This window comes from Sarcophilus harrisii, chromosome 2, assembly GCF_902635505.1.
Source record: "Sarcophilus harrisii chromosome 2, mSarHar1.11, whole genome shotgun sequence".
Lineage (NCBI taxonomy): Eukaryota > Metazoa > Chordata > Mammalia > Dasyuromorphia > Dasyuridae > Sarcophilus > Sarcophilus harrisii.
In genome coordinates this window covers 245,539,666-245,598,646 of record NC_045427.1, presented here as the reverse complement: position 1 = coordinate 245,598,646, position 58,981 = coordinate 245,539,666, and the positions used below count along the sequence as shown (strand labels likewise).

The window sequence follows — 58,981 nt, the reverse complement described above, 5'->3', positions numbered from 1 at the left end:
TAAATGTTTACAGCATTTCTTTAATATGTTCTATACTTTTCCCTGAAATTCAAGTTTACACCATTACCACCTTCACATTTTGGGAAAAAAAAAAAAAAAAAACCCAACCATATTTACTCTTTATGAGCCTCAACAATTTTCCAAAGATCACCTATAGCTTTTTAGCAAACATGTTAGCCAAATCTTTGAGTATTCTGGAACACAGTCCATTTAGATCTCACGATTAAACTTATTTGTTAAAACAAGGTGCACAATTGGTGCTTTCCTATAGTTTAAGTTCCATTCATTATTTCCCCCTATCCTTTTCAGACTGAAGACTTTTTTTTGGTAGAGGGGGTGAAAAATGCTACAAGTAGTTAATAGTTCTTTATTGACCATTACCATTGTTTTACTTACTGTAAGCAGTGGCACTAATTTTCCCTTGTCTCTCACACCCTTCACCCTTATTCTGCAAATCAAGCATCTTTCCTGATTCGTCAATTTTTTATTTGAAATTTTTGATCTAATAATATAAACTATCAGATTACCTGAGATCTTCCAACTTAATTTCATATCATTCCTTTACTTGCTCTTTTATTTCAGTAAAATCACTCCTCTTTCTTTACTTTTCTTTCTGTTCATGCTATTTTCTGTACTCCAAATGGTCTGTCCTATCTTAAAATACTTCCCTACTTTTAAAGTTCAATTTTAAAGTCACCTTTAATGTGAAGCTGCTCCAGGCGTCAACCTGTTAAGTCATGGACACCTCCTGAAACTTCTGGCCTTCTTCACCCTTACTCAATTCTAATACTAGATTAATTTCTGTGCATCAAATTCTCTCTATTAGTTTATAAGTACATTGAGGGCAAACCTTGTATTCTGTCTTTATGGTTCTATCATTCTGCACAGGACCTTGCATATTAAAAAAAAAAAAGTATTAAATTATGTTATGTAGTGTGTTTTCCAGTCAGTTTGTTCTCTCTGCAATGTAAGATAAGCAGTGTAAAGCAATTTGTAAACCAAAGTAGCACATAAATACAAGCTATTATTATTACTATTAACTTTCAGCAGGATTATTTCTACTTATCAAAATGTATAGGCTAACAGATCTGGGATATTTAATAGAACAGAAATTGAAGAATGCCCACCTTATTATTTGTTCAACATTTACTAAGCATCCATTATCTATAAGGAACTGTGCCATATGATTTCAGTTACAACAGAACCTATATGTTCAATAAAGCCAGTTTTAAACAAAAACCAAACACTGATATGCATTGAAAACATTTATTTTACAACAGTAATTTCAGATAGATAATTTAGCAATCTTTATTTTAGTGGATATTCAGACATACAATACATAAATTACCATGCTAAACCATAAAATAATTCCTTCGGCTTTAACCTTATGTATGTACAGGAGTTCAGTAGTATCAAGTGTAACAATCCAAAAAGTTCTGACAGCCACATCTACTTACATACAATTCAAATTATGGTCCTTTAGTAACATAACAAAATATATGTCTATATATATATATAATTGCTTTCCAGATGCAGTTATATTTGGGTTGTTGTTTTGTTTTTAAACATGTTATCTTCCCCACACCTAGAAGTGAAATACAATTCAAAAGCAAAATACTTTCCCATCACTATTAATTCGACTCGGGGATTGCCTTGAACTAAAAAACTTAAGTTTTGAATATGTAAAAGATGATGCAACATCCACTTCCCTTATGCGGTCTCTTCCCCAAAGCTGGGGCACTGGACAAAAGGGAGGTGAAAGAACCAGGATTATTTGTTGGCCATCCCACCTAAATCACAAAGAAATGCCATGCACTTTTATTAAGATGACAAGTTAAATGGCTCATAGATTGTGCCAAGAAAAACTGGTTTTTATGTTTGAGGTAAGGGAGGAAGAGGAATAATTGGGAAAAGGAAAGCAGTTTCTTTCTCCCCTTCTAATCTCCCCTATACTTCACATCTTGTATACCCAGAAAGCAATTTACTTATAACTCAAATGTGTTTTGTGCATGAATCTGTTCACACCAGGAGGAATCTTCAAGGCTTTGAAGCTATTCTGTGCTCTAGACTAAAAGAATAATGTTAAGTGATAATGACTACTGTGTCCAATGCAATTTACTTCCAGTTCTTAAAGCCTACTAAACATATTCCAAATAGTAGTTTCTCCCTGTAAGCAGGCTAAGCAGCTGGACTATACAGTGAAAAAGATGGACCTGAGCACCTCCTGTCCTGGGATGCATCTATTCTAATACTGGGAAAAAGCCTGAGGAATCTACATGTAAACTAACAGCATGGGCTCTCCAGTCTGTCATGGATTTCTCTCATTCAAGCATTCTATTTACACAACAGGATTGACATAGCTATTTCAAAGGATTCTAATTTTTCTTCTTGAAGCTAAAAGAAACAGCCTAAAGACAGTATCTTTGCTTCCATATGTCAAATCAAAAGTTTGAAGGAATCATTTTAGAGTCAAGTTTTATTGTTGCTTTATTACTTACTTGTCAGCAACAGTATTGACATACCTGTTGTATAAATAAATGTATATATACATATACACACATGTACATACATGACAAAGACACACAATATCACAATCTCACATTTACAGCATGTGATTTGAGCCTTGCTTTTCAAAGACATGAAAAGATATTCATTTTTTGCAAGTACCACAGGACTACGAATTGCAATTAAGGACATTTCTGTTTGTGTGTTCACAGTTCTGAATGTTAGAAGTTGGATAAAAGTTAACTTTTTATGTCTAGCCTTTCAATTCTATCATTCTAGGAGTTCCCTGTACTAACATCCAGAATTCTTGTTGAGTTTGAATTGTCAGGGCAGCTGGTGATATAGCGGATAGAGCACTGGCCCTGGAGTCAGGAGGACCTGAGTTCAAATCCTTAGACACTTACTAGCTGTGTGACCCTGGGCAAGTCACTTAACCCTGATTGCCTAAAAAAAAAAAAAAAGTTCGAATTGTCTCTATTTAAATGAAATCTTAAGCTTAGTAAATGTTTCAAGAGAGGCTAAGGGGATTTAAAACTGGATGTAAAACACCAAAGGAAGCTTTATGCTGAGCATAAAGATACAAGAACAGAAAACAACACATAACCAGATAAATAAAATAGGAGAGAAACACTTTTCAATCTAGGTATTACCACTCTTCATCCTGTAAACTAATCAATATCTCCCTTCTCAGTATTAAGCATAAACCTAAAGTTGCACAGTTGGTGGGACATTGATCTTTTATTTTTAAGTGATTTTACATTTCCTAAAAGAAAAGTTTCTTTAAAATTGAATTGAATTGATTATAGACAAACACAACTCAGCTTCTTGAGTTAGAATAACTTCTCTTTTGGGAACTGACAGATTGAAAAAGCTTTTTGTCTTTCCCACATTTTGGTTTAAATTGATAACAAGCCTAATTAGTCCTTTCAAAATTGAGGCAACACTGATAAGACATATTAAGTTTACTTTCACAAGTCTGAAAGATATGTGGATTTCATGAGGCTTCTGAGCACTTTTAGTAAAGTTCCGAAAGGTTTAAGGTCCTAGTTTCAAGCCTTACAATCTAAATTGTAGGAAGCCCTAATACATAGAAGCAATGCCTCTAAATAAAAAGAGCTCAATCTCAGAAAAGTAGGAAAAGATAGCCAGATGGGCTTTATAATGAGATATGGTTATTGATAAAAGTGGTCTTTCAGGGAAAATATATTTTATCATCATCATCATCATCATCATCATCATCATCATCATCATCAAAATGCAACCTTTATATAGTTCCAAGGCTTCAATCTTGCTCTCTGAGCAGATGACTGATTCCTGTCCCTCTCCTTCCCCCCCTGGTAGGGCCTGCGTGTACTGTTATATGTATCTATGTGATTTCAGAAAGCTTAAGAAAAGTTAAAGAACACAATGAACACAAACATCTACAGCAGTTTATAAATATTACAAAGCACAAAAATAAGAATGAAAATAAAATAGGTTCAAAATATTCCTATGTAGAAATAGAAAATGTGATCAGCTATTACCAAAATGTTCACAAGTTTTTTAGAAATGGAGAACGAATGGAGAATTTTGTATTTCATTTTGATAAAATAGAGAAAAATACCAACAAAAACCCAAACTCCAAAATCTTGTTTTTATTAGGTGCAAAAGCCGTTTACTTCAAGAGCAATTTTCTCCAAGATTTTCTTAAAAGCAATGAGATTTCTACTGTTAAGAAGAATGAGACTAATATAAGCTACATCAACTTCATCACTATTATGTAAGAAAAATAGCCTTTAAAAAACAGCTTGGTGTATGCTCTAGATCAGAATTCTCTTCTTGATGCTGTTGTCACAGGCATTACAACATCATGCCTTTTATAACAATTATTATATGATCTCAGATCTAGTTTCTCAAATCTGCCAAAAGGCCCAAGGGCAGGCTCATGAATAAAACAAGTTGTCTAAAGAGCTGATTTTGGCAAGTTCTAGTAAGGGGGGATAGGAGGGAAGAGAAAGCCAGGTTCACCCTGCTCCCAAATTCTATTTAATATTGAATAAATTTTTAATTTTCACCTTTAAGTATACTGTTTAAAAAAAGAAAAACAAGAAATTACCAAAGAAACAAAAATTAAATACTATTACTTTGGGGGCCATCCCAGGAGTAAATGATCTCAAAAATGTATATATATGTATGAATCTATATAAAGTGTGTGTGTTAAAAAAATCAAATTTGCAACTTCTCAAATCTGACTTCATCCCTGTTTCTAAAATTTCACAAAGATATACCCATGTCTCAGGAAGCACCCAAGTAACTGTGAGTAGGAAAGAAACTTTTTAAAAAATAAATGAGAACTCAAAAGTGATGCTGGAGAGATGCACACACATACATAAAATTAGTTCTTATTTCCATTAAAGTTATAGGATTTTGAAGCAAGTATTTAGCATGCTTAAGAGGCTCCTCCCCAATTAATGTTACAGACTCTATCCTAGAACATAAATCTATCTGTGATGGTTCTGAACTCAGGAATGCTGGGAGAATCTTGGCACACAATGTTGAAGTGCAAAAGCCATTGCTTCCTTAAAATCCTTTGCAAGAAAAAAAATTTGGCTATTAAGTTCTTCAGATATGCCTTCAACCCTGGGGAAACCTACATTTTTAAAGCAATATTCACATAACCTGAACATATGTAAACCTGGCAAACTACTCACTTTGACACACTTAGGCTTTTGAGTCTTCTATAGCCTTCTTAGGACTATATTGAGAAAGAGAGAGAAAGAGTTTGTGTGTATTTATTTTAAGGGTTGGCTTTCTGGGAAGGAGGAAAAAAGATACTTAAAAATGAAATGATAATAGTAACACTTAAAAAACATTAGTTTACGAGATTCATTTTTATAAGACCCATTAAAGATCTCATATCAAACATGGACCGAGAAACACAAGTTATCAGATATGTCTCATTATACACACAATGGTTTAGCTTTAACCAACAGGCAGAAAGGCTTGAGAATAGAAGGAAGAAGCCATTCTAAAATATCTTCCAAGTTGTCAATAATATTTTTAAACAAATAAAAGTATTTTCTCCCTCATTACTAGCAATTTTTGGGCTCAAATAATCCACTTCCTTTGCAGTGCTGTCATCATGATCACTTAAAACAGGATAGTTTCCTGGTATGAGAGTTGATTAACAATTTTTGAACTTAGTTTTTAGCAGCTCTGGAAGAAAATCACTTCTAAAGCATTCTTTTTTTGAAAACACAAATTTAAGACCATACACACTTGTTACCAACTAGGATTTTAAGTTGAATTAGTATTTTTAATGGCACAGATCATTCTGTTGTTCCACCACTATATTTTCAGAGGGCATGAAATATGAATTGACCACAATGCACTTCCCACCCCCTACAAGAGTGTTAGGGCTTGAAGAAAGATGAATGTAAATTTAGGACAAGCATAGGTTTGAGCATTATCCCCTCTTTTATTGTTAATGGAAATATCTATAACCTCAGTGCTGATCATAAAGTTAGATGCCATACATTTCTTCTGCTATTTTCAATTGCTTCCCTCAAGGAGTGTCATTATTAACAGCCAATAACTATGCACTGCAAACCAGTTCTAAATACAATATTGGTCAGATTTATATATCCTCAGAAATAAGTTTGTGTCTCATACCAGCTACTGATGATTTAAAAAATGCAAGGTTGGAGGTTTTTATTAGGCCTTTCTCCTAATAAAGAAGAAAGGAAGTTTACCGAGACATGGGGAAAAGGGGAAGAGGAGATGAGCATGAAGGGGAAAAATGTTTAGATCAGAATTTTCTCCTTAATGCTGTTGTGACAGTCATTTCAACATCATGCCTCAATTCTGCCAAGAGAACCAATAGGCTCATGGGTTAAACAAGTTGTCTAAGAAGTTGATTTTGGCAAGTCCTAGTGAGAAAAAACAACAAACAAAAAACCAGGTTCATCCTACTCCCAAATTCTAATTAATGTTGAACAAATTTTCAATTTTAACCATTAGATACATTGTTTAAAAACAAAAAACAAGAAACCATCAAAATCAAAAAAATACCTCCCAAAATCTAAAAAAGTTTCACAGATTCAACAAGGGCAGTTACTACAATGGTTCTTTTAAATCAAGCTCTGGGGGAGAAAAGTAACCCTGGGCTTTGTAACCTAGTACATACCAGGCATGTAACTAAGGAAACCTATTGTATTTACTTTCCATAGAGAATTCCTTAGCTACTTTCTGCAAATGGCACCAATTAAAATGTCTAGCAAAAAGTGATGGGAAATCTACTCCTTACATAAAACAAAGTTCATTTGAAAATATAATAATCAAGACCAATAATTACAAAGTATACGATTATTCATCATATGAAGTTCTTTGTTAATGAAGCATCAGGACCAAACAATTGAGAAACAGGAACTGAGAAGAATAATTTATGATTTTGTTTGCTGGAACCCAATTCTTAGGTCAAATGTAGTCTGTTCTTAATTCTATCAGTCTTGGTTTTAGCCAATAAAGGTCACTAAACAGGCTTCTCATTAACCTATGAACTCAGTCTAAAAGATACCTATTTGCTTTATAAAATTTCAAAATGGGGGCAATGACATGATACCTTTACAGATTCCCATCTGTGATTGTGTCAAGACTAAGCCTATTTTAAGAGAGAAAGAAAAACAGGATGAAAACAAGAGGGACAAAGGAAAAGATAAAGGCTTATGTGATGGAGGCTTAGTAAAGGACATCATTACAACTAATCCTAGATAACTACAATTTACGTATTGCCATTCTTGACTAAAGAGCTTTTAAGAAAACTTTGGACTGACTTGGTAGAATTACCAATTAGTCCCTTCATAAATCTAAAATCATTTACACAGTGGCAAAATTAAGTCGGGTAACTTTCCAGATGATTATTTACGAATGTTATAATTTACAATATCTATGAAAGAGGCCCCCATATTGATCAAGTTTTAATAGAAAAAATTCTGTGTGCCTTCAACACTAAGAATCTCAACCACGGAAAGACTTTGTTACTTTAACTGCTGAAGAGAGTCTCCAAAAGGAATGATGACTGGAGGAATGTCAAACAAGAAGCCAGAACAAAACTCAATAGGATAAAAAAAAAATGCAAGGTAATGAATACAGTGTGGGTCTAATTCCAGGGTACCTGGTTGGAAGTTGACAGCTATTCTGACTCTTTACTCTATTACCCTGTCTTACTCTCACAACCCCTACAGTTGCGGAGTGTGGGAAGAACGAACCACTGCAACCCAAACAACCTGCATCTTCCTTAGCATAGGATCTATTAAATGCAAAGAAAAGCAAGATGATGATTACACTGTAGAGCAACTGATGGGATAACAGAAGAATCTTAAAAGTAAATTTTAGATACAGAAAACCACTGCCAACATGATTTGGTTTCAATAAAAAAAATGAAATGTTTTTCATTTCCACAATAAATTTACCTGAGGAAGAAAAAAAAAAACTCACAATGATGTACGTAAACAAGGCTGAAGAAATCAGGTACATAGTATATACCACATAAACGTTGGGATTATATGTTTTAAGTCATTTTCATATTTCCAGATTCCTTCATAATCACAGAATCTGAAATGGACCTCAAAGGGTCAAAGATCATGTAACAGAACCCCCTAATTTTACTGATAAGCAAACTAAGGCTCAGAGAGGTTTAGTGACTTGCCTAAGGTCATATGGAAAAGAGGGGAGTTGGGATGAAAACACAGGCATTCTGATGCTGGGCAAGGAGTTCTTCATTTCTGGGGCTCAAGAAAAAAGGGAGGTGTCAAAGAATAAGCCAGTATATGAAGGTCAAAAACTGATCCAGAAGGATAAAATTCCTATTTGGAAATATCCTTCCATTTTGTCCTAGGTCATCCATTGGCTTTAACCCAAGTAGGGAATGTGAACAAGTACTCTTGGTTGAGATCAATGAATTCCCCTTCCTATTTGTCAAGGTCCTCACAGCTAAACTGTATGGAAGCAAAAGTGGCTTCAGAGCAATTCTCACTTAAAACTTGTAGGATGAAAAATCTACTTAAGCTGGTATCACTGCTTAGAATACAGACTGCTTCCATTATTCACTTAATTCAGTAACTCCTCGATACATTTACAACACAGACATACATAAAACATAAACCCCATACATGCGATTCAAAAAACAAAACAAAACAAAAAAAACCCAAAAAACAAAAACAAAAACAAAAAAAACAAAAAGAAGGAAGACCGTAGCTAAACTGCTTTAAATACTGCATGCTACAGCACTTCATGTATCATCAAGATACGACACTGAAGGTGACAGAAAGGCGGAAGGGATTACAAAATATTCTTGGCAGGTCAGTGTCTGCCCTTTCCCTGTGGCAGGAGTTGTTCCCTCCCCGATCTCTATTTCTACTGTTCATGATTCTAATGTTGATTGGCCAGGTACTGATTTATCCATTCTAATTACAGTGTTTTCTTAACTTAGTTAAATCCATCGGTATGGTAGCTGGGGTGGGAGTCAGTTGTGAGTTGGGTGGTCTCTGTGGCTGATGCTGGTTGTATCACAATAGGTGTATCTGTAGCCTCTGAAAAAGGGAAAACACACATACTTTTATTGCACTAAGAGAACAAAGGCATGCACACAGTTTTTGTTACATGATGACTAAATTCCTAACCAGAAACACTCCATTCCCTTTAAGAGGAAATGGAATAGAATGATCATTTCAACAAGTCACTATGACATATCATAGTAACCTTGCTGTCTGAGACCAAAAAACAAGTCAATTGTTCCCACCCCAATAAACCTTTTTAAATTTATTGAGATTTTTTTTAGCTACCCATAACTAGAAGTCCACCTTCTCCATCCCTCCCAACCACCACCAGCTTCCAAATTTTCAACCCCATAATTCTATTACTACAGATTCAATGGGTGGGAGACAATTATTTATGTAAATCTGGTCATTCTTGTTTCTATTTTTACCTCAAATTTCCATGTTCACACCTCAAACGTCCCAGCTTCCACCAAAAACACTCCAAGCACAGTATCAATGCCCTCCTGTTTGACAAGATAGTTCAACACTGGTTCAGGGATCATTCTAGCTATTACCCACTCACACTGGAGGCTGTATCTATTTCATGGGCTGTAACTGTTGTTAAAGATACTTACCCCTCTCATCAGACTGTAACTGTGCCTCCAAGTCCTCTGGGGAGACGTAATATTCTTGGTCATCACCTTCAGGAGGTTTAGGTTTACACTTTCCACAGCAGCAGTTAAAGCAGCAGCACAGACAGCAGCAACAATAGCAGCCAGTAATGATCCCACAAAATAAAAACAGGGCCTGGGCAGAAAGAGATTGTGAATTGTTTCAACTACCAGATTTAACATATCATCCCATCTCACAAGAGATAAAAGTTTAATATACTTGCAAAATGGCATTTAAGATGTAAAATGACAGAGCAGCTAGATGGCACAGTAGATAGAACAACAGCCCTGGAAGCAGGGGGACCTGAGTTCAAATCTGACCCCTCCACATCCATCCATTTATTTATTTATTTGCTCGCTCATGTATTTATTTAATTAATTATAACTTTTTATTGAACGAACATATGCATGGGTAATTTTTTACATCATTATCCCTTGCACTCACTTTTTGTTCCGATTTTTCCCTTCCCTCCCTCCCCTAGATGGCAGGTAGTCTTATACATGTTAAATATGTTATAGTATATCCTAGATACAATATGTGTGTGCAGAACCGTACAGTTCTCTTACTGCACAAGAAGAACTGACCTTCCATATTTAGCACTTACTACCAGTGTAATTCTGGGCAAGTCACTTAACCCCTAATTGCCTTGGGGTTAAAAAGAAAAAAAAAATTTATGATGATCATCAATACAGAATGAATAGGGAAAAATCCCAACACATGCTACCATTCTATTCAAACTACTGCACAGTAAATCTCAAGTTATTATAAGAAATGATAAAAGACAAAATTCCAAGAAAGGGAAATAAGAAAAAAATTTCATATCAAGATGAGAATGACTGCTAATGTTTGACTCAAAGTCCATTCATAACATACTGAAAAACATATTTTCTTTAAGAACTCCAATGTTTACCACAGTGCCTGTTTAGTTTTTCATGTGAAGATGACCCAGTTTTATACTGGTTCCCCCTCATGAAAAAACTCAAGTCTCACTGCAGAATGGCTATCACAATAATTCTGAAGAAAATAAATGTCATATATAAAGATTCATTTTCAATTCTGAATATTTCAACAAATCTGTGATTAATTCCAGTCAGCAGTACCAAAAAAAAAAAAATCAATCTATGAAATCTCATTCTGTGAACTGTACTGTCTCAGAAAACATGCCCATTAATATTGGTGTCCTCCCTTAAGATCTTTTTTCCATTTTGTGTGTATTAGCAAGGGCTGTCCTTGTGATCCTCATTTTTGCCATTTGCCATCACACATGTTATTCTTTGAACATATTCATCATTGCAAAGACGTTCAAGTCTGTGCCTACTATGTCTACCCATTACCTTTTGGTTTATCTGTTACTTAAAAGTGGTGATGTTTTAAAAGATTTAGTGCCATACAGCATGATTAGAGAATATTTGTGGTAAATATGAGTATCTGCACTGGAATGCAGCTTAGGACTGTAAAAGCATAATGGAATTTTCCCAAAACAATCTCTTTTCCACTAATTCAACTCTGCTGCCTAAGTCATTGTCCAAATAGTGCCTAGACTATTGGAATAAAATCCTATAAAGTCTGCCTACTACAGGTCTCTATCTTCACTCCAATCCATTCTTTAAATAACTGTCAAATAGATTTTTCCTGAAGTGCAAATCTGATCATTTCCTTCTACTCAATAATTTCCAGAATTAAATATGAAATAAAATTTCTTTTTAAGGGTAAAGTCCTTTTCAACCCTGCCCCAATCTATCTTTTCAGCCGTATTCTCTGTAATTCCCAAGAACAATATTATCCAATCACATTGACCTTCTTGCCTTTGCACTGGCTATCTCCTATACCTAGAATGTACTTCTATCTCTTATCTTCATCTCTCAGAATCTCTAGTTCCTTTGTAAGTTGCCTTTTCCTCAAAATCTATTGTGTATATACTCTACATTTATTTATATTTGTACATCTCTTCTCCCTCTGAGGAAAGGGATGGTTTTCATTTTTGTTTAATAAATACTTATTAATTGATGTACTGATCTACTAACTCACTGGGCTGGCCATCTACATGCATGTCACTGTCTGAAAAGTAAATAGTAAGGAATTTTATAAGAACTTAAAATATACACAAGACTTTCCTTGCTGGAAGAGAAAGTTTGAGGATAGTGACTAAGCAAATGCTTACTATTTCTTCTGCTATCAACTAATATATTGCAGGATCTTGTATTCATTTGCTCTACCATTCACCTGTGGCTAAAAAAATGTGCTTTGCTGTAGAGAATACTATGCAAAAGCCATCTTGTTTCTCTCTCATTATACTGTCAATATATCATAAATATCAGTCATAAAGATGAGAAAAGAAGGTATATATGTCTGTAGCTATTAACATATGTGCCTACAGAGTATATATCCAGGTAGAGATTTTGAACAGGCAGTTAGAGATGTAGAACCAGAACTCAGAAGAGAAATGAAAGCTTAATGTACAGGGTAGGTTGTCAATGGAATAAAGATAACAGCTGCTGAATCAATGGACGCTTATGACATCATCAAGAAAGTAGAAAGGGAAAAGAAAAGGCCCCAGGACAGAGCCCTGAGATATATTCATGCATAGGGATAAATATCGATCATGAACCTGAAAGTCAGACTAAGAAAGATTGATGTGACAGATAGAAAGAAAATAAAAACTAAGCAGGGTTACAATACCTCAAGGAGCAGAGTGAATACAGGAAGAAAGAGTGACCAAACTGCAGAGAGATCAAGAAAGACGAGGACTAACAAAAGGCAATGAAGAGATCACTGATGACTTTGAAGAAAGCAATTTTAATTGTGTGGTAGGAAAGTCAGATTTGAAGGTGCTAAGAAGTGAGCAGGAAGTAGAAAAGCGGAGAGACAATAAGGGCAGATAGCTTTTTCTAGGAGTTTGGCTGTAAAAGGGAGATAGTTATGAGGTAATAGCTTGAGGGAATGGCAGTACAGATAAATACAATATAAATATTGAGGTTGAGAAAGAATAAATACATTTGGAAGCATCAGGGAAAGAACCAGAGGATAAGGATAAGGAAATGTGAATTAGAGCAGTGATGACTGAAAAAGCACAATCCTGGAAGAGATAAAAAGGTTTGGGATTAAGAGAAGATATTTGGGGGTAGAAGTGGAGAAGGGTTAGTGTTAGAAAGCAGGGATACTTCATCTTCTCCCTTGAGGAGAAAATGGAAGATGATACTGAAGTGGGAGGAAAGCTGGTAGTGGATAGCCAAAAAAACTTCAGTTTAATGAGGTTTAATAAGTTGAGAGAAAAAGATTAAAGAAGGTTTTGTATTAAGATTGAGAGAAGAAGAGTAAGTTTAGTAGAGCTTCTGTGTGGGGTACATGGCACACAGTAGTAAAAGCCCATGTGTGAATAGTAATGAGAATTCAATGGGTCTCCATCAGTATGGTCTTATGACTTTTTTGGGGTAGTATTTAGCAATGTTTGAATAGTAGCAGAGAAGATGGATAATGGGGAAATGCAAGGCTGATTCATGGAAGGGGGAAAATGTTAAGATAGGGGGGCAAAGGATGAAAAGCCAAGACAATTAGCTGAACTGATCAAGACTTTACAGAAAAGAAAGTGAGACAAGAACAAAAGTGAGGAAAAAAGAGAGGTAGATGAGGGCTTTAGACTAGAGATGGCTTCTAAGGTCCCTTTTCAGTTAGAAATCTGACAGGAGATTATGTTCAGACAGACAAATTTCTATAGATTGCAATGGCGCAACACTTGTGGGAGACTAAAAGAGCAAGAGTATCACCATCAATGTGAGCACTAAGTATGAGGATAAAGAAAAGGAATGTGGGAGAGTCTTGAAGGAAATTAGGGATTCTAGGAGGTAAAAATAAGATGGAAATACATTCTAGGCATTCCACCTTCTGCTGGAACACCATAAAGTACAAAGGCTACAGATGAAATACTGTATATGAGGAATAATGGGACCAGTTAGGCTCAAATACATACAGTATGTGTTAAGGGAGGATAATGAAATATGGTAAAGTAGGTTGAACTCAAGATTGTATAAAGCCCAACTAAGGAGTTTATATTTTATCCTAGAGGCCCTAGAGCTGCTGAATGAAGATTCTTGAGACATGGATAGTAGTGACATAGACAGATCTGCAGTTTAGGAAGATTGTTTTGGCAGTTAAGTAAAAGAAAAGGATAGATTTGATACTGAGAATAAATTTGGAGGCTAACTATAGTTCCAAGCAAGGGATAATGGTGGTCTGAATTAGGGCAAGGTCTGTGTGAGTAGAAGAAGAAAATCGGTGGAAAAGATGGTGTGGACAGAAATAATAAGACTTCATAACTAACTATATATAAAAGTGAAGGAAAAAAGAAGAGTGAAGGATTACTGAATTGAAAACTACTGATGATAGTACATTATGGGAGAAATAAGAATCATAGGAGTGGCTTTAGTGAAAAAGATAATGCGTTTTGCTTTTGACATACTGAGTTTGTGATCTGACAGTGGAGTTCCAGTAGAAAGAAGTGTAGATGTGAACCTGAATTGCACAGAGAGGAAAACTGAACTGATGGGAGTAGATAAAATCAATGAAAGTGGAATGTAGAGAAAAAGAAAAAAATGATTATGATTGTTTTACTTGTTTTTGGAAAGAAGAGTGATAATCAAGTTTCACATCTTTTTCCATTCCCAGTTTTAGTCTATGTAATTTCATTTTTTGTAAATTTCATTTTGAAAAATATATATATGATATAGTAGAAATAGGACTGGAGGCATCTTAACTTGCATATTGTACCTCATACTTCCTAATATATGATTATGAGTAAGTCATTTAATTTCACTGAGACTGAGTCTATCCATATAGAAAATAGGGATCACCATCTATGACAGGATTGTGAAGATTCAACTGAAATCATCTCAGAAAAGTACTCTGCAAATCTTAAAATATCAAAAGTATTGGTTGCTATTATTAATGTGGCATTAAGTTGCTATCAAAATATGTTGATTTGGTTTCAAGGATCTTGTCAAGATCTTCAAAAAATTTCTCTAGGTCTTTATCCCTTATAATAGGTGTAAGTTTATAAATGTCAATTACCTCCATTTTGGTATTTGTTTATTTTACCACAAACAATGAAAAATAACCTACTGTTCCAAAAAGATTTTATTTCTTATTCTCTTCAGATACACAAAGAAACCAACTTTCTCAATTCTTTAGTCTCTTCAAAAAAGTTGCATGAACCATGCTCTTATTTAACAGTAACTTCCTTTGAAAAGGCTTTTAATTTCTTTTATCATGAGGATATCTATCATAGGATGGTAGTTTTTGAGCTGAAAAGGACTTCAGAAGTCATTTAATCCAATTCTTTATTTTATAGATTAACAAACTGAAGTTCAAAGAAATTAGATTTGCCTAAATTCAGGCAATAAGAACTAGCCTGGATTTGACTTCCAATCCAATACTCTTGAAGTGAACTAGCTGTTCACTGGACAAAGATTTAATATTTAGAATAGCTACAGTTGACCTAAAGCGAGGATTGGTTCCTTTATTTTAAAACATTTAAGAAATACCTCTTTTAATCAAAAATGGATTTGGCTGTCATTGGGCATTCAAATAAAAAGATGAATATATGTAAAAGTGCTTTTCATAATTGTTTATGCGTTATGGAAAAAACATCAAAAACTGCTGTAGTTTCTACTGAATTTCATTTGCAATCTATTTTTAACGAACTTCGTATTAAAAAAAAAAAAACACTTCTTGCTTTTAGATCACTCTCAATCCTAACAGATCCTTTCTCTCTTTCCAAAGAGCCATCCCTTAGTAACAAAAAATAAATAAATAAATAAATTAATTAATTAATTAAAAAAGAAAATAAGAGGCACTTAGTATAACTAACCAAGGCATCAACTGATTTCGACATCACACGCAATAATCCATACCCATAATGAATGTTAATCCCAGTCAATGAAATACCCAAATTTAGGCCCAAAGAAAAAATATGAAAATTCACTTCTCTCCTTTCCTTGCAGAGGTAGAGATAGTGCTGCATTGTTGAATTCAGTTAATAAGTTGGTTAGTTTTGCTGAAGTATTTTTCCCCTTCCCACTTTCATTTTTGCTATATATAAGATGATTTTTCTGGATAAGGGCAGGAATAGATTAGTAAAGAAAAGAGATGTAAAATCAAAAAGTGTCAATAAAAATTTTTAAAAGATGATATCGCATTCTGTTTCCTTTCCTTTCATCTTCCCATTTATGTTTTCCTGCATTCAGTTTTTATACTGTAAAATTCTTGCAATCCAATGTTTTTCAACTAGCTATTACAACATAACACTAAATTGTACAAACACAATTTTAGAAAATCCCAAAAAGACACCCTGAAAAGAAGAGTCTAACACTTTTTTAAAAGAAGCACTTTTTTTCTCACCTTTGCCCACCAGCTGGATAGCACAAAATAGGTATTCACGTTCTCCTCCCCAAACTGCTCAGCTACATAAAGGCCCAAAGAACCATACTTGTCATATATGTTTCTTTTTGTGGCATCAGTCAATATTGCATGTGCGTTGTTGATCTCTTTAAATTTGTCTGCAGCTTCTGGGTTATCTGGATTCTTGTCAGGATGATATTTCAATGCAAGCTTTCTGCAAAGAAAAAGAATTTTGTCCATTTAAATCTAATTCCTTGCTCTTTCACTTTTTCATTCATCCATGTGGAACAAGTCAATATAGGAAAATTTTTTTCATTTTATAGTCTCATTCATTTGCACCTACATTTCTACCTTTATATTCTTAGATTAAAAAAACAAAACAAAACAAAAAACACAATCAAAACCCCAAAACCACAACAATTGGGACATAAGAACTCTCCTATAATGACAAAGCTAACCATGCTCAAGGAGCTATGGAAAGATCAACTGCATGTCTGTCTTGTTATATATTCAGTTTCTCTTACAATATATAAAATTTACTTATGACAACAGTGCCATAACTTCATTGTTATCAAATACTGGGAGACCTCTCTTTAAGAAACCTATAAAGCCTACTACTGACCTCTAGTGTTCCATTTAACATACTGAATATTGGGGTAAAAAAACAAAAAAAAAACCCTTTTTATATCATGTTTGCTTGCCATTATCTATTCTAACACTTAAGATGACTAGATGTGAATATTAAGATGCTTGGTTAGTCCAAATGCTTTAAAGAATATTCCCACAAATCCAAGAATTCGCTAGGTTTAAGTGATTAAATAAAATGCACAAAAATTAAGTGACACAGATCAGGAATTTGCTGGCCAAGTAGTACATACAACCCTCATAGATAAATGGATCATGCATATTTTTTACTTACTATGGATGACAAAAGAAATCTTATTTGTTGTTTCTACTACTAGGACTATGATTACTATCACCTAATCAAACAGTGAGTTTATTTACTTTTTACTGGAAAGAACTGAGTGAAAACAAAATTTTTATAAGTAAAATATGTGAAAAAGGAAGCTGCATGAAAGTGAATAATTTTTTTTTTTAAAGAAGTCTATTATGACTAGAATCAAGAGAACATTGTACACAGCAATAACAAGACTATGTGATGATCAATTGTAATGGACTTTACTTTTTTCAACAATGAGGTGATTCATGCCAATTCCAACAGACTCATGATGGAAAGAGCCATCTGCATTCAGAGAAGACTATGAAGACTGAATATATATCACAGCAGAGTACTTTCACCTTTTCTGTTCTTTTTTCTTTCTTTCTCATTTTCTTTTCCTTTTGATCTGATTTTCATGCACATCATGATAAATGATAAATCTAAGAAGAACTGTACATATTTAACCTAGATTGGATTACTTGCTGTCCAGGGAAGGGGAAAGGGAGGAAGAAAAATCTGGAACACAAAGTTTTGCAAGGTGAATGCTGAAAACTATCTTTGCATGTATTTTGAAAAATAAAAACATTTATGAGAATTTTTCAAAAAATAAACCTACTAAAATGATCACACTGTTAACACATACACAGAACATTCTTTTCTCTCTCTCCCCACCCCATTCCTCTTTTTCAATACTTTATTGATACTCTTTTTTTCCAAAGAGCACTCTCACTTCCCAATTACTGTCCCTTCCCTGAAACAAATAAGTACAGTTGAAAAAAACAAATCAATATACTGGTCAAGTTTGAAAAGGAATGTGTCTGTGTTCCTCTCCTCAAAGTCCTGCATATATATCAAAGGCTAAAAAAATATCTTTAAATATATTCACACTTTCCTTCTAAAGTACTGATTTAGAAATCAATAGTTTTGTATTTTATGTGCAAATTCTGTAAGGTGTTACTTTCCCATTTAAAAAAAAAAAATCTAAGAATATGAATTTTAAATATTCTAGGAAACAAGCACTTTTATAACTGGAAATACAAAATCCAAACAAAATTATGTCACCTAGAAGTTACAAATTGTCTCTAAAGAAAAACTGGACATCTGAAGAGCTTTTCATTTACTAAAATGCTGTACCCATCAAAATCCAGATCTAAACATAATGAACAGCATCATGTGGCCACTTAAGTTTATTTCCAAAGGCTAAAATTTTCTTACCTATATGATTTTTTTATATCATCTGAGGTTGCATTCTTGTCCAACCCAAGAACATGGTACAATGATTCTCCAGAGGTAGAAAGTGAACGTTGTCTCTGGTCTGCCATTTTATGCTAATCTGCAAAATATATTTTATTAAAAGACATTAAGAAATCATCCAAGTAGTTTGTGATGGTCTGCTTTGTGACAAAGATTTATGTCCAGCTCACTTATAAGATTAAAATTTCAACTACTACAAAAAGCTGATAGAAATGGGTTTTTCTCTTAAGATAATAAAAAAGATGTGAAGTCACTAGATAACAAACTATAAACTTTCAACATTGAAGCTGATTATTTTGCAGTTCCCCTTTTTCCATAAAAAATTTGTATTTACTCCAGCATATCTAAAAGTTTAAGAAGTCATAAGTTACTTGAAACCTATAATCTTGAGATAAGAATGCAATGTACAATACAATAAAACTAGTTTGTATCTGTTTAACTCTTTGGATGGCACAAAACTGAAACAAAATTCACATAGCCCTGAACTTTAATTGGGCTGAAGATAAGCTAAAAGTAGACAAGTAATATATTTATTTCCTGGAGTCAGAAAGACTAAAATTCAACCCAGGCCTTCAGATACCTAATAACTGTGTGATCTGGGCAAGTCACTTTTACTTCTGCATGTCTCAGTGCATTTACCTACAAAAAAAAAAAAAAAAAAAAAAGCACACACACACAAAAAAACAACTTACCTTTCACCTACAAAGTGCTTTGCAAACACACACATACATAAACATAGGTATATATGTACACACTATATTATGATTGTTATTATTACCATTATTTCAATCTGAGTTATTGATATACTGAGAGGTTAAGTGCTTTGCTCAGGATCAAACAGCCTGTGTGTGACAACAGTGAGGCATGAAGCCAGGTTTTCAGGACTCTTAGTTCACTCTTCATTGCTGCTTTAAAAACAAAATGGTCTTTGTTCTTAATGTAAAAACATTTACTAAATTACAAATTTATGGTACATAGTTTTAACCTGGCTCTTTTTCCAATGAACATTTTTTCCTATTCTATCTTTACTAATTATATCCTTTTATTTTCTATATTAATTGTTCTTAATCCCCCGTCAAACCCTTAACCACACCTCACAACATTTAAACACTCAGCAGATTGCCAAACATCCTATTTAATAAGAGATTAAGGCCCCAAATAGGAAGTTCTTCAATTTCCTTTCCCCAAACTTAAAAGTATCATGGACTTATTCTCTTCCATCTCTTCTGTTTCAAAAGAGAAGTATTTCCATTTATCCATAGGTTAATTAGTCCTTTCTTCTCTGCTCTTGCACCATTTTTCTTCCCTTCTCTAAAAAGTTTCACCAAGTATAGCTGTCTTTTATAACTTCATTGTCCCCTCTACTAGCAGCTTCCTTTCCATCTAGGAATGTGTCTACCAACTCCTTAAAAAAGGTTTCATTTAGCCCTTCTAAACTGCAATCATACTAGTAACTCCAATCTAAGAAGCATTTACCAACTATATTCAAGGAAGTGTGCTAATCCCAGGAGATACCAAAAACAAAATTAAAAATATTCCCCCCAAGGGGGGATATATTTTTTATATTCCTTAGCACCTAGTTGTCATCTTCATTATTTGAAAGAAAATTTATAGCAACTTTCCTTGACCCCTCTCTCACTGTATTTGGAATCAGGAAATTCTCAAGTCAATTTTTTTATTTTTATAAAGTTTATCATAAATTTCAAAAATTCATTTCTATATACTATAATTATCCTTTAGCTCCTTTACATTCTCCCCCTTAAATATTACCAAGTACTAAAATACCAAATTCAAAGATAATTGAATTGCTCCTTATCTTCTCCTTACCTTATCAGAACATTTAACAGTTGAATTACTCATCCTTTTGGGAGATGTTTCTTTCTCAATTTCACTTTCCTTGTTCTTATCCAACCTTTCAAACCACTTGCTCTGGTTCCTCTTCTTGATTTTTTAAGATAAGTATTTTCTAAAATTGTATCCTCTGCATGGACCCACAACTTAACACCGTATACCAAGATAAGATCAAAATGGGTCCATGATTTAGGCATAAAGAACAAGATTGCAAATAAATTAGAGGAACATAGGATAGTTTACCTCTCAGACTTGTGGAGGAGGAAGCAATTGGTGACCAAAGATGAACTAGAGATCATTATTGATCACAAAATAGAAAATTTCGATTATCTCAAATTAAAAAGCCTTTGTACAAACAAAACTAATGCAAACAGGATTAGAAGGGAAGCAACAAACTGGGAAAACATTTTCATAGTTAAAGGTTCTAATAAAGGCCTCATTTCTAAAATATATAGAGAATTGACTCTAATTTATAAGAAATCAATTCATTCTCCAATTGATAAATGGTCAAAGGATATGAACAGACAATTTTCAGATGATGAAATTGAAACTATTTTCACTCATATGAAAGAGTGTTCCAAATCACTACTGATCAGAGAAATGCAAATTAATACAACTCTGAGATACCACTACACACCTGTCAGATTGGCTAAGATGACAGGAAAAAAATAATGATGAATGTTGGAGGGGATGTGGGAAAATTAGGACCTTGAGGCATTGTTGGTGGAGTTGTGAACGAATCCAACCATTCAGGAGAGCAATCTGGAATTATGCCCAAAAAGTTATCAAACTGTGCATACCCTTTGATCCAGCAGTGCTACTATTGGACTCATACCTCAAAGAGACACTAAAGAAGGGAAAGGGACCTGTATGTGCCAAAATGTTTATGGCAGCCCTGTTTGTAGTGGCCAGAAACTGGAAAATGAATGGATGCTCATCAATTGGAGAATGGTTGGGTAAATTGTGGTATATGAATGTTATGGAATATATGGAATATGGAATGTTCTGTAAGAAATGACCAGCAGGAGGAATAAAGAGAGGCTTGGAGAGACTCACATGAACTCATGCTAAGTGAAATGAGTAGAACCAGGAGATCATTATGTACCGCAACAAGGATACTGTATGAGGACGTATTCTGATGGAAGTGGATTTCTTTGACAAAGAGAAGATCTAACTCAGTTTCAATTGATCAATGATGGACAGAAGCAGCTACATACAAAGAAAGAACACTGGGAAATGAATGTAGACTATTTGCATTTTTGTTTTTCTTCCCGGGTTATTTTTACCTTCTGAATCCAATTCTTCCTGTGCAACAAGAGAACTGTTCGGTTCTGCACACATATATTGTATCTATTGTGACCTATTTGTATAGGACTGCTTGCCATCTGGGGAAGGGGGTGGAGGAAGGAGGGGAAAAATCAGAACAGAAGTGAGTGCAAGGCATAATGTAAAAAATTACCCAGGCATGGGTTCTGTCAATAAAAAGTTATAATTATTTTAAAAAAGTATCCTCTGTCTTTTTTCTTTCTGTATCCTGTCCCTCAGTGATTTCATTCAAGCATTACTTTTTTTGGGGGATAAACTCAGATTCTGCACTGCCATATGCTAATACAAACAAGTTCTGCCTGTTAGCATCGCAAAAGCAACACATTAAAAAAAAACAATTACAACATATTTCCAAAAAATTTTTGTTCTATTTTCTGATTTCACTATTTCTGTTAATGAAAGAATACAACCATTACCTACTGTCCCATGTTTTGGAACTGTGGTATTCACTGATGCTTCATTCTTTTTCACTTCTCATAGCCAATAATTAAATCCTATGTAAGGCAGCTGGGATAGAGTACTGAACCTGGAGTGAGGAAGATTCATCTTCCTAAGATCAAATCTGGTCTCTCAGACACTATGTGATCTGGGAAAGAGGCTTAACCTTGTTTACCTCAATTTTGTCATCTGTAAGATGAGATGGAAAAAGAAATGGCAAACCACTTCAGATCTGTGTCAAGAAAACTCCCCAAATGATCATAAGGATTGGAAATAATTGAAACCAATTCAACCAAAAAAATCCTATACACATTGCACTTCTGCCAACATCTTTTTGCTCTTCTCTACTATTCTTAATTTCGACCACTACTACTTTATTACATATTTTTAGGAATTGAAACTTACTTCACTGGCATAGAGTAGTCAGTCTTAATTATGTGCAAGGCATTGTGCTAAATGCTGGGGATATCAAGGAAGGGGAAGAAAGTCCCTAAAGGAACTCATCTTCTAATGGGGAAAACAAAATGCAAATAATCATAAATTTAAGATTATATATATAAATATATATATATATATGTATATGTATAGTACAAATGGAAGGTAACTTTAAGGATGGCATTGGAGTTGGGAAAAGAGAAAGACTTCCTGTAGAAGGTAGGATCTGAGCAGAGTCCAAGACCAGTGTCACTGGATCAAAGTATAAAACCAGGTAGGTAAGAAGGGGGAAAGGACTTTAAATCTCAGAGCAGATTACATATGACCCTTGAAATGAGAGGAGTCAATGAGCTGGGGTGGGGGAGTGGGAAGGGGTAAATATAGATCTGTACTTCAGAAAAATTGTTTTGGCAGCAGAGTGGAGGAGGGATCAGAGTGGGGCAAGACTTGAGGTAAGGAGACCAATCAAAAGTCTAATGCAATGACTATGCATGTATGATCCATATCAAATTTCTTGTCTTCTCAAGGATGGGGAGATGGGAGGAAGGGAGAGGATTTGGAACTCAAAACAAAACAAAAAAATGCTAAAAATTGTTTTTTACAGTAATTGTAAATTTGAAAAAAAAGTATGCAATAGGAAAGATGGGAAATAATGATACACTTTTAACAGTTGTGGATATGTGAATAGAATGAGAGGATATATAATAGTCTATGAAGGTAGAAATGATAAAACCTATAAACACAATAGAAATGTGGAGTTACAACAAGAGAAGAATTGAGTAAGACTACTAAGTTGTAAGAATGGATGACTTGGGAAGATATTGGTGCCTTCAAAAGTATTAGGAAAGTTTGAAAGAGGAAAAAGTTTGGAGGGAATGATGAATTGTTTTGAATATGTTGCATTTGAGATGTCCACAGAACATACAGTCTGAGATAGCCAAAGGACATCAATAAATGATGTGAAATGAGAACTTAAGAGTTAGGGCTCAATTGCAAAAAGATGATAATTGAGCCTATTTCAGAGTTAATGAGATCATCAAGTGAGACGATATGAAATAGACGGTTAACTTTTTATTTTATATTTATTTATTTTTGCTGAGGCAATTGGGGTTAAGTGACTTGCCCAGAGTCACACAACTAGGATGTGTTAAGTATCTGAGACCAGATCTGAACTTCAAGGCTAGTGCTCTATCCACTCCACCACCTACTTGCCCCTGGTTAACTTTTTTGTGTCATGGATCCCTGTGGCAGTCTACTGTACAGACCTTTTCAGAATGTTTTAAAATTAAAACAAAGATAGGCTTAAAATTTTTCAACTAAAAATGCGCTCTACAAATTTACCAATGATCTCATTTGCTAACCATAATGGGCACTTCTTAATCTTTGCTGTTCTTGCTCTCTCTGCATCATTTAAGGTTAACTACCTTCTCCAGAATACTCTGTTCTTTTTCAGTTTTTATGACTGTTTTGAGTCCTCTTCTCTCCTTCTTTGCTGATTAGTTCTCATGTCTACTCATGATTCCCAAGACCTAATCCATCTGGGCAGTTGGGAAGTCAGGAAGAGTGGGCCTAGAATCAGGAAATCCCGAGTTCAAATCAGCACTCAGATATTTAACATTGTGATACTGGGCAAGTCACTTAACCCCATTTGCCTCAGTTTCTCATCAAATGAGCTGGAGAAGGAAATGGCAAACCATTCCGATATCTTTGCCAAGAAACCCTAAACAGTCATGAAAAGCAGGACATGACTGAATCAACTAAACAACAAAAAATTATTCACCTATAATCTTTCTCAATTTCTTGTACAAAATTACCAACTATTTCTTGGATTTCCTACAACCATTTCAAAGGGCACATGTCTAAAAGACAACCTATTCTTGCTAACCCCTTGCCCCCAACTCCACTAAATTAAACACTTGCTAATTGGTAGAAATATTAAGTATTAACTATTTTAAAGTTGTTGCTATTTTTTTTTAAACTAGAGTTTTGGATAGGATGATCAGTATTAAAAAACTTATTTTAAAAAAATTATTTGGAAGAATCCTTATTAATTTTTCATCTGGCTGTACTAATTTGGGACTTTTCACTTTCCCACCAAGTCCTTCTCTTTTCTGCCTGCCCTGCCCCACTTCAACTTCCTTTTTGTGTTATCTTCCCCTATTGAACTATAAGCTCTTTGAAGACATAGGCTCTTCTCCTCCCATATTTGTACTCCCTGGAGAATCTGATTTTTAATTTCTCACCTGGCTACACTACTTTGGGATTTTCTTCTCACTTTTCCTTCCTTCCTTTCCTTCCCATTTCAGCCTAATTTTTGCGTGTTGTCTTTCCTCAGACTATATATAAGTTCCTTAAGGACAAGGACTCTTATTTTCATACTTGTATCCCTAATTTTTAGAACAGTGTATGAGTACATAGCAGGTGCTTAGCCAATGCTTATTACACTAACTGAATGAGTAAAGAATGATGGAAATTTTCACCAATTTAAATGGGTATAGTAAATGACATGAGAGAAAAAGAAAGAGAGGCAGATTGAGACAGCTGCAGGAAGAGCTGGGTTAAAGTTCAGCTTGTGGCACACACTGGTTGTCTGATCTTGAACAAATTACTAACCCCTCAGTGTTTTAGAATACTGTTTCTAAGAATGTAAGCTATAGATAACATGCAGACCTGCTTTGGTGGAAGAAGTTTTCTCATCTGGAAGTTGCCTATAATAAGGAAATTACAGTACTAGTTCCTATTTCTTCAGTAATTTACAGGAGATTACTAAGAGTGTCCTAATAAAAAAAAAGGTGGTTGGTTTATAAATTAATGCTATAGTTTATTGGTTGAAACTGTAATCAAGAACTAAGAGAACATCACTATGACAGACTTGACTCTTTTGAATAATTCAATAATTCTGGGCAATTCCAATAGACTTTGAATGGAAAATGCCATTGGCATCCAAAAAGAGAACTATAGAGACTGAATATGGATTGAAGCATAGTATTTTCACCTTTTGTTTTTTTCTTTCTCATGGTTTTTTCCCTTTTGGTCTGATTTTTCTTGCACACCATGATAAATATGGAAATATGTTTAAAAGAACTGCATACACTTAACATATATCAGATTACTTGCTGTCTTGGGGAGGGGAGAAGGAAAAGAGTGAGAAAAATATGGAACATAAAGTCTTACAAGAATAAATGCTGAAAACTATCTTCACATGTATTTGGAAAAATAAAATACTATTGATATTTTTTTTAAAAAAAGATTGTAATCAAAGGACAAGAAACAAGTAGAAAATATGAGAAAATGGTTTAGTTTATTTCAGTCTATATATGTTGCACTATATTTCATTATATTAGCATCATTCAATTATCTTTTCTAAGAAAAATGTTCATCAAAAAACCCACAAAAAAAAAATCCCTTTTCTACCACGGTTTTATTCTCAAAAACAAAAATAACAAAATGGATGTGAATGATTACAACACAACAGAGCAACAAGTAGTGTTTTTTTTTTAAGGTAGTAACTTTTCTTTAACTGAAAACAAAATAAGGAAAAAATTTCTGAATCCAAAACCAGTATAACACACAAAAACTCAACATAAAGATTAATAACCTTATTAACAATCAGTCAACAATCTACATTAACAGTGGAGATTTAGATAAGCATGTCATTCTTGTCTTCCCCATGTTTTAAAATAATACAAAGGAAAAATGGATTTGAGAATAACCACAAAGATAAGAAAGATGGTTTCATTTTGATATTTTGTAATAATACAACCTTAGCTTATAGTCTATCCCAGTAACTTTGTATTTTCCATATTTTAACACTGCTATTGAGAAATAAGCAGAATGCCCAGAAAAAGAACTCTGGGAGATGACTAAAAACCATTACATTGAATTCCCAATCCCTATATTTATGCACATGCATTTTTGATTTCCTTCACAAGCTAATTGTACAATATTTCAGAGTCTGATTCTTTTTGTACAGCAAAATAACGTTTTGGTCATGTATACTTATTGTGTATCTAATTTATATTTTAATGTATTTAACATCTACTGGTCATCCTGTCATCTGGGGGAGGGGGTGGGGGGGTTAGAGGTAAAAAATTGGAACAAGAGGTTTGGCAATTGTTAATGCTGTAAAGTTACCTATGCATATATCCTGTAAATAAAAGGCTATTAAATAAAAAAAAAAAAAAAAAAGAGAAATAAGCAGAAAACAACAGGTAAACATAATATATCTGGCAGCCACACTCACAGTCAATAAAACCAAAGTCAATCAAATTTCCCATTTCATATTAGTGAAATATGTCCAAAGAGCAAGAAGAATCTTACAATATACCTACAATTTAATTTTCTGGACCATTTAAGTAATAGCTTTCTGAATACATTAACTGACTACAAAATATCAATCTAGCATTTAGGAAAAGGGTTATTAAGTACCTGGACCACGATTTACAGAGTCAACTCATTTTATTCCAATAAGCGTTTATTAGGTGTTTGTTATGAGAAGCACCATTGCAAGGCATTACTTTGAGGATATAAAGACAATGTGATTGCTAAACAGTAACTATCTCTCAGGAGTTGACGAGTCTCTAATGGAAATATATATATATAAAGTGATATTATGACATGAACTATTTTTTTTCATTATGAAATAATAACAAAACCAAAGTACATGCATTATTCATTATAACATTATATCCATAGTATTTCCTAGAGAGAGAAGTGACTCAAGACAGAATCAATCACAAATACAGCATTCCAAGAAAGAAAAATGAATAGTATTGTCTTATCATACATGGCAACAATAAAAACAAGTATCTTCCCCAATCATAAAAGCAGATTTAATAGGTTTGAAATTAATGTATTTTTTCATGAATCTAATAAATGTTTAAACATTGGGCTGTTGATTTTTTTTGGTTAAATGTAGTTTAGTCTCAATTGATCTTCAGAAATATTTCAGATCTCATCTCAATGACATATAAGATAACTTCATTTTAAAATAATCCTATGATAATTAAATTTCTGTCTTATCAACAGATTAGCAGAACTTTTTTTTTTAAACCAAAATTAACTTCTGAAAAATGCATTTTTTTTTTTGCAAACATTATAAAATATGAAAACTAGATGGCCTTGTTATATAAGGTATCTGGGACCAAGAGTTGAGGTGGTAAAAGATACAGAAAATGTGGATAATGTAAAAAATTATCCTCCACCTCCAACAACAATTCCATGTAACAAACAATATTTTTAAAGAAAAAAAATCAAAAGTAATTAATATGTATAACAAAGTGATGAAAACATTTACAATGGGGGCAGCTAAATGGTGCAGTGGATAGAGCATCTGCCTTGGAATCAGGAGGACCCGAGTTCAAATCCAGCCTTAGACACTTAATACTCCCTAGCTTTGTGACCCTGAGCAAGTCACAACCCCAAATGTCTGGCCAAAAAGAAAAGAAAATATTTACAATGTACTACCATCCTAGCCCTGCAAAGGAGATACAATCCTCTCACCTTTTCTTTGAAGTCTTTTTTGTTATTTGTAATTTTGCAACATTTGCAAATTGTTTTTGCTACTATGTATATTGTTTTTTATGGCTTTGCATATTTCAGTCTATATCAATTCATGTAAATTTTTCCATGCTATTCTATATTCATTTCTTACAGCACAGCAAAAATTTGTATGCCACAATTTGTATAGTCATTTCCCAAACGATGGGCAACTATATTTCCAATTCTTTGCTATCACAAAAAGTGCTCAATTGAAAAGTATTTTTTAGCATTTGGAGAGTCTGTCAAAATACTCGTTTTTTAGCTTTCTTTATATTGTATAACTGGGCTCAACTTTATGAAAGCTGCCTTGAGCTAGCAATAAAATGGATAACATATTAATACTGTTTTTAGTCTTTAGAAAAAACAGGTTAGACACAGCTATTCACAGGTATTATTATTCAAACACAAGTCTGTTATTACACTGAACTTTCGAGCAAACAATGGCAGACTAGTTGCTGATAGTTCTCTATAATTATTTCCATATTTATCCAAGTCAAATATACTATTTTGAAAAAAAATCCACTCAGATTCAACGAAAAAGTACATTAATATCATATTTTACAAATGCAGCATACACAGCATATTTTTCTTATTACATCAGCCGCTGCTTTTTTCCAGAATGAATGGTATAACAGAATCCAAGCTCTACTTTAGGGAATTAATTTAGTCATTTCAAAACAAAATTGTAGTGATTACATATTTGAAAGGTAAGAAATGAACTAACTGCCTATATAAAATATCATAGAATGAAATATTTGTTAAATATTTCCCTAGACTAAAGTTTAAGATAACCCATATCTAAAAATAGTAAAACTTCACCTTCAGTTTTTCCCTTTAGGTACAGAATACAGTCCATATATGTAAGACCATAGTCACAGGGAGACAACTCAAATGACTTTCGGTTTTGGATACATATCACGTAAAGCCTTCAGGCAGTGCAACAAAAACCAGATACAACATTGTGGACATAGTATGTATACACAGGTATACAAGCTTAACAAAAAAGTATTCAAAATGTAAATGAATAGTGGCAAGAGGTAGCACAGAAAATTCCTTTTTGATTTTTTAAATGCTTCAAAAATGTTTAAAGCAAGAGCTTATTGGGATCATGACTCTAGACCCAGGGATCCTCAAACTAGGGCCCGCAGGCCAGATGCAGCAGCTGAGGACGATTATCCCCCTCACTTAGGGCTATGAAGTTTCTTTATTTAAAGGCCCACAAAACCAAGTTTTTGTTTTTACTATAGTCGGGCCCTCCAACAGTCTGAGGGACAGTGAACTGCCCCCCTATTTAAAAAGTATGAAGACCCCTGCCTAGAGCCTACTCTGAGCATTGTCACCTGTATGTCACATACAAGCACTTTGTGTTCTATAATCCAAAAAGCACATTTTTTTTCATTCTCCAAATTGTGCTCTTGACTTCTGACTTCAAGATCATGTCTCAACTGCTGTCATATGCTATATAACTTTCTTCAGTGCCTGGAATCCCTCAACATGTATTATCTCGCCATCTCTATGACCTTCTCATCCTGAAATATCTCTCAGTCAGGACGTTTCCCTTTTCCCACTGGTGAGTTTATCCTAGAACCTCCATTTTGTAGAGAGATCCAGGCCAGCTAAGCTTTAATTGTTCTCTGGGTTCTACTTTTGATGTTTAAACTTCAAAACCACCTTGCTGTGCTGGGTATCTTTAACCAGATTGGCTGAATGAAAACTTATTCTGCAAACTACTGACTAGGCAGTATTTGCACAGATTATACCTATTACCCCCCCCCCCAAAAAAAAAAACCACCCTACTGTTAGTACCTTGAAATGCCATAATAAATCCCTTACTATCAAGCTGGCTTTCCTGCGTAAGAACTCACAAATAATCAGCTGGCCTTTAGACAAGAATAATGTGGCCTAAGTTGGCCCCATGGATAAGTCTGAGAAGAAATCCAGTGTTGCACATTACTATACCAGAAGATCAATTCACTGTTCTAATGGATACTGAAGAACAGAAAAATGTAAAAAGCGCTGCTGATTTTACTGACTTCAAAGACTAAGACTGTACAACTTGAGAAACACTTGGAGAAAGAGGTGGAGCCAAGATGGCAGAATAAAGGCAGGGACTCAACATGCTCTCCCCCAAACTGATACAAATTCCTTTAAATAATAATTCTAAACAAATTTTAGAATATCAGAACAGACAAAAAGATGGGGTGAAACATGTTCCAGCCAAAGACAATTTAGATGGTTAGCACAGGGGTAAGAGTCCAGTGCAGTCCCAGTGCAGCAGGCAAGCAAAGTATTATAAGGCCTCAGACCTCTGAAACCGAGGCAGTACTGGAGGTTTCTAGACCTCTCAGCCCAGAGACACCAAAGGTCAGCAGAAAGGTTTGTCAGTAGGGTGAAAGGGTCTTGGGAAACCAACAAATCAGGAATGAGCTGTGCTGGTGGTGGCGGTGGCAGCACTTTCCAGAGGCCTCATTCAGCTCACAGGAGATCTCTTTACCAACACTGAGGAAGGACTTTGTTGATTTCGCCCAGTAAATCAACAGTGGAGTCACAGTGGAGTGGAGATACTCCTCACATTTCCAAGACAGGTTAAGAGTGCTTATTGTCAGGTCCCTAGAAAGATCTCTGAAAACAGCTTGGGAGAGTGCACCCACCACCCTGGAAATGGAACCCTACTTTAGCAAAGAGTTAAAAGTTGAATAATAGCTTGGGGAAATTAACAGACAATAGAAAACAATTCTGACATAAAAAGTTACTATGGTGATGGTGACAAAGAATATCAAACACACATTCAGAAGATAAAGTCAAAGCTCTCACATCCAAACCTTCAAGAAAAATAAGTGTTTGTCTCAGGCCCAAAAGGAATTTTGATCAACTAAGAGGTAGAGGAAAAACTGAGCAGAGAATTGAGACCAATGCAAAAGGAAATACAAAAAGCTGATGAAAAAGAAAGCCTAAAAAAGCAAAATTGGCCATCTGGGAAAGGAGGTAGAAAAGCTTACTGAAGAAAACAATTCCTTGAAAATTTGAATCAAGCAAATGGAAACTAAGCTAATCTTACAAGAAATCAAAAAAACAATAAAAATGTAGAAAATAATGTGAAATATCTCACTGAAAAAACAACTGACCAGGGAAACTCCAGGAGAAATAATTTTAAAATTATTGGTCTACCTGAAAACCATGATTGAAAAAAAAAAAGATCCTAGACATCATCTTTCAAGAAATTATCAAGGAAAACTGTCCTGATATCCAAGAATCAGAGGGTAAAATAGAAATTGAAAGACATTACTAATCTTAACTTGTAAAACAAATATCAAGATGAAAACTCTCAGGAATATTATAGCCAAATTCCAGAACTGCCAGGTTATGGAAAAAATATTGCAAGCATTCAGAAAGAAACAATTTGAGTATAGTGGAGCTACAGTCAGGATAACTCAAGATTTAGCCTTTCTAGATTAAAGGACTGGAGGGCTTGGAACATGATATTCCAGAGAGCATGGAGCTAGGATTATAACCAAGAATCACTTACCTAGCAAAACTAAGTATAATACTTTAAAAAAAAAAAAAAAGAAAAAAAAAGGTGGATGTTCAATGAAACAGAAGACTTTTCAAGCATTTGTGATGAAAAGAACAGAGTTTAATAGAAAATTTGATTTTCAAATATAGGACTTAGGAGAAGCATAAGGAGATAATCAGGAAAGGGATATCATAAGGGACTGTAATAAGATTTATTTGTTTACATTCCTACGAGACAGAGAGAGAGAGACAGACAGACAGACACTGACTGACTTGGAATTCAATAAAACTTATATGTGACCTCCATGTGACTTTTGGCCATAATTTTTTAGTAACATACTACAGAAATGAACAGGTATCAGTCACCAAAATCATTTGGTATTGGCTAAGAAATAGATTAGTTGATCAGTGGAATAGGTTAAGTACACAAGACAAAAAAGTCAACTATAGAAATCTAGTATTTGACAAACCCAAAGATCCTAACTTTTGGGATTAGAATTCATTATTTGACAAAAACTGCTGGGAAAACTGGAAATTAGTATGGCAGAAATTAGGCATGGACCCACACTTGATACCGTACACCAAAATAAGATCAAAATGGGTCCATGATTTAGGCATAAAGAACAAGATTGCAGATAAATTAGAGGAACATAGGATAGTTTACCTCTCAGACTTGTGGAGGAGGAAGCAATTGGTGACCAAAGATGAACTAGAGATCATTATTGATCACAAAATAGAAAATTTCGATTATCTCAAATTAAAAAGCCTTTGTACAAACAAAACTAATGCAAATAAAATGAGAAGGCAAGCAACAAACTGGGAAAACATTTTCACAGTTAAAGGTTCTGATAAAAGCCTCATTTCTAAAATATATAGAGAATTGACTCTAATTTATAAGAAATCAAGCCATTCTCCAATTGATAAATGGTCAAAGGATATGAACAGACAATTTTCAGATGATGAAACTGAAACTATTTCCACTCATATGAAAGAGTGTTCCAAATCACTATTGATCAGAGAAATGCAAATTAATACAACTCTGAGATACCACTACACACCTGTCAGATTGGCTAAGATGACAGGAAAAAAATAATGATGAATGTTGGAGGGGATGTGGGAAAATTAGGACATTGAGGCATTGTTGGTGGAGTTGTGAACGGATCCAACCATTCAGGAGAGCAATCTGGAATTATGCCCAAAAAGTTATCAAACTGTGCATACCCTTTGATCCAGCAGTGCTACTACTGGACTCATGCCTCAAAGAGATACTAAAGAAGGGAAAGGGACCTGTATGTGCCAAAATGTTTGTGGCAGCCCTGTTTGTAGTGGCCAGAAACTGGAAAATGAATGGATGCTCATCAATTGGAGAATGGTTGGGTAAATTGTGGTATATGAATGTTATGGAATATTACTGTTCTGTAAGAAATGACCAGCAGGAGGAATAAAAAAGCTTTGGAGAGACTTACATGAACTGATGCTAAGTGAAATGAGTAGAACCAGGAGATCATTATGTACCGCAACAACGATACTGTATGAGGACGTATTCTGATGGAAGTGGATTTCTTTGACAAAGAGAAGATCTAACTCAGTTTCAAATGATCAATGATGGACAGAAGCAGCTACATACAAAGAAAGAACACTGGGAAATGAATGTAGACTATTTGCATTTTTGTTTTTCTTCCCGGGTTATTTTTACCTTCTGAATCCAATTCTTCCTGTGCAACAAGAGAACTGTTCGGTTCTGCACACATATATTGTATCTCTTGTGACCTATTTAACATGTATAGGACTGCCTGCCATCTGGGGAAGGGGGTGGAGGAAGGAGGGGAAAAATCAGAACAGAAGTGAGTGCAAGGGATAATGTTGTAAAAAAAATTATCCAGGCATGGGTTCTGTCAATAAAAAGTTATAATTTAAAAAAAAAAAAAAGGTAACTGGGGAAAATTAAAAAATGTTAAAAAAAAAAATGAACAGGTATGAATTGAATATGAAAGCATAATATCTAAAAAAATTAAGGGGTGAGAAAGAAATGTATTAGAAGAATGGGAAAAGGAGAGGTGGAATGGCATAATTTATTTGCCACAAAAAGAGGCAAGAAAAAGCTTTTATAGTGGAGAGGAAAAGAAAGAGAAGAAGGAGTGAGTGAACTTTGCTCTCATCAGAACAGGCCCAAAATTGCAAATTCTGGGACATACATACTCAATATGGGTATAAAAATCTATCTTACCCTGCTAGAAAGCAGGAAGGGAAAGGATTCAGGAAGGGGGAGGTAGATGACAAAAAAGAGGACATATTGGGGGAGTAGGTAGTCAGTAGCAAAATACTTTTGAGAAGGGTCATAGTGAAAAGAGAGAATAATCAGAGGAAATACAGTTAGCAATAGTAATTGCGGAAAGAATTTTGAAGAAGTTTCTCTGATGAAAGCCTTATTTCTCAAATGTATAAGGAAATGAGTCAAATTTATTTTTAAAAAGAGAGAAAGTTTAGCTGGAGAATATCAACTGGCATAATTCCCATTTGAACAGATGACAATTGAGTATTTGAAAGAAGTATTCTCTCAATTAAACTAGGTAATAATTATCCTTATTAATTCTCATCAGCCAATTGATAACTTCTAAAATTGAGCCACACTCTTTTCAACAATGAGTTGGTTCAGGACAGTTCCAATGGTCTTGTGATGAAGAAAGTCATCTGCACCCAGAGAGAGAACTGTGGGAACTGAGTGTGGATCACAACATAGCATTTTCACTTTTTGTTGTTTGCTTGCATTTTGTTTTCTTTCTCATTTTTTCCCCTTTTTGATCTGGTTTTTCTCGTGCATCATGACAATCGTGGAAATATGTATAGAAGAATTGTACATGAGTTTAACATATATTGGATTACTTGTTGTCTAGAGGAAGGAAAAAATTTGGAACACAAGATTTTGCAAGGGTGAATGTTGAAAATTACCTATGTTTTGAAAATAAAAAACTTAAAAAATTTTGATTTAAACTTGTATCTTCTGATTATATTCCTCTGAGTCAAACTGTATGACTGTCTATAAAAGTCATGTATGTAATTTGATTTTCTGCAATTGTAAGTTACATGTGCCCTAGAATTTGATAACTTTTGTATGTGTCCAAGTATGTTAGATTAAGAAATAAATTGTTTTAGAAAGTCATTTGATTATATATAATCATATCTATTTTATCATAATGTTCAATTACAGTCTTTCTAAAGAGATTCTTAATAGTGATGGTTGAAGAGTGGATTCTTCAGTTTATTAAATAATATTTAATAAACTGGGGTGGGAATTGAGAGTTAATGTTGAATTAATTTTAAAATGCTTCAATTTTAGTAATCAAAATGAGAACACATATATACGGAAATACCTTAGAATGTGGAATAAGAATAAATAAGAATGGGCCAGTAGCAGATAGAGAGGTGTTCAACGTACCTATCTTGTAGGTTAGGAGTATGTTTCTTTATAACCTAGCGACATATAGAGATTTGCACACTGGACTTAGGTTTTTTTTCCCCCCATAAGTATTTTTTCTCATTATCAACTCCCTATAATGCAAACTGCCCTTCAGTACTGTTGATGATTAATGATATTCTTTTTACTGTTTCATTTGGCAATTAAATATGACCATTGGTCAATTGTTTATCATTATTCATGCTGTTGCTGCTACATGTTTAATGATTAGCATGGCATTATTTTATTTGCTAAATATAATTTTTATAAACTACTTGAAAAAAATATAGGCCTTCCAAGGCAATCCCAATAATAAATTTTGGATAGAAAACACCATCTGCATCCAGAAAAAGAACTATGGAAATTGAATGTAAATTAACATAGGCTATGTTCACTTTCCTGCCCCCCCCCACCTCCCCCCCACCCCATGGTTTTTCCTTTGTGTTCTGATTTTTCTCTCCTAACATGATTCATAAAGAAATGTATATTTTAAAAGTTAATATACATGTATAACTAGAAAAAAAAAACAATAAAGAAAAAAGAAAAAAAATGTCGGCTCACATGTTTAGTGATATTTGTAAACTGGAAACCCAGTCTCTTAATAATAGAACTGGATCAAGAAAAAAATTAAAATACAAACTACTTAGACAACATAATGACTTACAGTTATGGGTAGAAGATAGATGGCAAATCAACACTGGAGAGGTTGTTGCCAGGTGGGCGAAATGATACACTGTTGGTGGCGCTGTGCAACAGAACAACCATTTTGGAAATCAATTTGGAATTATAAAAATAATTAAAATACCCTTTGAATCACAGACTCTATTACTGAGTTTATACTGCAAGAAAACCATCAATAACTATCAATAATGAAATCCCCCAAATCACCAAAATATTCACAGCAGCACATGAAAGATAACGAAGAACTGGAAACAAAGAAGAGTCCTTCAAATGGGGAATGGCTAAATAAACTTGCACATGAATATAATGGAATATTATTATGCTTTGAGAAATTACAAATATGATTATAGATAAGCATAGAAAAATCCATATGAACTGATACAGAATGAAGTTAAGAAAACAACAAACACAATGACTGCAACAATATAAATGGAAAGAACCCCCCCCACACACACATATATACACACAGTAAATACCACACAATCATAAAGAATAATCATAGCTTTAAAGAAAAGACGAGAGAATTTTCCCAAACCATCTAGTTGGGAAGTCCACAGGGGCTGCACATATTTTCAGACTTTTTCAATGCATTGATCATCTTACTATTTTTTTCCCTTTCACCTTTAAAAAAACATTATTTGTTATAAGGGATGGTTCTCTGGGTTGGGGAGGGAAGAGGGATGGATGCTAAGGAAAACTATGATGATGTAAAAAATAAAAACTTAAGCCACTAGGAAATGATTTACATATCATCCCTTTTTTTGAGGTGAAGGACTTTAGTTATAAGAATAATGACCCTAATAAGAAAAGAGGACCTGGTGGTAAGGATACTGTTCTTAAGTCAAACAAAGATAATTCTCCTATTAAAGGATCCAAAGCCACATCTTCCATAGAAGATAGCTTAATACGGAATGAAGCAAGGGTTAGATCCTCAAAGCTGAACAGAGATGCAAAGCTGAAATTAAATATCATTGTACAGGAATACATACATTAAGCTGAATTTAGAATGCCTTTTTGGCAAAGTACCATGTCCTTCCAGGGAATACATACGGGAAGTTTGGGCCATTTGGATAAGAAAGATGAGTAGCTTACTAGAATGCCTCAGAGGATCAGTTTTTGGATTTGCAAAGGGTTCGATAATTACCCAGCCTGCACTAAGATGGAAAGCCTGTTAGCAAATAGCAGACATGACCTAGTATTGGTGGGATGCGATGGCAGATAGAACATTCCCATGTTCAATAATGCCAGAAAAGCCTGCTGACTTTGTACTGTGAATAGAAGCAGTCAAGTCTGAAGAAATAGCTGGAACTAGGTTGGAATAAGAGGGCCACCTTGTTGACAGCTCAGAGACCTCTACCAAATTTTAAAAAGCTCATGGAACTGGTACATAGGATAGAATAAGAGAACAAACTTGCCCTAGGAAGACTTGGATAAGAGCAATTATTATGTATTGGCTAAAGAAACACAGCAAAAAATGACATGGATAACAGCTGACGACACAGTTTGCAGATAATCTGTTACAAGATAGAACCAGAGACAAATCATTCTATATCTGAAGAAAAAAAAAGTTACAACAGTATGAAACAAAGTTATTATAGGCATAATAAAAGCAAAAAAGCAGAATTATCTCAATCTGTTACAATCAAAGCCTAAATGGACACATGAATGAGAAGTATCAGAACATCCCCCTTGGCTACCTTAGAAAGCAGAATGAGAATGACTAAAGAAAATGAGCAAGATATGACCTGAAGAATAGGGATCTAAGTGTGAACACACATCTGGTATATTTATAAACTAGGAAAGAATGACTTCAATTTACAAAAGGCAGGAGTTTATTACAAGTTCTGTCACATTCACATGTTTTAGTCAGCTGTCCATAGCAGGCAAAAAGAGATTGGGAAATATACTCATCTTTTTGCAGCCAAAGAGGTGGCTCAATGGATAGAGCAGTAGGTCTGGAGTTAGGAAGGTGCGAGTTCAAATTTAGCCTCAGGCATTTCTTAGCTGTGAGACCCTGATAAGCTGAACTTCTGTTTACCTTTATCCGCTGGAGAAGAACAGGCAGTATCTTTGCCAAGAAAACCCTATGTACATTATGGTCCACGGGCTCACAAAGAGCCAGATATAATTAGACACTATAAACAACTACAAATTCATCTCTACAGCAATTATTTCAGAAATGTGACTGTCATGAACCTTCATTATTACAACCATGCAGAAACCTCAATTAACTATTGCATTTTTATGAAAAAGTCTAAGGATAAGAAAATACTGATAAAGGATATTTTTTAAAAAATAATTTCTAGGACATGTCATGGAATCAACAGATTCCCTAATCCAATTTCTTGAAAAGGAGAATGGCATAGTCAAAAAAACCCACCACTTTAAATCAGCAGAGACTTGGATCTTTATGTATATCTTATCAACTAATCATGGATTTAGTCAATGTGAGAATTTGTTTTGCTGGACTATGAATGTTTGTGAGAGTTTGAGTACACACACACACACACACACACACACACACACACACACGTTTTAAGGAGGGGACAGTGGAAAGAAAAGATTATAAATATATATATTAAAAAAAAAAAAAAGACATGCACCCAAAAAGAGAAGGGCAGGAACCACTCCAGCGGGGTGGTTTTGTTTTTTGCTTTTTTTTAATGATCCTAAAAAACTTGAGCATCTATGTGTAAAAGTTGGTGTGAAGAACATAAAAGAGCTACAATATATTTATCTTCCCCTTAAGTAACTAGAAGTCAGAAAAATCCAGTTTACTAGAACATTGTAATAAAAAAAAAAACACATCATCAGGATTTTTTTACTATAGTTTTGTACAAATGAAAAAGAAACATCAGAAGATGTGTAAGCTTTTAATATGGAAGCTCAAATAAAATGAAAAATTTCCAGCAAAAATTCAAATTCCTCATCCTTTGAATCCAAACCTCAGATTATACCTCCCATAACACAAAATCAAATAGGACAATTATGAAGAAATTGAAGATATATATGTATATGTACATATTGTTATTTTTCTAAGATTAAAAGCAAATTTGAACAATAAAAGATCTTTACCACTGACAAGGGGGAACAGATTATTTCCTGAATTTTTTTCTTTTAATTTAATGTGGCTTGAAACCGCACCAAAAAAGTAGGAGAAACTTCCACCACAGGATCACCCAGAAGCTTGTTACCAAGTTCTCATTTGTAAATATGCAGACGAATGTACAAAGTTAGATTTTAATAGGCAGGATTACGGGAAATACAACCCTTGAACAAATTATAAGAATCCACAGGTTCAAAAAATGCTAGGGTTACTTACAGTCTAGCATTGATAACCTTTCTATACCAAAGTCCTCCACATACTGCCCCAAACATTCCAAGAAGCTACTTGGATCTTCCAGTGAGTTTCAATAAGGTGCTAGCTCTCCAGATGTTTTCCAATTCCATTTTCTCCTTACCTCCTTATTGCTGGTGTCAGGGTCCTTTTTTCTTTACCTACCCTGGGCAGAGAAAGAAGGTTTACAAGCAGCAAAATGATGCTTCTTTGTGTTCAGGTAGGAAGTTAGGATGACTACTTTATGTCACTTACCACAGAAACCGCTTAGGATTTTCAATTATGTAGTTCCATCACAAAGACAAAGAAATGGAAATTGAGAAAGTATTTATTATTATTGTTCTATAAGAATTATGAAAAGGTTTCAGAAAAACCTGGCAAGACATATATAAAATGATGTAGAGTGAGATGAGCTGAACCAGAAGAACAATTTATGAAATAACAATATCATAAACAACTTTAAAAAAGTAAGAAACTCTGATCATCAAAATGAACCACAATTCCTTTGTTTTTTTATTATTCATATCTAGATACATTCAGTATTTAGTACAGACTGAAACATATTTTCTTTCTTCTTTTTCTTTTTTCTTTCAGCCCAGCTGAGTGACCTGCCCAAAATACTGTGTCTATAGTGGAACAAGCAAAGGAAAAGAAAGAAGATGGGATGCTGTAATGCTAGAGTTATGAGATGCTTGGTCACTTGTCTTTCTCCTAGTACTTTATGCATATACCTACTCTTTCCAGTGAACCTGTGTATTTGTGGAAGATTACATTCTAACTAAGTTTAAAAGAGGAGATTTTTGACTACTTTTTGTACTATACCATTTCAATGCCATCAATATCACGCAATATATGCCTTTGCTTTGAGAGAGAAAAAAAAGACAGTGGCTGGGTTCATTAGCAGTTTACTGTTCAGACCCAACTCAGATCAGGAACTTATAAAGTTCAGACTACTTTGGGAGCACTGAAAGCTTACAGGTCCTCAGCTTGAATTGTCTCTAAGAGCTTGGAATAACACAATATTCAATATCCCAAGAAAGTAGCATCAGGACCAACCCATATATTCCCTCTAAAAGTACACAGAGCCTGGCCCTGAAATTCAAATCCAAAGTCAGAAAGGAGGCTGGAAGAATGAGCAAACACAGAAAAGAATTTCACCACAAAAAGTTATTATGGTGACAGGAATGCTCAAGGCACAAAGCTAGAAAAAGAAAATGACTCTATAACATCTACAATTAAAGCCACAAATAAAAACAGTTTGGACATAAATTCGACTAGAATTCTGATAGAAATAAAGCAAGTGTTTTAAAGAGATTTAAAATTTTTTTAAAATAAATGAAATGAAAATATAGAGGAACAGATGGAAAAGAAATGAGTTATGGGAGAAAGAGAATTAATTGCTTGGCACAAAAGATATAAAACTGCTCAGCCAACAAATTACTTGAAAATCAGAAAAGATCAAATAGAAGCCAATTTTTCTATGAGACATCAAGACATATTAAAACAAAGTCAAAAGACTGGAACAAACAAATGCAAGGTATACCAAAAACAATTGATCCAGAAAACAAAATTAGGGAGAAAAAAATTTAAGAATCACTGGAGTACCTGAATACCATGATCAAAAAGAAAGAAAAAGAGAGAGAGATAATAAGAGAGTACTTAGGTATGCTGCAAAGGTATCTTAAAAGAAAGCTATCTGAGAGATAGCTCAGAGATCTCTCAGAATTAGGGAATAAAGCAGAAATCGAAAGAATCTATTGATTATCTCAAAAAAAAAAAAAAAAAAAAAAGCAAAACAATAACAAAAACCCAGCAACAGTATAGGCAAAATCCAGAGCTTTCAGGTCAAATAAAACAAAAACACTGCAAGTAGCCAGAAAGAAAGAATTTCATGTACTAAGGAACCATAGTCAGGATCATAACATGATTAGCCAATAATCTAAAGGACTGGAGAAATTTTGGGAGAAAATGGGACTTTTAATGAAAAAGAATTTCCAATGATTCTTGAATTATAAAGAACCACAAAAGCAAATATCATCTGCAACGGGGATACACTAGAACCTTTTTCAAATAGAGGTGTCAAGCAAGGATGTCCATTCACCTCACTATTATTTGAAATAATTCTGGAAATTAGCAACAGCCATAAAAGAAAGAAATTAAAGGAATAAAGATAAGCAAAGAGGAGATAGAACTGTGCCTTTTTGTTGATGACTTGGAAATCCTAAGGAGTCAACAAAAATATTAATTGGGACAATTCAACAAATTATTCAACAAAGAAACAGGTCAGAAAGGGACAAGGAAGACAAGGGAAGGGCAGCTTGTTGGCACAGTGGATAGGTAGAATACCATGCCTATAGTTAGGAAAACTCATATACCTACGTTCAAATCTAGCCTCAGGCACTTAGTAGCTGTGTGACCCTGAGCAAGTCACTTAATACTGTTTGTCGCCTGTAAAATGAGCAAGAGAAGAAAATAGCAAATCACTCCAGTATCTTAGCAGAGGAAACCCTAATGGGGTGAGGAAGAGTCCATTAGGATCCAGCTGAATGAACAACAAAAGATTAAGGGAGGCATTAGTTTTAAGCAAAACAAACTAGGGATATGCAAGACTTTTTTTCTTGAGTTGGTAAAGAACAGGAATCCAAGAGGGATTCATAATTTGGGGAATAGCTGAACATGATGTGATATATAAATATGTCAGAATACTATTGCATGGTAAGAAATTATGAAAGGGATGGTTTTAGAAAATCTTGAGAGGCAGCTAGTTGGTGCAGTGGACAGAGCACCAGCTGAAGTCAGGAGGACCTAAGTTCAAATTTGGCCTCAGACACTTAACACTTCCTAGCTGTGTGACCCTGAGAAAGTCACTTAACCCCAATTGGCTCAGCAAAAAAAAAAAAAAAAAAAAAAATAATAATCTTGAAAAACATCTATGACTTGATGTGGAATGAACAGAAAACAACTTATACAATGACAACAATATGATAAGAATTAGGAACTTTGATCATTATCATGATTAACCATGATTCCAAAGGGATGGCAAATGATGAAACATGCTATGATCCTGCTGATAGAGATAAAAAAATTCAATGTGAAGAATAAGACATTTAATATTTTTGGACATAGTGAATATGGACATTTTTTTAGCTTAATTATACATGTTTGCAACAAGGATTTTGTCTTTCTTTTATTCTCAAATAGAGGAGGAAAAGTCTAAGTGGGAGATTTTTAATGATTTAATAATTAAAAAACAAAAAACCTCAAAAAAACACAAATGAAATAACACAAAGCACTTGGCACAGGTTCCTGGCGCACTGTAGGCACTTAGTAAATGGATTTCATTAATTTAACTTTTATAACGAGGCTTATGTTTACATTAATTTAACAATTTTTCTCACAGAACAAGATTAGTTAAACAAGATTATGAAAAAGTTAATAAAATACTTGAACTCTTTTCAAACATTTTTCAAACACTATTTCCATCCTACTGTTTTAAAAAATGTTAATAAATTTTCTAGAAATAACTTATTTGACATCTTATTCAAAGATCCTTTTGTGGAGTCACTACATTACTGCCAATTTCATTTCATTAAGAAGCCTAAAACTTCCTAGCCATTTAAACTCTCTGGATCTCAATGGATTGAATTAAATAGTCTCTAAGGTCCCTTACAGCCATGACATCCTGCAATTGTAAGTCTATGAAAACTTTATAGTAAAAATTGAAACTTTAGAATAGTTAAGTTATTAAGGTGTTCTTTGCTTTACAGAAAGATTCATCACAAGTTTCCTTTATATTGTGAGGCCCCAGAGTCCATTAAAACATAATGCAATTTATTAAAATTTAATTTTTAGCAAAGTTTTCCAGGAATATGGCTATCACATGGCTATCATCATAGTACAAGCTCACACTTAGACTACTTCAGTAATGCACCAATCACTCTCTCTGCCTCAAGTTTCTCTCCACTCCAGTCCGTTCTCCACTGAACTATCAAGCAGATCTCCCTAAAATACAGACCTGAGCACGCCACCCTCCCAGTTCAATCACCTTCAGGTATTTCTTACTACCTCAAAGACTAAATATAAAACCCTATAAATATAAAATTTTAAAAAGGTGCTTCATAATCTGGCCCTTTCTTATGTTTTATTCCCCTCCACATGCTTTGTGATCTAATGATTCTGGTATCTTTGATGTTCCTTACACAGGACACTCCATTTCCAAATGTCATATTTTCAGTGGCTTTTCCTCCATGCCTAGGATTCTCTTTTCTTCATCAGCTTCCAGGTTTCCTTCAATTTTAAGCTAAAGCCCTATCTTCTGCAAAAAGTCTATCATGGCCTTCTACTTCCACTGCTTTGAGAGTATATGCAATTGATTCTGCCTATATTTTGTTTGTACATAGTAATGTGCATATTGTCTCCCCAATTTAGATTTGAACTTATTGAGAGCAGAAGCTCTTTTTGGCCTCTCTTTGTGTTCTTAGCACTTAGCACAGAGCTGACATACAGGAGACACTTAAATGATTATTGATCTGACTTCTATAAAGTGAGGTATATTTGTTTTGTTTTGTTTAGTTTTTAAAAAGAAACAAACAAAAAAATCCTCAACAACCTTTATATTTATAAATTTAACACATAGTTGATCATACCATCTCTCTTTTTAATGGTCTTGGGAAGAGCAGGAAGGTAAACACAAGCTGCTATTGCTAAGTCATAAACAAGTTTAAATGGGAAATGATGAGATCTAGCATTATAATAAAGGTTAATATTCCTTTAAGAAAAATAAAATTAACTGATTCTGAGCAATATGCTGCACATTTACATAAATGTAAATATATTTTAAAAATAAATGCTAAATACATGTTTTTCAGACTTTCATGGAAGTAGTTCTAACATGATACATGTAATCTAAGGGAAGTAGATCACACAGTATTTTAAAACTTCGAAGATAGTCTAAAATTGGAAACAGGGAAAATAAAGGCTGTCAGTTTCATTTCAGAAAAAAAAAAGTACAGCATTCACGGTAAATAAAAGATCTGAAATTCTTAAGTTGTTTCATCATAGATTTTAAAGAAGGGAAAGGGACCTGTATGTGCAAGAATGTTTGTGGCAGCCCTTTGTAGTAGCCAGAAACTGAAAACTGAATGAATGCCCATCAGTTGGAGAATGGCTGAATAAATTATGGTATATGAATGTTATGGAATATTATTGTTCTGTAAGAAATGACCAGCAGCATGATTTCAGAAAGGCCTGGAGAGACTTACATGAACTAATGCTGAGTGAAACGAGCAGGACCAGGAGATCATTATATACTTCAACAACAATACTATATGATGATCAGTTCTGATGGACCTGGCCATCTTCAGCAATGAGATGAACCAAATCACTTCCAATGGAGCAGTAATGAACTGAACCAGCTACGCCCAGCAAAAGAACTCTGCGAGATAACTCTGAACCACTACATAGAATTTCCAATCCCTCTATTTTTGTCCACCTGAATTTTTGATTTCCTTCACAGGCTAATAGTACACTATTTCAAAGTCCGATTCTTTTTGTATAGCAAAATAACTGTATGGACATGTATACATATATTGTACTTAACTTATACTTTAACATATTTAACATATTTAACATATATTGGTCAACCTGCCATCTGGGGGAGTAGGTGGAGTGAGGGAGGGGAAAAAATTGGAACAAAAGGTTGGCAATTGTCAATGCTGAAAAATTACCCAGCATATATCTTGTAAATAAAAAGCTATAATAATAAAAAAAAAAGTTGTTTCATCATAGGACTTTTCATTTTTCTTTCTCAGCTAAAATATTTTAAACTAAGACATTAACTCAATTTTTATCCATCAAGACAGTCTGTTTGTTATAAGAAAAAAATTCCTAAAAAATCATCATGTGAAGAGAGTTGGAAAGACTGACTGCAATTCAGATCCCAAATAGCTAAAATAATATCAAAATAAAAACAGCATTAATAGCCTTTTTAAAAGCCTTTTTTATTCAAAGAATTGTAACTTATGTTCTCCACTGGTCATCTGTACTTTTTGATGTAACTTGTTCCTATAGCACAACTTCAATGCAAAGTCACCACCAATAAATTCCTTTACTCTATGCAGATATTTTAAAATTAATTTTTCTTCTTAAAGTAACAAATTAGAATGTTTACTTGTCCATGCATAGAACAGAAGAGGACTGTCATGAAAGTCAAGGTATCTATCACATTTAACTTATTTTTCTTGAGCACATAAGATCAATCTATAGTTAAAGGAAATATATTGAAAAATGAACTTAAGGCTAAGCACTAAAATCAAAGGTAATTATCCAAATGCATTCCAAATCTCAAATATACATCTCAACAATAAACTCTTCCTTAGGAACACAGAATCTGCAATCACTGTGTGATTTGTCAAGTGAAATTCAATGAAAATGACTTGTCAAGATCAGATAATATTAACATTTGCTACTGATTTCATACCACAATCTTCCACTGAAACTTTTGCAATTTACAGAAATTCATAAAGTCCGAAGTATTATAAAAGTGTAATCCACAACACACAAATGTTGAGTTCTCAGTAACAAAAACCCTCTTTCCTCACAGTTAAATCAGAAAAAAAAGACACACAGAAGACCAGTATAAGGATGAAATATCATCATTTTATGCCAGACATCTCCCAGAAAAAGAAAAAAACATAACTGACTAAATCTATTTCTATATTCTAATCATATGAATGAAGTTGAGTTTTGAAATATTTTATAAAGGTAAATTAATGTAATCAAATCAGAGCTCTCTTATAAATAATACTGATAAAGAAACTAACAGATGGTAATGATAATGGTAATGTAACAATTTATTAGCCCTTTGACATTATAAAGAACTTTTACATTATCATTTGATTCTCATAAGTCTGTAAGGTAGACTGTATTTATAAAATATTCTTATTTTACGAGGAAACAAAGGCTCAAAAAGGTTCAATGTCACATTGTTAACAAATGGCACCATTAGAATGTCACTTAAGTGGCACAACCTTCCTGTTTCAAGACCAGAGTTCTTTCTAACACATCTATCATTAATTCCTTTTAAATACTAGTTATGAGGCTAATTTCTCAAAATGAAATGGTAAAACTTTTCTATGAATAATAGGTCTCTGGGTGATGCATATATATATTAAATATAAAAATTAATTTTTATGTTTCTATTCAAAGAAAAATTAAGTTTTATTATATCGAATCTTATTATGAAAACAGTTCTCTACAATTAACATCTAAGTATATAATTTACAATTTCATACCCCCATCTTAGATATTTTATGTATTTTCCAAAAAGAAAAATAAGCAACTATATTTATTTTTGGCAATTTTTTTTATAAATGTGAAGCACTAAAATGTTTGTATGGTTCATAATACCAAGCCAAAGGTTTTTCTTTGTTCATTAAAAGACTCTAGAAGAAGAAAAACAATATTTTATTGGCTCTGAGGTACTTTCTTGTTTTTAAGTTTAAGCTATTGGTAACTGTTTTTGTACATATCCTTTTTTACAGAAACAGAACTTTTTAGTGAGGGATTCTTTTATGAAAAATAGATGACTTTTACTTTTATAATAAAAGCTTACATTTAAATAGTATTTCAAGATTTTCAAAAGCGTTTTATTTACACTATCTCATTTGATCCTCACAATAACCATGTGAAGAAGGTGCTATTATTTTAAAGATGAGGAAACTAAGATCTAAAGAAATAACATGCTCAAGAGGGTCACGTAAGGTAAAAAGCTTTTGAAGCAGGATTTGAATTCAGTTCTTCCTGGCTTCAAGATCAATGAACTATTAGATAACAGCTATTTCTGTGTGTGAGAAGAAAAGTTTGCTTCTTTACCTTCATTTAAAAATCTACTTTTTCAAAAAGTAGCTTAACTAAATTTCATTATATTCATTAGAATACTTTTCTAACCAAACTTGAATATTTCCATTAAATAGAGTTAATGTCAAGTATTTTAACAGCAAGAGTAAAGAATATTAAAGAATGTCTATTATATTACTCTAAAAGATTTTGGTTTTTCCTTAAATATTCAAATTTAACTGTCATTTCACTTTTCTTGAAATATTTAAAATTAAAGACTCAAATCCCAATATTACTCATATGATTCACATCTATAGTCAGGACTCCCTTTTAATGGTGATATGACTATTTTTAAGCTGTGTTGGTTGGATTTTATTTAATAAAAATTAAAATCTGAGGAGTGGAGAAAACCCTAGATTTAGAATTAGACTGCCCAGGATCTAATGCTTGTTCCACTAACCTGTCTATTTTTGGATTAAGTTACTTAACCTCTCAGGGCCTTAGTTTTCTTATCTATAAAATGAGCCAGCAGAATTAATTATGATAAGGTCTTTTAATGTTTTTTCTTACTCTAAAAATCTTATGAGTTTATGAATCCACATTTTAAATTAATTAAATATGCCAAAAACCTCACAAAAAACCTGAAATAGAGTAAGTCACTTAAATTTCAAATACTTGCACCATAATCTAACCTAAGTAGTTATATGATTCAGTAGATGGAAAACTATGCTTGGAGTCAGGAAGCCGCCCAGTTCAAATCCAGGTTCAGACACGTATTATGTGTATGACCTTAGACAAGTCACAATCTGTTTCAGTTTTCTCAACAGAAAAATGAAGTTAATAATAGGACTAGCCTCTCAGAGTTATTGTGAGCAATAATTGAGATCATATATGCAAAAGATTTTGCATAGTATGTGCACATAACTGGCATCATATAAATGCTAGCTATTATATTAATCAACCTTTAAATTAAGGCTCCATTCAACTGCAAAGCTAGTAAATGACCAGTTACCAATCATCTTTAGTAACGAACACATTTGATGATGTAACGTCATCATTCACACACTTTAAAGATGTTCATTACCAGTGGTTTTTCGAAAAGTTTTATTGAGTTCTAAGTTGATAGGGCTAAAAAGGGAAACCAAGGAGAAATATTTTCACAGACAAAAAGACCACAGAAGAAGGCTGTCTCCTTCAGAGATGAAACCTAAATTTCAACTCCAAGGTCTACAAAACTGAAAGTCCAATACACATATAACTAGCAAAAAGGATTTTAGGAGAGCCTAAGACCCTAATCATGGAGGTAGAATATGATATAATAGAAGCAGAACTATTTTTGAAGTCAGAGTCCTAAGTTGAAATCACCGATCTCAACTGAATCATATAACCATTCTGGGTTTTCCATTCCTCAGCTTTAAAATGAGAATAACTTCTAGCATCCTTTTTACTTCAAAACTCTATAATCAAGTAGAGACTATCTAGATTCCCAAACCTCCTTCAGGCTTGATATTTTCAAAAGAGATATTTTTTTTCTCCTGTCATTTGTTCTATCAACTGATTTCCCAGCATAAAATTTTCAGGAATTGCCTACATATTGCCTACATACCAACCACGAACTAACACAAGCACAAAAAACTAATGAAATCATCCAAACTTCTTAAAATTAAGGCATCTGAACAGCACTGCATAAAGGTATCATTAACAAAAGGACATTATAGTTACACAACTTAATACCTTAATAATGCCCTTAACTAGCATCATGGCAGCTTGATGATACAATTCATAGAGTGCTGGGCCTAAAGTCAGGAAAATTCATCTTCCTGAGTTCAAATCTGGCCTTAGACACTTACTGGCTTTATGATCCTAAACAAGTCCCCTATTTGCATCAATTTCCTCAATAGGTAAAATGAAGTGGAGAAGGACCACTCCAGTATCTTTGCCAAAAAACAAAACAAAACAAAAAAACAAAAAGCCATGAATAGTTGGACTCAACTGAAAAAACTAACCAGTATTGTCACAGGAGCAAATATCAAATTAATTATTGCTATTTTTAAGATTACTTTCAAGACCACAGGATAAAGAGATCTTTATCCTTAAGAGATCACTTAAGAGATCTAATAACTTCATTTTGCAGACAGGAAACAGTCGCCCAAATAAGTGAAAGTAATTTGTTCAACAGCATGAAGTTACTAAGTAGCAAAGCAGGTATTTGAATGGTTTATCACTCTGAATTCAATGCTCTTTCCAGTCTATTTTCTCCAATTATTTTCAAGTATTAAATACTTCAGAGGATAAGTGATTTCATTACTGTGTGGATCATATTTTTGCAAAATATGCAGAGAAGGTATCAAGTCACACTATAAAGTTCTATAAAACAAGCTCAGTTGTTGTAATGTGATCATAATTGCTACTAGAAATATCACTATAACGAAATGAAGGAAAACTAAGCATCACATATACTAAACTTATTTCCTTCACAAGCAAACAGTTTATTAGAAAGAATAATGGACTTGGGAAACAGGGGAATGGTTAAAATCCAACTGAAGCATTTATTAGCTGGTCAAGTTATTCTCTGACTCTCCCTTTCCCTCAGATGTAAAATGGAGACAGTATTATCTGCATTATCCACTTCAAATGGTTATTGTGGGTAATAGAGATAATTTAGTCTACTCTCATTTCTGATACCTAAACTGATGACATTTCAATGCTTACTATCAAATACTGTAAGTAAATGTGAGTCTAATGAGGATAAAGCTAATAAGCATGAAAAGAAAAAAATAGTTATATCTGAAAAAAAAATTTAATGACAAAATGCTTCCTCAAATAATACAACCTTTCTGAAGAAGAATTTGAAACTATGCCCAAAGGGCCATCAAACTGTGCATACCTTTTGATCCAGCAGTATCTCCACTAAGTCTATATCCCAAAGAGATCATAAAAGAGGGAAAAGAACCCACACATGCAAAAATGTTTGTAGCAGCCCTTTTTGTAGTGGCAAGAACTGAAAATTGAATAGATGCCCATCAGTTGGGAAATGGCTAAATAAGTTATGGTATATGAATGTAATGGAATATTGTTTTATAAAAAATGATGAGCCTGGAAAGACTTATATGAACTGATGTTGAGTGAAGTGAGCAGAACCAAGAGAACATCACTATAACGAAATGAAGGAAAACTAAGCATCACATATACTAAACTTATTTCCTTCACAAGCAAACAGTTTATTAGAAAGAATAATGGACTTGGGAAACAGGGGAATGGTTAAAATCCAACTGAAGCATTTATTAGCTGGTCAAGTTATTCTTGTAAACAATAATAACAAGATTATGTGATGATGAATTGTGCTAAGTGACTTCAAGAATGAGGTGATTCAAGGGAATTTCAATACACTTGGGATGGAAAATGTTATCTGCATCTAGAAAGAGAACTATGGAAACTGAATGTGGATCAAAGCAAAGTATTTTCACTTTTTTTGTAGTTGTTGTTTGCTTGGGTTTTTTTCCCCCCTTTCTCGTGTTTTTTTTTTTTTAATCTGATTTTTCTTGCTTGGCATGACAAATATGGAAATATATTTAGAAGAACTATATGTATTTAACCTATATCAACTTGCTTGCTGTCTTGGGGAAGGGGAAAATAAAGGAGGGACGGAGAAAAATTTGGAATACAAAGTTTTTCAAAAACGGATGCTGAAAACTCTCTTTGCATATATTTGGAAAAATAAAATACTAATGGAAAAAAAGAAGCTTCCTCAGGAGAAATATGGATAATAGGGCACAAGGTTCAACAGTAAAACTGAGATATCAACAGCTTCAGAGAAAACTAAGGCTCAAAACCAAAAATGACTAAGAACCCCTAGAGTAACAGTTCTCAAACTTTTTGGCATCAGGAATCCTTTATATTTTATAAGAATTAATGAAGACCATCACCTCCAATTTTTGTGTATGTGGGTCATATCTATCAATATTTACTGTATTAGTAAGTAAAATATCTTAGTTATTATTATGAAAGTAGTTTTGACCTTGCAAACTCCCAAAAGAATTTCAGGGATCCCACAGACATCCCTAGATTATATATTTTGAGATATACAAAATACACTGTAATGTTTTAAGACTACACTGCCTAGAGTAACCTATTGGGAACAACTTTTTAGATTGATATTATAAAGAAATTACTCATTTCCTCCAAGAAAAACCATTATAGAATTATATCCTGATCAAAATCGCTACTAACTAGGAAGTCAAAATTTCTGCATTACTTCTTCAAAGTGAATTTCTATAAGAACTAACCATTGTGGAGTTCAGACTCATTCAGAAGATAGCTACGATCTAGGGTTTAAGGCCTACACCTCTTCCACTCTATTTTGAAAAAAACTATAATTTTATTGGCATAAGTATTGAGTCTAGCTATCCTAATAACAAATGTTCTTAAAACTCTGTGCTTTGTGTTATGTTTTGCATACATCCTTTACATAAAGGATGTACTCCACATGTTACAAGTTTTTCTTTTGGTATTTTATCAAGAGTATCAATGTATCATTCATACTGTTCAATCACTGTTTTTTTCTCAATATATGGCTGGCATATTTCTTTTCCCAAGCATACAAATTCTCACTATTTTTTAAACTATACCTCAGTCTAAATATCACTAGTAATGTTGTACAACCTTCTTAAGCTTGTAATCCATTTTTTCTATCAGTTTTAATTCTTTTGAAATCACTATTTCCTAGTGTTTATAGCTATATATCATTATTGGAAGACTTTTAAACAGATGGGTCAGGAAGAAGCAGTCGGATTACTGAAAGCACCAAACATTTCCCAAACTCGACCTAGTTTTTTTCTTCCTCCTCCTGTTCAATTCTAAGCCTAGCTCATAATCCACCTGCAGCATTTCTACTTGGTATATTGAGACTAACTGAATGGAATGCTGCATGTTGCAATTTGGGCAACATATATTTTTCATCCATTTTGCTTTTTTCAATGCTCTTTTCTTTGTATTACTGTGAATTTTACTGAGATGGCTTTGTATATTCCAAGGTGATTTTAAGAAAGATCAACAGAACATTCTTCCATGGCCTTGGGTTTATAAATACCACTCCTTAAAATGTTTCCACAAATGTTAATGTACTTCAAACCTACCTTGAAAGAGAACTATGCTGAAGAAGTTAAATTTTCTTTATGATTATCTAGAATGTTTAGGAATTCTTTCTAGAATAATTTTTTAAATAGGCACTAACAGTTAATAAATAGAGTTCCAAAATATTCCAGTGAAACCCTAAGAAGTCACTACATTGTTGTTTATAATTCTGTCCATGTTCTTCTTTGTATTCAAAGGCAAGGATTCTAGTGTTTTGACACACATATATATACACACACACACACACATACATGATAGATGTGATTTCTGACCCACTATTCCTTTCAACATTGGGTATATCTAAAGAATCTTACTGTCTGTAGTTGGTTTTCTCTTCATTCCATGGGTTGTATAAAGCTTTTGAAAACAAGAAAAGGACTGACTCACTTTGAACAGTGTCTATCATGGAACCGTGTACAAATAAGGGATTAGCAAATATTTTGGGCTGATTTTTCTGATGAACAGGCTCCCCTATCTCTGTTGCTTAAGTTGATTATTTTGTAGCGCTTGCTTCCCATTGGTCAAGGCCTATAATACATGGCTTGAAGTTTTTCTTCATCAAGTCTTTAACAGTGTTCTTCCACAAACTCTATCTGCTATTGCCCCACTTAAAACTTACCATACGGGAGCTATTGCAGTTAGCATCCTTATTAGGCTGGTGGACTGACTGTGCTTTAAAGCTCTTGTTGATGGTCCTGTCTTGTCATTCATTGTTGGTTACAGCAGTGATGACAATGATGAGACTTCAAGTAAATAAGATATGTCCTTTCTGTCAGCTGAAGACTCACACCCACATAGAAGGTCAGACGTAATCGGCTCTCCTACAGCCTTTCAGCTTAGTTTGGAACCTAATCCCACACTGCTACACCATTCTTCCCCATCTCCTAGGGTACTGACAGAGATGAAAGACGATAGTGAATCCATTAATAAGCAATCCAGTCTTCTAGGTACACTAATTTAAATAGCTCCACAAATTCTGAAGTTAAGATTTCTTATTTTTATCTTCCAGGTGAAAGATAACATGTGCCTGAAATTCAACTTAATATTAAAAAAAAAAAAAAAGAAGAAAGAAAGCAGCAAAATAATTAACACAAACTAACCTAATTTCAATTAGCTTTCTATATGGAGTAACATTTTTTCCATCTCCATGAGATATAAATAGAACCTGACAATGGACAGAAACAGCCAAGGTTTTGCTGTTAAAAATAGATTTTAGTGACAAATTCTATGACTACTGAGATACCTAAGAAATCTAAGAACACCTACAATACTATGTTCCTCTATACAAAATATCTAATAAACAGCTTAAGTTTAAGGATAGACAAAAATGAAGATGAAAATAAAAACAGAGCCTTTACTTCTAATTTCCTTTTCAAGTCTGACACTTCATGCTTTTTCTTATGTGACTGAAGAGATTTGACCCTTAGTATCTCTTAACAAAGATTGCCTCCTGTACTTATTTAGTCAAATTTTAGCTGCAACGAAAATACCTAGTAATCCTGAAAAACAAACAAACAAACAAAAAAACCCCAAACAAACTTGATGAAAATAACAAGGTTCTAGTACAAATCTTATCATGGTTATGTGATGCTTTTAGACATTTTTAGATATACTATGGCATAAAAGAGTCATAGAAGGGTTGGTAGAAGGCGCTCCCCACAAACTGTCAAAACTATAAATTCTTTACAAGTTTGGATATTATATTTTGAATCACTAAAAACTCTTACATTTTAAAATTTACTTAGAAAGTTTGATTGACAGAATGAACGACAACATTCAAGACTGTAAAAAATTTTAAAGGAAATTAAATAATACTACAACACAAGGACAGGGATAGGGAGGGACAGACTTGTAATTTCACTGACAGGCAATTACATTCTTTGAGAGTTGCCTAGGGCATTGAGAAATTAAGTGACTTGACAGATCTAGAAGCTTAACTTTAACCCAAGTCTCTCAGGCCCTGAGGTCTGCTTACATTCAACAAAGCCAGATTGCCTACCACAAGGCTCCCTTAAATCAAAATCTATGTAATATACCTAAACTGATGATTTATTAAACCCCAAACTGCTAAAACACGAGGCCTAATTATTTTTCCATTGTAGAATCTGCTTAGAGCATCCAGTACTCTCACTTTTTTCTAGGATAACAACATGCTCAAATAATTCTGCAAATATATCTGACAACAAATTATAGACAAAATAGAAAAGGAACAAGATTTTCCAGTTCCACTTCACCAATTCTTTCAGTTGCTATTTTGTTTTGAGGCATACTGTTGGAATGAAAAACAAAGCCAAACCCCTCAATCGAAAACTGGAAAAGACAAGTGTATTTTTCCCCCTAACTCCAGTCATGCAAATGCTTTTAAAAAACGCAATAAAATGTTAAAAATTAGGCAAATAAACATATTTTCCATCAAGAAATACTCTTTATACATTAAAGTAAAATGGCCTTAGGATTCCCCCCACAATTAAAAAAAAAGTATCGAATAAACGTTATAGGGGCCTAGTATTAAAAGGAATAGCAAATTGGCATATTCCTTTTGGTTAAAAAGTATTAGCATCCAAATTCTATAGGGAAAACACGTCCCCAAATCCAACCCCCAAAATCATTTATCAAGATACCTCACTAAGGCAACATTAACACAGGACCAATGAATAAGTGACCAAATCCAGGAAATCGCCTCCGTCTCTTCCTCCCTAATCCAGGATTTCCAAGGCCTATCTACAATTCTCAATCTTTCATTGCCCAGGCGTCTTACTATTTCACACCAGATACGTCCCTGGAAGGCTGACACTTTTCCCCATAAGGTTCCACAGGTTCTCTCTCTTCATGCCTCCATTTCCATAACCCTCTTCCGTTACCTCTTCTAACCCCCTCTTTTACCAAAGCTGCTCACTACCCAGCTTCTCCTTATGGAACCTCCTCCCCAATTTTCTTTTCCCCCTTCCATACAAATTCCCTTTCCACTACTCACTTCCCTAACCCAAATATCACATCCCCTCCCAGCTTCCCCTCCGGTTTCTCCGCCCCACGTCCCCTCCCCCTATTCCTCGTCTCGGTGTCCCCTCCCCCAGTTTCTTCCAATTCCGGTTCCTCAATTACACGTACCCCAAGTGGGTGTCCCCGTACTCTAGCCTCCATCCAGGCCAGTGGTGGTGTCCTCCCCTCCAGGTCAGGGCTCCCGAAGCCTCCCCTGTCTCCGCCAGAATCCTCCCCTCCGACCCTCCCTGCCACGGCGGGGGTCTCCACGCCCCAGGATCCCTCAGCTTTACTGCCCCGACTCGCCGCCCTTCCCCCTCTCCCGTGGTGGCGGCGCTGCGGCATCTCCTCTCCCCACCCCCGCGCCCGTGGCTCCATCTTGGCCTTCCGCGGCCCCAACGCTGGCGGGCTACGTGTAAAGGAGAGCAAGAAACCGGGCCTGAGCGCCGGCGCCAGGAACAGGAGGCCTGGCCCGGCCTCTCTCCTTAGACGCTTACCTGCTCCGGCTACAGCTGGCCGGCCGGCTCGGCTCGGCTAGTCCGTGTGTGCCTCTGGCTCCGCACCCGGTGCTGGGCCTGGGCCGCACAGTCTCCACAGCCGGTGACCGCTCCTCCGTGAGACCCTGGGCGGCGGCGGCGGCGGCGGCGATAGAGGTAGGGGTGAAGGGGGCGGGGTGACGAGCCGGAGGAAGAGAAGTCGCGCGCGCTCACGCAACACGCTGCCCTGCGTGCGCGTTTCCAAAGTCACCCTCCCCCCCCCCCCCCACCCCCCGCTCAGGAGCGCGCGGCGGGAGGTTGGGAGGAGAAATGAGGCTGGCTATGGGCACGCGCACGTAGTAGGAGTTTGGTCGGGCGTGGGAAAAGGGGCGGGGCACGCATTAGAGCATCCCTAGAGAAGTCTCCTATCCGGAGCCGGCATCAACTTGCCTGTCTTCCTTCAACCTCCCGATTTCTCGGAGGAAGAAACGAGTCTTTACACATACGCGGCGGTGAGCCAGTTGCTACCAACCTGCACCGGTGGCGGGTCAGTGGGGCTGCCTGCGTTCGTCAATCCAGGGCGGCGGCTTGTGGCCTCCGGCTGAAGCCGGACGGAGGCTGTTGCTTCTGGGAGCGATTTCGGCTGCTTCTTCCGCGTGGACGTCGGCACGCGTTTCTCGCCTTGGGCTTACCCCATCGGGTTCGGGGGCCCTGCCCCGACCCCCTCCCCTGCTCCGGGCGGAGCATCTGACGGGTAGAGGCCGGAGACACGTTTCCACAGATAACTGCGACGGATTCCGTCGATACTATCCAGGACAGGTGACCGGGGAACGCTACAAGCTGGAGAGACCGACTCATGATCTGAATAAAATTGATAACATTTCCAAAGGTTTGCTGGACTTTTTCTTCCAGACAGCCCGGAATAGGGGCAGGTAGTGAGGAAACGGGTTCTGAATTGAGATTTGGCAAAAGTCACAACTACTAAATGTCAGGGCTGGGAATGAGGCGGCAACCTACCTGCCTCGTTCTCCCAAACTGTACCACAAGTATTCCCCCTTCCCATTAAAACTATATAGCTTCTGAAAATAAAACTTAAGTGATCAAATGGCAACTCTTGTGATCTTGAATGTTTACATATCGCTGTTATTTTCTCTGTCCTTGAGCCATTTAATTCAATTGACATTTATTAAGCACTTTTCAAGGTCTACTACTTCTGTTTTTGGAAAGGATGAAAACAATCCTTTCCAGTGATACTAAATAAACTATATGGGGAAGAGACAGCGGCAAATAAGTGCTCCAAAAGAATTTGGAGTGAATGCTTTCAGATATAGGGTTTTGTGGAGATGTAAACTAGGCCTTGAAGACTATTTCATCAGGTAGAAATTTAGAAAGTGCATGTCAAGGATTAATGAAAAGTCAGGTAACCATTCTGTGTCAATTTCTTCAGTCTGTAGAATGTGGGGGGTTAGACTAGATGAACTCTAAATCCTAATAATAGGTAAGGATTAATCATATTCCTCTTCTGATCCTACCCCAGTAGAAGTTGTAGTAATGGTGGGTAGCAGTTGTAAGGACAGACTTCTGAATCCAAATTACAGAATTAATCATTTGGTACCCTCAGAAGAAGTCAAGCTGACCATAGGACCAACTTTCAACTGTAAATTATTATAAATAAGTTTTTACATTAAATGTAAATATATCAAGTGAATTGCCCCTAACTTACTCATTTGGGGGCTCCTGAAGCACTTGTCTCCCTTTGTACAAGATTCTTAGTTATTTTCTATATCCCATTTTGGAATAAACTTCATACATTATTTGACATCTACTTCATGACTTCCAGACTTAATTCACCCCAACAGGCTTAATTCACAATCAGAGCAACTAATTTTATTTTTACACAAGTTTAAAAAAAAAAAACAGCAATTTGCAAATTGCCTTTGCTTCTCCTAACATTAGACAAATTCAGGTCAGACTTTAACCAAATGAAACCAGATTGAACTGGTTTCTCTATCTTTAGTCTTTTGTCCTGAACCTAAGATGTCAAGTATGTTTCATTACCTTCTTTTGTCATATTAATTCTGTGGTTTTTTAATGGATATTATGCTGAGGACATGCCAAAATTGTAATTTAAAGAACAATTCAGTGACTGTAAAAAATATTGGTGACTGTTGGTGAGGGAAGTCAGGTCTTTGAAGGATCATTAAAGCCCACAATTGAACAGTCAGTTGTATTAAAGCAAAAAGGAAAATTTGGCTGAAGATAAAAATGCCAATAAATTGACAAATTTGCTGCAAACCAGTCTAATTCTCAGAAAACAAAATTAGACTTTCAGAAGGGCCTAGCAGCTAGAAAATATTACTGATTCCTCCTTGTGTGACATTGGCTTCTTGAAGTTGGAAAAACATCAACACTAAGTTAAAAAAAAAAAAAACCAACAACCAGCTAATAATTGATATGAAGTTAAAAAAAAAAAAAGTCATAGGAAAAGCAGTACAAAGACTAGAATACTAAAGAGTGAAAAATAGGTAATTTTTACTGAGTCCAATGTTTCCATTTAGAGCTATTCTAAAACAGCTGTCAGAAGCCAGGGTGAGCCTATTAGATCTGCCCATCTTCATGAGATTCTGAAACATTCACCAAAAAAAACTTTTGGAATTTTTTATTTCTTGTGGATCTGGAAGTCTTTTCTCCAGTGAGATGAACTCTTATATATTTACAAGTACTATAAAAGAACCATGCATCATGCCATACTTCATGAAAGATTAAGAAATTAATCCAAGAGATAGAATTAACATGTCTTTGTAGTCTGAGAATACCCTTAATTTAAACCCTACTGAAAATCTATGGGCTATAATAAAGGGTAGGCTTGGAAAAAGTTAATATTTGTCAAAGGTAAGCTTTCTATCCATTATAACAAGAGGATGGTTGAAAAATGAATTAGAATGTTAAAATCTTGTGAACTCAATGCTTAGTTGCATAAAACAAGTGATTTTGATAAAAGGATATATTGTATATTTAAAATATAAAGATGGAATATTTTATATCAATAAGTTATTTTGTTTTGTCTTAAGTAATTTTTCCCCCTGAGGCAATTGGGGTTCAGTGACTTGCCCAGGGTCACAGCTAGGAAGTATTAAGTGTCTGAGACCACATTTGAACTCAGGTCCTCCTGATTTCATAGCTGGTGCTCTATACACTTCACTACCTAGATGTCCCTGTCCCAAGTAATTTGAACATATGGAAAGGTTCAAAGTATTAGATAGCAAAACAATGATTCTAAATCAGTTTTCATTCATACTATCTTATTACTTATTAACCATTAACTAGGTTGTTTGGAAATAGACTTCGGGCGAACCAGCTGGTGTTTATATCATTTCACTTTGGCAGTTGATGTAGCTTTAAGAACAATTCACAGATAGATGCAAATCTTAGTGTTGAAAAAGAAAGTGAAATGTTCCTCTCCTTAGATATTTTATCAGGTTTTTGGTCTCTTGACTTTTGCGCTTTATGTATCAAACTCCTCCCTTCATTCTTTGATTACAGAGGCTGCCTTGCTTTTCTATTAATACCTCAGTGATTTGCATGTAGCCAAGTATAATCTGGAAGACCTGAGTTCAAATCCAATCTCAGACATTTACTGTCTCTGTAAACACTTCTATCTGCTCCAGTTTCCTTAATTGTAAAATGGGGGCAATAAGAGGG

At 34.6% G+C, this 58,981-nt stretch overlaps 1 protein-coding gene across 3 annotated transcripts; it reads right to left on the bottom strand.

Annotated features, from left to right (window-relative positions):
• Positions 1-1,252: 1,252 nt before the first annotated feature.
• On the bottom strand, positions 1,253-55,520 carry DNAJC5 (DnaJ heat shock protein family (Hsp40) member C5). 3 transcript variants are annotated; one of them, XR_001120297.3, is made up of 6 exons: positions 55,301-55,520; positions 18,241-18,358; positions 16,086-16,299; positions 9,656-9,827; positions 9,470-9,544; positions 1,253-9,074 (listed from the first exon to the last, which is right to left on the bottom strand). XR_001120297.3 is itself a non-coding variant. In XM_031951819.1 (6 exons), exons 3-6 carry the CDS (start codon positions 18,345-18,347, stop codon positions 8,971-8,973), a joined length of 597 nt encoding a protein of 198 aa, XP_031807679.1. In that variant the 5' UTR covers positions 18,348-18,358; positions 52,444-52,716; positions 55,301-55,518; the 3' UTR covers positions 1,253-8,970. The 3 variants fall into 3 exon arrangements, 2 of the variants coding, with proteins under 2 accessions (XP_031807679.1, XP_003757603.1); XM_031951819.1 differs by lacking the exon at positions 9,470-9,544 and adding an exon at positions 52,444-52,716 and having other exon boundaries at positions 55,301-55,518; XM_003757555.4 differs by lacking the exon at positions 9,470-9,544 and having other exon boundaries at positions 55,301-55,518.
• Between the last annotated feature and the right edge of the window lie 3,461 nt (positions 55,521-58,981).

What these genes read in the sequence shown, in the direction of transcription:
- DNAJC5 (XM_031951819.1), bottom strand. Translation starts at nt 18,347, where the DNA reads ATGGCAGACCAGAGACAACGTTCACTTTCTACCTCTGGAGAATCATTG. An exon ending in TATCCAGCTGGTGGGCAAAG is followed by an intron (nt 9,828 to 16,085) that starts GTGAGAAAAAAA and finishes CTTTCTGCCCAG; the next exon opens with GCCCTGTTTTTATTTTGTGG. An exon ending in GTTACAGTCTGATGAGAGGG is followed by an intron (nt 9,075 to 9,655) that starts GTAAGTATCTTT and finishes TCCCTTTTTCAG; the next exon opens with AGGCTACAGATACACCTATT.